We start from the raw sequence: 71,606 nt of genomic DNA on the forward strand, positions 1-71,606 counted from the left end.
CTAACCCTAGAAAACTCAGTTCAAATGTCACCTCTTCTGTGAGACCTTCCTGATTTCCTGCGGCAAAACCTGGCCCTTCCGCACACTTATTGCACGCTATGATAGCAAACATGCATTGTTTTGTATTGCAATAATCTATTTGCAGTTATTTTATTTTATTTTTTACTTTTGGAAACCCCATTCCTGTGTGAATTCCTTAGGGCTAGGGCCCTGATTTTTAGTATTTTCTGTAGAATCGTGTGTGTGTGTGTGTGTGTGTGTGTGTGTGTGTCTGTGTGTGTGTGTGTCTGTGTGTGTGTGTGTGTGTGTGTGTCTGTGTGGGCGCGCGCGCGCGCGCGCTACGCTGTGCTTGCCCGGTACATAGGCAGCCATCCTTAAATGCTTGCCAAGTAATAATTTTGAGAAGCTTGGTGCGTGTACTCACTTCCCCTTATTAGTAAGTTTTTCTTATTAGTACAGATATGGGCATTTGAGTTTTTGGAGTAGCAGGAGCAAACTCACCACTCGAGGTCACTGTTGGCAGCCCCAGCCCACTTCAAGGCAGGACGCCCACTTCCAAGGCAGGACTCCCACCTTCACCTGGGTTTAGCTCCGCCTCTGCCTGGGTTAGGCCTCGCCTCACCTCAGCCCCGCCTCCACTCAATCCCGATTGGCTGGAAGAAGACGAAGGCTCGACCATTGGACCCTTTTAGAGGGGGCGGAGCCGGGCTGTTTTGCATCCCTCACCCTCCGGCCGAGCCGGACCGAGCCGAGGGGTCCCGAGTGGGGCCGAGGCCGATAGCCCGGGGACCCTGAGCTGAGGCGTTATTTTGCGCCTCACTCGCGGCCAGGCGGAGCCAAAGATGCCGGTCTCTGTCGCGCGGCCCCGCCCGGGTCCCGGGCCGCCTACAGCCTCGCCCTTCCCGCTGATACTGCTCGCAGTGCTGAGCGGCCCGGTATACGGCCGCGTCCCCCGCTCGGTGCCCAGGACCTCGCTTCCCAGTTCTGGTAAGGCACGGGCGCCCTCGCCCTCAGTCCTTCGCGCCCACACCCACACGCACCTGCTCCCCAGACCTCGCGGCGGGACCTGGGCCTCTCAGCCTGGCGTATGGCGTTCCACGCCGCCCACGCCCCGCCCGGCGTCGGGCGAGACCTTCGCGCTTCACCGCATCCCTCTGCATCCCCACCGCGCGTCCCCCAGCCCCGCATCCCCAGCCCGGATCCCGCGCCTCGGCTCCCACGACACGCCCAGGCTGCTCTAGCGGGCCCTATTCCTAGAGCCGCAGGAGCGTCTATTCCTCACCGTGCAGACTCGGACACTGAGGCCCGGAGCCCGAGTGGGGGCTGCTCGAGGTCGTCCATTTCGAAGTTCCATCTCCCTTATTCCCCTGTTTCCCCGCACATACACCTGAGTCCATCATTCCAGCTTGAAGTCCACTCTGCTCTCAGACCCATCAGTCTTTCATTCTACTCCAGCTGTCCATCCTGGTCCCCAGCTCAGCATTTTCATCTTCTCGTTCATTTCCCTATCAGTTCTACACATCCTTGGAGCCTTTTGGCCCTGCTCACAGCCCTAATCTTCCTACCCCTCTTCCTGCTCCCCTGACGTCTCTGGCACCAGCTCGCATTCTCCCATTATTGGATCCACGTTAACTCTCCTAATTTCCTCAACGTTCTCTGCTGCCTCTGCCCATTCCCTATATTGAATATTGATAAACCATTCAATGTGTTGATGTAAAGTTCTGCTTAAATGATTTTTCAAGCCTTTAGAAGGGAAAATAGAGGAGGGGCACATGATCCTTTGAAAAGATGTGGAAGAAGCTAGGAGACGTCACAAGGTTAAAAGTGATCATTGGGGCCCTTCACATTTTAGACTCCGCTGAGGTGGGCATGAGCATGGCCATGGACCTTGCTTTCTTCTCGCTGGGCGTTGATTGTTAGCACCTTGGGCAGGCAGAACCAGTGAAGCCAAGAGTACAACCTGTTGGTTACAACTCCCGACTGGGTAGTAGTAGTTTAGAGTTTAAACTCAGACTAATACCGTATAGGGATGCTGTGATTCCAGAAGGCGAAGCTGTGGCCAGAGCCTGGGGTTTCATTTTGCGACCGAGCAATAGCCACAAAGTAAGTTGAGGTTGCCAGGCTGAATTGATGTCCAGGCATCCAGAGATGTTTAGATGGCAAGCAAGGTGAAGCAGAGTTGGGGATATGAGGATAAATTAGGTGATCCAGGGCTTATACTAAGCATGAGAGAGTAGGCAGGGTAGCACAGAGGTGAGAATGGGTGTGGGAGGATGGAGTGGGTGGGACTCACATCAGCACATCTAGGAATGAATGGGTTGTTGGCCTACCGTCTTCAGGGTGCTGAGCAGAGGAAGCAGGTAGATCAGAGCTCTATTGGTGTAGGGGTAGGGTCCACAGAACCAGAGGTTGAGCTAAGAAGGTAAATTCATGCCAACTTATTTATTCCAATCTTTAAATGAGAGTTTTGAATGCTGATATGAACTTTAGGTTTTTTTTTGTTTTTGCTTTTTTTTTTTTTTTTCTGAAATGGAGTCTCAGTCTGTCATCCAGGCTGGAGTGCAGTGGCACCATCTTGGCTCACTGCAACCTCCACCTCCCGGGTTCAAGTGATTCTCCTGCCTCAGGCTCCCGAGTAGCTGGGATTACAGGCACCTGCCACCACACCCAGCTAATTTTTTGTATTTTTAGTAGAGATGGAGCTTCACTATGTTGGCCAGGCCGGTCTTGAACTCCTGACCTAGTGATCTGCCCGCCTCCGCCTCCCAAAGTGCTGGGATTACCAATGTGAGCTACTGCGCCTGGTCGAGGTGCTTTCACCTAGGCTATCTCGTTTGATTCTCCCAACAACTCTGGATGGTGGTGTTTAAAGACGGGGAAAGTGATGCTCAGAGAGGGCAAATAACTTACTCAAGATGATACATCAGGTAAGTAGAAGAGCCACATTTAAACTCAGGCTGGACCATTTCCAGAACACACACTCTTTCCCACTACACTCTCTACCTCTTTGCATGGAATGGGGTGGAGGGAGGCCAAGGGTGGTGAGAGAGAGAGAGGAGATAGACTCCTAATGTGTTGGTGAAAAGAATGAAACATTTCCCTTCTAAGTAAAAAAATTGCTATTAAGTAGTGATTTGAAAAAAGAAACAAATTTAGGAGAGGAAAGTACTTGTACCTTCTATAGGTATTTTCAATTTGTATATCACGTTATGAATAGAAATTACAGATTTAATATTTATGCTGTGATTTTATTAGAGTGCTTTTTTTTTTTTTTTTTTTTTTTTTTTTTGAGACAGAGTCTCACTCTGTCACCCAGGCTGGAGTACAGTGGTGAGATCTTGGCTCACTGCAACCTCAGCCCCCTGGGTTTAAGCAATTCTCCTGTCTCAGCCTACCAAGTAGCTGGGACTACAGGCATGCACCACCACACCTGGCTAATTTTTGTATTTTTAGTAGAGATGGGGTTTCACTATGTTGGCCAGGCTAGTCTTGAACTCCTGACTTCAAGTGATCTGCTCATCTCAGCCTCCCAAAGTGCTGGGATTATAGGTGTGAGCAACGGTGTCTGACTAGCACTCTATTTTTATAGAAAAAGCATACTTACCCACTGGATTGTGTGCTAAATATTCTGGCCTCATCTGTCTCTGGTTAACTTGTCAAGGCTCTGGTATTTTCCCCCATGGCTGCTAAATAGATGGTACTTAGAAGAAAACAAAAATTGGCTCATTTGGTTTTGCTCTTGTGGACTCAACCCCTAGGAAGCGATCGCTAACATCACTCTCTCCTCTCTTCCTGCCAGAGGCTGACTCCTATCTCACCCGGTTCGCTGTCCCTCAGATATACAATTACTCTGTTCTCCTTGTGGATCCTGCTTCCCACACACTTTACGTTGGCGCCCGGGACACCATCTTCGCTTTATCCCTGCCCTTTTCAGGGGAGAAACCCCGCAGGGTGAGAGATGAAAGAGGGAAGGACCCCTGGCTCCATAGCATGTGATTAAATGAGTGTGTCAGTGGGGGGTTTCATAATAACTAAAGATGTAACAGCTGAGGTAGTAGGAGGGGGTGAGTTGGGAGACATGAACAGGGGGAGATCATCCACTTTGCTTTCTTAGCTAAGAGTGATGGGGGGTCAGGGTGACTGGGGAGAATATGAAGGAGGCTCATGATGATAGGGAGGAGGCCACAGTGACCAGGTTTCAGGTGACAGCGGGCAGAGGGATCATTAAAATTATAATGTTCTAGGAAAACAGCTTTCAAACTTTTTTTGACTATTATTAAGAACTATATAGTTTGAGCATCCCTAATATAAAAATCCAAAATTCAAAATACTCCAAAATCTGAAACTTTGTGAGTGCCAACATGACACTCAAAGGAAATGCTCATTAGCACATTTTGGATTTTGGATTTTCAAATTAAGGATGCTCAACCTGTATATATTCTGTGAATATCCCCAAATCTGAAATCTAAAACACTTCTGTCACAAGCATTTCAGATAAAGGATATTCAATGTGTACTGTGTATTGTGGCTCAGTACACAATTATGTACTGAAAGAAACCTTTCTTGAAACAATATCTACTCTCCTGTATGTGATACATTTTGATATATTCTATTTCATTAAAAATGATGTTGCTCATGATTTCAGAATTTATTACTCATTAATGAGTAATAAGACGGGGACCTCCATTTGAAAAACAGTGCTCTAGGGGGACTTTTAAAGCTCCCAAATTGATGGAGTTCATGGAACAGTTTAATCTCTAACATCGAGGAAGTTTGATGTTAGGGGAATCAGGGTGAAATGATCACTCCTCCTTTCTCAGATTGACTGGATGGTTCCTGAGGCTCACAAACAGAACTGTAGGAAGAAAGGCAAGAAAGAGGTAAGTGTAAATCTGAGCCTTGTCTTGAGCGTCAATTGAGACCTTGGCCCAGCCCTGACTCTCAGTCCCCTATAATGCTCCCATCCCAATGGGCCCAGGCAGAGACTCTAACACCATGCCATCACCCATCATCTCTGATCCTAAAGCTGCATCTAACTGTCCCGATGTTACCTTATCCTTCCTCATACCTGCTGCTTCTGATTCTTTCTAACCATCTCTGACCCCCAGGATGAATGTCACAATTTTGTCCAGATTCTCGCCATTGCCAATGCCTCTCACCTCCTCACTTGCGGCACCTTCGCTTTTGATCCGAAGTGCGGGGTTATTGTGAGTGACAGGGGTGGGAGGAGAGGGAGAGGGTGGCTGCACCAGTGTGAGTTACTTGGGGTGGTGGTGGGAGGATGGGAAGGGTCTTCTGTGAGTGACCATGATGGGAGCATGGTCAAGGCAACCATTGTGCATGATAAGCATCGGGTGTAGGGGCTGTCATCGTGGGATGAGGGTATGTGTAAGCCACTGAGGGAGGGAGAGGGAGATTGTCTGTAGAGGGTGAGGTATACAAAACGTAAAGAGAGATGTAGTGGGATAGTTAAGGAAGTTAGAGATGCTGGTTGGGCTGCGGAAACAACAAATCTAGGAGAGACTTTGGAAACCAGAAACTCGCGTTTCCCTTGCCCTGTGTATTCTTTGTCCAGGCAGCCTGGGTCCATTTCTTAGTTAGTGCAGCCCATTGCCTATTTCTTCCTCCCATAGTGCATGACTGTCTCTTACTACCTTCTCTTAACCTCCACTGCCAACCTCATTGTGTATGGGCTGCGACTCTCTCCTCTCATGGGTTCTGATGTCACTTCCACTAATGTAATATCTGCTGACCTTATACTCTGGATCTTGCCTTCAGGGTGGGTACTCTGTCAATCACGTTTTCTTATAGATCCTGTTTATTGCTGCTGAAGGCCTGGACATCACCACCATCAAACACAGGCAGGCTTGGGACATGTGTATCCCTAATCACATCTAGGCTAGTCATAATCTCTGGGACTGATGACTGTTTCTGAACTCTCAGCTTTTCCCATCAGTTATACAGGAGTCAGCACTGGTCTTTTGGCAGCTCCCATTTGTGACAAGGCCCTGGGGTGAGTCAGAAGCCTCACATGCCCTTTATATCCAGTGGCTTCCCTTTCTGTTCTATAGACTAATAGGAGGGAATATAGCAGCTTCTTTTTTTGACCTAATCCTTCACTGTAGATCTTGTCTTGACTCTTCTGCAGTCCATAGTTGTCCTTGCCACCTGGATCAAGTCAACCTGTATCTCTAAACCACTCTTTGTTACAGACCACCCTCATATCTCTGGCTTAGAATCATACAATTGTATATGCATGATTGCTCCATTTAGTCCCCCTGGGCTGCCTTGGGGTGGGTTGGACTTACGTTGAGTCCTTTCCATAATGAAGGTGATAATAGTCTCCCTACTAGCACCTGGATAGCTCCCTCATTCTGTAAAGATTCCCAGTTCAGGATGGTGTTGAAAATCTCTGTATTCCCTCAGGTAACATTGAGGTATAATTTCCCTACAGTTCTCCTTAAGTTCATAAGGTAGCAGTGGTAGTGCCATTGCCATATTTGTCTTTTTCCATTCTGCCAGGCTCTGGGATCCCATGGGTATGAATTCCAGAGGCATGGCTTATAGACAGTGTGATTTTTCCAAGTTAGTCTCCTAGGACCTTTAATTCTTCCTTGTTTCTCTGAGGTGGGACTCTAGTAGCTGTTACGTAAGGTATCTAGACAGAAAATGTTCTTTCTGGATGTACCTGTCAGGATTGGTGTGACTTGGATGCCTATCTATTCTCGAGGAACATCAGCAATGGAGAGTGAAGCCAAGGATCTGTGACCTGCGCACCCACGAGTTCAGCTCTTTCCCTGAACCCTCCTGTCTAGCAGGCTTATGAAATGATGGCCCATCCTTTGGTCAAGGCTTGTTTGAAGGAGAGTATAGAGACTAGCCCCAAAGAGGTCAGCTCTGGTAACCCTTTGAGTCACATCCTGTCTGCTCTGTAGACGTTTTGAAGGTTCTCTTCTGCCTTAACCTGTCTTATCCTACTACCCAGCAACCCCAGTCTGCTTCACCAAGTTCTTCCTTTATCCTCACTGCTGAACCTCTTATGTCCTAGAGACTGACAACTTTGAGACTGTATATAAACAATTATTTGAGAGCTTTGTTCCAGACATAGCAACTTGCTCAAAGTTGATTGTGGAGAAATGAAGGTTCTTACAAAAAGGAAGTTCAAACATTGGATCTAAGGGCTCCCACAATGTGGGGTGCTGTCCTTCAGTGATAGCTCATTGGACATCGGAGGAAAATATCATAATTTGTTTTGTTGAGGGAATTCCAGCAGTTAACAGAGAAAAATGTTAGACATCTAACAGCAATATCAAACAATAACAATGACGACCATTCAGTCGAGTGTCTGCTTTGATGAAGACTTCATATTAGGTACTTTACATTCATGATTAAGTTTAATTCTTATCACCACATCATGATACTTAGGTATTATTTATTTCTATTTTATAAGTAAGGAAACTGAAGTTTAGGAAAATTAAGTATCACATCTAAGATGATATAGCTAGCAGAGGCAGAGCCAAAATTTAAACCTGTGTTTGTCTCTGGCTTTGCTCCACTATCCTGTCCCTCTAGCCTAGCCTGCAGTCCAGAAGACCTTATCTGTCTTCAATTTCTTGTGGCATTTGATGTGTTTCATGTACTAGGAACCATCTTTCTTTTTTTTTTTTCTTAACCACCTGGGAGAGGTCCTTTCTATGCCTTGTACTCCTCTTGACCAAGGCCAAGGGACCAGTTCCAACCCATAGCTCAGAGAGAGCCTTCCTGTCCAGCTCTGGCCTTCAGCTTCAGGGACTTTGCTTTACTACAGCTGGTTTTGAGAGACTGTGCTGACTGATGCAGTGATGATACGATGAAGAATCTCAACATTCAGATAGAGAATATAGTGGAGTGGTCCTGCCTCTTTCAGACCCGAGTTAAATGTCATTTTCACCATGCAATAATCATAACCTACCTAGTTAATAGGAGGCTCACTTCCTCAAAGGTTAGAAACCTGGATGACATGATGATACCATTGGGGAAAGTAAAAGAGAACTAGTTTTGACATGTTGAGTTTTAAGGTGCAGATAGGCATTCTCTGTGAGGAAGTCCAGCAGTCAAATAAAAATATGGGCTAGAGTTTGGAAGATATCGGACCTGGAGAGTTTAGAGAATGATTTTCATAGACTATCTGGCTGGAAAGAATGAATGAGATCCTTGAAGCATATGTGAAAGCGACTAAGGATAGATTCCTAGGATACACATGTAGGAGCTAGAAAGAAGAAGAAGGAAATAGTGAAATAACAGATGGGAGGGATTCCAGAAGGGTTAGAGTTTCAGGAGAGTCAAAGAATAGAATATTTCAAGGAAGGGAGTGAGTCAGAAGTATCAAATGGTGCCTAACGGTTAAAGAGAATGAGAACTGAACACAAGTTCATCCTTTTAGTCTTTGGAGAAATGTAAGGCAGCAGTTATAGGCATAGAAAACATAATTTATTTTCCAGGAATAACAGGTGATCTGGTTGGATAGAACAAAGATCATTTTGAGAAGAAGTCAAAAATAAGTAGGTTTGGCTAATGAGGTTATAGTCCAGGCAATGGTAGGCTATTTGTCATTCTCTTGCACAAAAATGTATTATTAAGTCAGTGACTGATACTTCAAAAGATTAGTCTTGGGTGGATATTAGAATAACTTGGTTGGGGGTGGTGGCTAGATGATGTGCAGAAAAGGAGTTTACTGCCATAGTTTAGGTGAGAGGTAAGAAGGGAAGCAGCAGGAGGTACGGATCACATCTCTAGAGTGCCCAACCATCTTCTTAATCTCTTACCAAACTCATCTTTCTCCTCAGGTGAGGATGCTCCCACTGCCACACAAGTGGAGTGCTGGGCCTCTGTGGAGTCTTCCTTTCTAGCAGACTCTTCTAACCCAGTATTCCCGTTTTGGGGTCTTCAAAAGTTTTAACAGGACTTCTTCAAGACTCTCAGTAAATCAGAGCCTTGTTTGCCATTTAGAGCAGGAGACGAGCAATTGTAGTGGGCCAGTAGTACACTTACGTTCAAGGGATATATATTGATATTTCTGCTCCAGCTACCATGGAAGTAATTAGGCTCCAGTGACACCATGTGCCCAACCCAGTTTGTGAACTAAAGATATCATGCCTGGCGTTTCCATGCCATAACTTTGACTCCCAACCAGCCACTGTTAACTTCCCTGTCAGTCCTAGGTTGAAATCATCCTTGTTTTTAGATGTTATCTTGAAGTCTCTTAGTGCCAAATGCTAGACTAAGGTAACTTCTGGTTGGCCCTGATGGAGCTCTTACAACTCTTGTTCCTTGCCCATGTCAGTCCCTCTGGAGTCCTTGGGTGAGGAAGGTACTTACGTACCAAACTCTCAAATTCTGATCTGAGCTTCGTATCATTCTTTACTGACTTTGCAGGTTTCCCCGTCCTCTGCTCTTAGTCATATTATGCAGCTCTGTCTTTCATCCTTGGGGTGGGGAATAGGAGGAGGATGACCCTTGTCTCTCTAGGCCTCTGGATTTCAGATGGTCCTTTATCAGCCTGTACTTTTCTTTGTCCCTTTTAAGGGTTCCAGCCCTCAGGAGGCCCGCTTCCTTCTTGATCCTTCTTGTCATGTAGCACATTGTCCAGCCAGTTGCAAACCCTACAGTTCAGCAGTGTTTCAGAGGAAAGACCTACCTTCAGCCTCTTAGGTGCTTCTTGGGCTGTCCTAGGAATTCCTTCATCAGGGCATGTGGGTATTGGCTACTGGGGGGATTGAGGGAAAAGGAATAAACTGATGAACAAAGGATAGCAGAGATGAGAAATGCAGGAGTAGATAGGGGCAGGAATAGCTGACTGGGAATATGGGGATGGTAGTTGGGGTGGGGAGTGGAAGGGAAGATTGCTGGGAATTGACCTTTTCCTTCATCTGACCATCTTTGTAATTCTCACCATGAACCTTCTCTATGACCCTTAAACCAATTGCCCCCTTCTGGTCTATAGGACGTGTCCAGTTTCCAGCAGGTTGAAAGACTTGAGAGTGGCCGGGGGAAATGTCCTTTTGAGCCAGCTCAGCGGTCAGCAGCTGTAATGGCTGGTGAGTGGGGAGAGACAAGAAACCTGTAACTTCTTGCTCTAATTGCCTCCTTCCCCACCCTTGCTGTTAGAATTCCTGTGTTCTTTCTTACCTTGGAATGTCTATTATTCCCATGTCTCTTTTTAGCCTTTCCTGTTCTTCCCTGAGTGCCTGTGTGACCACCTGCTTTTCCCCACCTAGTATGATATCCCTAGGATTCTTTCTACAGAATGTGTCCTCTACACCTGTAGTGTAATATTTCCTCTCTTAACCTCATTTTCTTTTCTCATAGTGTTTTTTTCCTGTTAATAAGTGGAATCTACTACAATGCATATTGTAATAAATTTGGAAAAAGTATAAAGAAGAACATGAAAAAAACTTTTAGAACAGCACTGTCCAACATAACTTTATGTAACGGTGGAAATGTTCTAGATCTGCACTGTTTAATACCGTAGCCACTATAGCTATTGTGGCTGTAGAGCCCTTGAAATGTGACCAGTGCTACTGAAGAAAGGAATTTTAAATTGTATTTAATTTCATGTAAATAGCCCCGTGTGTCTAGTGGTACCATATTAGTACAATTCTAAAATATCCCTACTTAGAAAAGTATTGCTAATATTTTAGGATGTTTTCTAATATTCTATATTAGTCCATTTTAGGATATTTTCTAATATTCTGTGTTAATCCATATTTAGGATATTTTCTACAATTCTGCATTAGTCCATTAGTAACATCCATCTTCATAGATGTTACTAGGAAGAAATATCTGAGACTAGGTAATTTATAAAGAAAAGGGGTTTATTTGGCTCACAGTTCTGATTGTATATAATGAAGCATAGTGGTGGTATCTGCTTCCAGTGAGGGTCTTAGGAAGCATACAATCATGGCAGAGGGTGAAGGGGAGCCGGCATGTCACATACCGAGAGAGGGAGCAAGAGAGAGAAGGAGGAGGTGCTTTTTTAAACAGCCAGATCTTCTGTGAACTCAGTGTGAGAACTCACTCATTACTGCTAGGACAGCACGAAGCCATTCATGAAACATCTGCCCCATGACCCAAACACCTCACACTTGGTCCTCACACTTGGAGGTCACATGTCAACATGAGTTTTGGAGAGGACAAAACATCCAAACCATATCATATCCTAAATGGATATTAATGTGTGTGTACATCCATGTACATTCATGCACATACATTTGCTGGCCAGTCCTTTACTGCTTAGGGGAGTCAGTAATAACTATTAAATAAATTCCTGCTAGTGCTTCTTTTAATCAAGCTCTGATTGCTCAAGTGTGAAATGGTTCTATCACAAACCTAAACCTCTTCTGAAGAATGACTGTCTAATTTGTTAGCTGTCACACAGCAAATTTCTTTTGTGCTACATAGCCTGAATTTTAAGTCAGACCACCCAACATATATCCTCCAAATTCAGGGAAAGGCCATTTTCTTGTGGTAGTATAAAACAAGCAGGTAATAGAAATTTTATGAGCATGCGCACATTATAAAACTTTTAAATATCAAGCTACATGGACATAATGTTGAATTCTGTCATATAACTTTCTATCCCAAGCATTTCTATCTAATTAAAAAATTCATTGAAAAGATAATGTTTAATGACATCATGATACTTACTCTGCTAACATACCATGAATTAAACAGTTCCAAATTATTCATATAAATTTAGTCATTAGTTCAAAGATTTTGCTATTTTCCATGTTGCTGTACTGAACATCTTTGTGCATAAATTTTTGCTCTCATTTTAGGTTGTCCTCATAAGATTCCTAGAAATGGATTACTGTATCAAAGGGTGTGAACATTTAATGGCTCATTATCTGTTGCTAACTGAGTTTCTAGAAGGGTATACCAATTTACACCCTAAATCAGCATTGAATCAGAGTGTTTTTTTCCTCACATAAATTTCACCAGAACGTATTGTTGTCATTTAAAAAAAATCTTTGCTATTTTGAGACTAAAAATGGTACCTTGTTTTTATTTGTATTTGAATACTAGTGAACTTGAACATTTTTCATGTTTTAGTATTTATTTTTATTTTTTTCTTTGGTAAATCCTCTGCTCATGTTCTTGGACCAATTAACAGGTAGGATATTAGTGTTTCAGTATCTTTTCCTTTGTGATTGTATATAATTTTTAAGCTTATTCCTTCACTTAAAAAGCAGATAACACTTTTTCTTAAATTTTTTTTCCAAACATATAACTCTTTGATCTATTAATATTTGGAGTTATTTTGATGAATTGAATGAGGGGGATCTAAGTTAGTTTTTCCCAGCTAGCTAATCAGTTGACTCAGCATCATTCATCACACTGTTTTTTTCTTTCCTTGCTGACTTTTTTTTGCCAACTTTATCATAAAATTAATTTTTGCCTATTTTTTGTGAAATGTTTTATTTAAAGCAAAAATTGAGATACAAGATCTAACAATGAAATTTTTTTTCTTATGCATTACTTTATTTTTTAGGGAAAGTCTTAAAAGCTATGCAGATTAAATCACCCTTTAGTCTTATAGTTCATTACTTTTTTTCTGAAAAATAAAGTTTTTGAAAATATTTTGAGTTGTCATGATTATCATTATCTACTGTTGAAATTGATGAGACCATACATGTTTGAATAAAATGGTTTAGTTGATAGTTTATTTTTCTAGGTTTTTTATCAACATCTTTGGCTAAACTCAGAGTCATTAAGAAAGATTTCTGAGTTTTAGTGGTTTTGATGTCTCTTGAGTCTATAAAATTGTTTATCAACAAAATGACTTCTTACTTGCAAGAAGCTAAGATAATTGGTTATCATACTTTTGTTTCAAGCAGTAAACTTTAAGCATGTACAGCACTCTGTGAGTAATTTCACTTTGTTCAGTTAGCAAGTGAATTTGTATTAGAATGTTTAAGAATACAAATTTCATAAAGAAGATCATTGTATGACAAAGTGGGAGGAACATTTTCAAAAAAGTTTTAAGTCTTTTTTAAATAAAATTCAGGGTTGCCTTTCAGTTGATAATTGTTGGAGGCGATCAGGACTCACTTCCTAATGGTTTAGAATGGTTAGCTTCAGTTAATGTAGAAACTATGTCTCTGGCTGTCTCAGATCCAAATCATAGTCAGTACTAATATTATACATTTTCACCTGCAGTTATTACTAGGGTTATAATTTAAAAATTTTGGCCGGGCGCGGTGGCTCAAGCCTGTAATCCCAGCACTTTGGGAGGCCGAGGCGGCTGGATCACGAGGTCAAGAGATCGAGACCATCCTGGTCAACATGGTGAAACCCCGTCTCTACTAAAAATACAAAAAATTAGCTGGGCATGGTGGTGCGTGCCTGTAATCCCAGCTACTCAGGAGGCTGAGGCAGGAGAATTGCCTGAACCCAGGAGACGGAGGTTGCGGTGAGCCGAGATCGCGCCATTGCACTCCAGCCTGGGTAACGTGAGTGAAACGCCATCTCAAAAAAAAAAAAAAAAAAAATTAAAAAATTTTTCCTGGTCTGACATAAGTGCTAGCATTCACTTGGGGCTTTTTTTTTTGAGATGGAGTCTTGCTCTTGCCCAGGCTGGAGTGCAATGGTGCGATCTTGGCTCACTGCAATCTCCACCTCCCGGGTTCAAGCGATTCTCCTGCCTTAGCATCCTGAGTAGCTGGGATTACAGGCATGCACCACCACTTCCAGCTATCACTTGGGGCTTTCTAGAATGATTGATTATGCCTTGCTTTGCCTTTGTTTTGAAAATAGCAGTATAGAAATAGTGGTAACATTATATAAGAATTAGAACTAAAATTCCCAATTAGGTTCTATGAAAATGTCCTTAAAGATAGTAGCAGTATTTTGAAATAAAAATAACTTTTAATAATGAAAATATGATTAGAATATAATAGTAGGAGTATTTACTTAAAGGTATAAAAATTACAATGTGCATTGTAGAAAATTGAGAAAACGTAGAAATATATATAAGAAGAAAGTAAAAATGTTATTTGTAATTCTATCATTACCAAATAACCACTATTATTATTTTGGAGTATTTTGAGTGTTTTCTTCTACTGTGTCTATGTGTCTGTGTATTTATTATAACTTGGAACTATGTATATTTCATTTACTATTTTATACTGAACATTTTCTCATAAAAATTATTTATTCAAAACATGATTTTTAGTAATTGCATACAATTACATAAATTTTACTGTATACATAGATGGATGTAGCATGATTTAATTATTTCCATATAATTATACACTCACATTTTAAAACAAATTATTGTTTTTATAAATAATGCTACAGCAGGAATCCTTTTACGTAATTCTCTGCATTAATCTACTTAATTGCATATGAGTCAATCCAAAAAGTAGAATTGCTAAGTAGAAAAGTGTAAAGATTTTGATGGTGCTTGATAGATTTGGACAAATGAATTGCTCTCCAGTTAGTCCTACCAGCAGTGGCTAAAGGGCCTGTCCCATTGCACCCTCACCAGTCCTAAGTAATATGTACAGTGACCTCCTCCAAAGTCCAATATGATGTGTATATATATATATATATTTTTTTTTTGATTGGCATTTCTGTTAGTGAGGTTGAACAATTTTTCATGTGTGTATTGGTACTTCTGTTTCTTTTGGGAAAGCCTCAGAAATCTTATTTTAAAATATGAAGTTTATCTGTACTGCACTTAGATACAATTAAGAAAATAATCTCATTGTCTTTATTTGCGCTATTCTAATTTGGAAAAATATGAATATTTTGACATTCACATTAGCCTAAAAACAATGGTGATTCCTTCTCAGTCTCCTTGATAGGTCTTTTATCTTCTGCTCGTTCTTAAATGTTGGAGTTCCTTAGGCTTCTACTCAAGAGCCTCTTCTATTCTCACTATGTTGTTGTGATCTCAATGAGCCCCATGGCTTCTGTTTCCACTGCATTCTCATGGCTCCCAAATCTGCATCTGCCTCCTGGACATTACCTGGAGGTACAGACCACATACCCAACTGCCTTCCAGACATCTTCAGTTGGATGTCCCACAGGAATCTCAAAATCAACATGTCCCAAAGTGAGCTCATCATCTTTACTCATCTCCCCCAAACCTGCTTCTCCATCATTCTTCCTTCCTCCAAGTGTATAGTGCCTTACTCCCTCAGGTACTAAGCTAGAGGCAGCAGTCAGTCATCTTTGGTCCTCCTTATCACATCCTATAATAGATAGGGTTCTATCAAGAAGAGCAGAAGACCTTGCTCTTTCTCTTTGGGAAACCATCCTATGTTTTTATCATATGGTTTTGGTGTCATTGCATCTTGTGCATGCATCTGCCAAGGACTTTGCAAATGTTCCAGATGCACTGCATGCTGTCAGCATTTTGAGGCCAATTCTAGTTCTTAAATCTCCCAGACCAGCATTCACACATTCAAACAAGACAGTTACAGAAATCCTCAGTGGCCAATGGAGGGAAAGATAGAGTCAACACTGCATCTCCAACCATCTAATTATGCCCCAATAATAGGCTTTTAAAAAAATAATAATAAAGTATCCAGCTGGCTCAATCCTTAAATAAGGAAAAGACTTTTTGAGTAGGAGCTATCTATCTTGAAAAATATCTGTCCATGAGAAGAAAAGGGAGTGGAAGAAGAAAGGCCAGGGCATGTAAAAAATTCACTTTTTTTTTTTTTTTTTTTTTTGAGACAGAGTCTTGCTTTGTCACCCAGCTGGAGTGCAGTGGCATGATCTCGGCTCACTGCAACCTCCACCTCCTGAGTTCAAGCAATTCTCCTGTCTCAGCCTCCCGAGTAGCTGGGATTACAGGCATATGCTGCCATGCCGAATTTTTGTATTTTTGTTAGAGACAGGGTTTCGCTATGTTGGCCAGGCTGGTCTCAAACTCCTGACCTCAGGTGATCCACCTGCCTTGACCTCCCAAAGTGCTGGGATTACAGGTGTAAGCCACCACGCCCAGGCGGAAAAAAAAAAAAAAATTTGCTTTTTAAAACTAATGTACAAGGCTAGGTGTGGTGGCTCACACCTGTAATCCCAGCAATTTGGGAGGCCTAGGCCAGAAGATTGCTTTTAGCCCAGGAGTTCAAAACCAGCTGGAGCAACATAGTGAGACCCTGTCTTAAAAAAAAAAATTAGCCAGGCATGGTGGCGCATGCCTATGGTCTCAGCCACTTGGAAGGGTAAGGTAAGAGAATTGCTTGAGTGTGGAAGGTTGAGGCTGATTACACCATTTCACTCCAGCCTGGGTGACAGAGTGAGACCCTCTCTTAAAAATAAAAAGTGACAAACAAAAAACTAATGAACTGATATTTCCTATTGTAAGTCTCCTTTAAAAGGAAGCATTTTGATGCCAGAATGGAAAATTGAAACCCCTGCACTGTAGAGAAATGTTCACTTCCATGACACATGTTTACAAGCTTTCCCTCTAGGCAAGTTGGGATCTATTTTCACGCATCATTATGATTTTTCTTTGGCTGTGTTTCTTCATCCTTTGTGGCTTTCAATGTCTTTTTAATTGTATTTTCAAAATGAAAATATCTTTTTTTTTTTTTGCACTATAAAAGATGTTAACTACAAAAAAAACAAGGATTATTCAATGAATAATGTTTCCTATGCTTGCAGGCATATATACGTATTTTTTAAAAAAATAAAAATAGGGTTGAATTATCCCTGGTGTTTAGAGTTTCTCACTCATTGCCCAGGCTGGAGTGCAGTGACACAGTCTTGGCTCACTGCAACTTCTGCCTCCCGGTTCAAGTGATTCTCCTGCCTCAGCCTCCCCAGTAGCTGGGATTACAGGCATGAGACACCACGCCTGGCTAATTTTGTATTTTTAGTAGAGACAGGGTTTCTCCATGTTGGTCAGGCTGGTCTTGAACTCCTGACCTCAGATGATCTGCCCGCCTTGACCTCCCAAAGTGCTGGAATTACAGGCGTGAGCCACCACGCCTGGCCCCTGGTGTGTTTTCTAACCTGCTTGTTGAGTGAACTCATCACTGTGGGAATCACTCATTTTTGTACATCATCTTTTGCCAGTGACAGATGTGGCCCTGATCCATTCAGTAATAATTTGCCAAACAGTTGCATGGTCAGTGTTATTTTATTATATAAAGAATGTATCACAATCACAATATTTGGAATTGAGAGTGTCCTGGAGAGACCAGGACATATGGTGATACTGTGGACGCCTATGCTCAAGATCGTAATGGTTGTTCTTCCTTCTGCTGGGTAGGGGGGTATGTGTGTGTATGTGTGTGTGTGTCTGTCTGTCTGTCTGTAAGATGTACTGCAAGTCCCTTGGTACTCTTAGGGCACCTGGAGCCCTGCTACTTTCTCCCGAAGCATCAGATCCCTCCTGCTGTTTCGTACTGTCAGTGATCCTCTGCTATTCCACTCTGAGTGACTGCAGTGTGCATTTCTGGGCTCCAGTGTCGCTGACTCCCCCATTGGTCACTGAGGAAGTTTTGTGACCTCCATCTACTGCCGAATCTTAGAATACTGTTTCCGGAATATATATGATTGTTCTTCCCCAACCCTACTTACCAAGTCATGCTCTCAGCGTCTCCTCTACCACATCTCCTATTCTTAGCATATTCATGACGCAGTTTCTACCAGGGTTTTGGTTTTAGAGCATTTAATATGTCATGCTCTTAGGGAACATTTTCAAACTCTGGCCTCTGTGTCAACTTTTTCCCTCCTTGGAAGTGCAGAGGGTTGCCTCATTTGCTGCTCCATTTCCTGCCAGGACCTTTGACCAATACTTGGTTTTTCTTTCCTGAAATTTTCTAGAAGGGAGTGGAATATCTTTGTATAGCTTCCCTGTCTTCTGGTGGCAGATCAAGCATATGGCCCAAGGAGCTATAACTAACATGCATTGAATGTTAGCCTGCGCCAGGCCTTAGCTAGGGCTCTTTATCTTATTTAACCCTTAGCACTGTTCTGAGTAGAAGATGGTATTATCTCTATTCTGCATTTGAGGAATCTGAGGCTTAGGAAAGTTACTCTGCCCAAGTTAATAGTACTAATAAGTAGTCAGGGTTCAAAACCAAGTCTTCCCAAACACTCGAATTCTTGTTATAATTGCAAATAATGGAATAGTCTCCCTTCCCCACCCCAAAAGAAGGCTTTCAGCCCTGTACTGCTGCCCTTGTAGGTCTCTGGCCCTCTTATTCTCTGTGTAGAGTGTTTCTTCAATGCTGGTTACCATTCTGGTGCCCGAGACATGCAGCTTCTCTGGAGCATCTGTGACCCCAGGATGATCATGCTTCCCTGTATGTGGCCCTCCACTCTCTACTGCTTCCCCCAGTATGCATGAGCCCTGTGGTTCTGGCTGAGGTTTCATGCACCCACTTCCAGCACACCAGCCTGTCTGGCTTCTCTAGCCTCTCTGACTTGATCTTCTGTTGCCTTTGGTAGCTCTCCCCTTAAATGGGAGTGTTCCCAGGGCTCTCTTCTGGCTTTACCTTTCTCCCTGGCTATGAGTTTCATGTCATGACTTAAGCATGATGTGTGATGACTCCCAGGTTGCTGACTCTGGCCCTGTTTCCCAGGCCCTTTCCTTAATTGCTTTCCAGGATCTCTGACCAATGTTCTGAAGGCACTTCAGCCTTAGCATGTGCAACAAATGAATTCATTTCCTCTCCAGCTGCCTCTTTTATGGGCCTTCTTCTATCATTTGCTGGCTTGGTTAATAATGTCACCACCGACTATCATCAGTCTTATAAGCTAGAAACTTTGAGAGACATTGGTTTACTCCATTCTGTCTCATCTCATATTCAGTTGATTTTCAAATCCTGTTAGTAGATTCTACCTCAGAAATACCTTCCAAATCCAGCCCCTTTATTCCCTCTGCCTCTGCCTTACTTTGGGCCTTTCCCTCTTGCCTCGACTGTATGAATAGCCTTTTAAGTGGCATTATCTTCTTAAAAACCAAAACTGTTTATATCACTTTCCTCCAAAAAAAAAAAAAAAAATCTCTGCAGTTTTACTCTTACCTGCAGGGTAAAGTGCATGTTTGCTGGCATGGCAGAGCAGACTAACCACAACTGAGTACCCATCCCCATACCTCCAGCATCCTCTCTGCTCACAGGCCCTGCCCAGCAACCCCTCTGCTCCCACATGCCTGAGCATGGCTACTCTCTTCACTGCTTGCTTGTCTTCCTCCCTGAAGTCCTCCTTCCATCTGGCAAATTTCTCATTCCCATACCCAGCTCACATGTTGCCTCTGAGATGCTGTTCCCGCGGGTAGATATAGCTGGGTCCCCATATCTGTTAGTCTGTACCTCCAGGAATCTGATTACACACTTGTCTTCCTGATTCACATGGTAGTTCTTCGGGTCAGGGATGTACTTAGCACCCGGCACAGTTCCTTGTACATACTAGCTGGTGAAGGCATGCCACCTTGTTCTCTCCAGAGTGCCTGTGATACTCAACACACTTCCAGGGTGTTCACAACTTTGTTCTACTCTCTGATTCATTTTCCTCCTACTCGTGTCAGAGGCCTTGGTGGTGTTACTCAGAGTGGCCACCGTTCTTTCCCATTCAACCCACAGAGTGAACCTCCCTTCCTTCCCAGGATGCCTGTGATTTGTCTCTTATTCAATCTCCACTATCCCTGGAGCACCTCTGCCCCTCCTCTGTACTAGGAGGGAAGATCCGATTCCTTGTTGTTCTCCTGGCTGCCTGTAAAATCTCCACTCATCTCCGAGGCTAGTATCTCTCAAAGTGAGGTCCTGAATCACCTGCATTCAATTACTCCGATAGCTTGTTCAAAATGCAGATTCTTGGGCCACCCCCAGCTCTACCGAATGAGAATTGCTGGTCCAGGGATCTGCATTTAAATCACTTCCCCAAGTGATTCTAGTATTCTCTAAAATTGTGACTTGTTCTAGAGCAGTGTACGCCCACTGATGTTCAGAAAGAACGTTCATTCCCTGAGACATTTACCATAGTGGGACAACTTAAATAAGATTGGGACATGGTACAAAGCAAATGCCGCCTTCGGAGAGTCACAGTATAATCAGCACGTTACAGGGTCACTGAAACAGCAACAAAAAGCCCACAGAGATTTAAGCTTGATTTTTTATGAGGGAGGCCTTTATTCTCATACACATGGATATTCTGGCACAGTGTTTTCTTAACCCTGGTTTCCCTGACTGCCCTGGAGCAGTTGATGTCTAGATTTCCTTAATTGTGACAATGCCTGTGACATGCTCAGCAGTGTCTGGTACTCATGGGTGCTCAGTCCCTGAGAGTCGCTGCCCTGCTTTATGCCCTACTCTGCCTGTGACCTCTGTTGCTTCCCTCAGTGGGTCCCTGACAGCCCATCTCCTGTTGCCCTGCAGGAGGCGTCCTCTATGCTGCCACTGTGAAAAACTACCTGGGGACAGAGCCGATTATCACACGAGCAGTGGGTCGTGCCGAGGACTGGATTCGGACAGACACCTTGCCGTCCTGGTTGAACGGTGGGGAGAGGGAGAGGGGTCCTCTGAGGGGACTGATGAGGTGGAGTCTGGGAAGTCTCAGGCTTTGTCTGTGGAGATCTAAGGCCACTGGTCTTCCCAGCCCCAGCCTTTGTCGCAGCCGTGGCCTTGAGCCCAGCCGAATGGGGGGATGAAGATGGAGACGACGAAATCTACTTCTTCTTTACGGAGACTTCTCGAGCATTTGACTCATATGAGCGCATTAAAGTCCCACGGGTGGCCCGTGTGTGTGCGGTGAGACCCCATCTCAGCTATCTGTCTGTTGTCTCCTGCTCTGTCTGTCCCCCGTCTTATCTTTTCCTCTTTGGGTCTCTGTCTTTGAATCTCTCCTCTGTCTCCTATTTTCTCTGCCTTGACTTCTCTTCTGGGAGTGTGAGGAAGGTGTGAGAGAGGCTCTGGTCTCTCTGATACCCACAATTACTCTTGTGACACACTGTCCACAGGAGTTAGTGTAGAGGTTAAACCCTGGTGACAGACCAGGGTTCAAGTCCCTGCCCTACCTACCACTTAACTGCCTTTGGAACTCTGGCCAGGTTCTTTAACATCTTTGAAACTTGACTATAAAAAGAGGATAATAATGATGCCTGTTTGTGAGGTCTGTTTGAGGACTGAATGAGGTAACTTATGTAAAACACATAATACAGTACTTTATAAGTGCACAGTTAACTTAGTCACTGTCACTGTTATTGTGACCCCTTCACCCCTGTATTTCATTATCCCCACGGCTACTCCGCGTGCCTCTCTGTCCTTGAATTTGTATGCATCTGTCTCCCCATCTGTCTGTGTCTGCCCTGAAGTCAGGGAGGAAACTTAAATTGGCCTCCATGCTCTTTGCCCAATGATGATGGTCTAAAGAGAATATCCCATGTGCTTGTCACCCCAGGGAGACCTCGGGGGCCGGAAGACCCTCCAGCAGAGATGGACGACATTTCTGAAAGCTGACCTGCTCTGCCCAGGGCCTGAGCATGGCCGGGCCTCCAGTGTCCTGCAGGATGTTGCTGTGCTTCGACCTGAGCTTGGGGCAGGGACTCCCATCTTTTATGGCATCTTTTCTTCCCAGTGGTGAGGGGTCTTGGTGTGGACGAAAGTTATAGGGTGGGAGATATGTGAGATTGGCGCAATGTCAATGTTGTCTCTTCCAGAGGGGGCAGGCTTTCCCGCCTTTGGCTGCATGGCTCCCTGTGTATTTCTCGGGGGTCATCTTATTTGACAAGGGATGAGTTGCTGTCTCCCAGCACACTCCAGATATCCAGCTCCAACCTGTGACTTCCAGGGAGGGGGCTGCCATCTCTGCTGTCTGTGCCTTCCAACCACAAGACATTCGGACAGTGCTGAGTGGTCCCTTCAGAGAGCTAAAACATGACTGCAACAGAGGACTTCCTGTCATGGACAATGATGTGCCGCAGCCCAGACCTGGAGAGGTGAGGGGGCAGATCTTCATTCCAGGCCTGAAGTAAAGAGCTGCTATTAAGGCAAGAGCCCCACTAAGCATCACTCGAATGTCCTGTTTCCTGGGAAACTTTGTCACCAGCTCTGTATTTCCTTTAGTGCATCACCAACAACATGAAGCTCCGGCACTTTGGCTCATCTCTCTCCCTGCCTGACCGTGTGCTCACCTTCATCCGGGACCACCCACTCATGGACAGGCCAGTGTTTCCAGCTGATGGCCACCCCCTGCTGGTCACTACGGATACAGCTTATCTCAGAGTCGTGGCCCACAGGGTGGCCAGCCTCTCAGGGAAAGAGTATGATGTGCTCTACCTGGGGACAGGTATATTTAGTGGTCAAGCAGGTTGCCCACCTAGTGCATACATATTCTCATCACAGAGAGGGTCCTGTAATACATATAGGTCTGAGTCCCAGGCACAGGGACAGTTATGTCATTATTCTTGTTCCTTTCCTGCCCTCTAGAGGATGGACACCTCCACCGAGCAGTGCGGATTGGAGCCCAGCTCAGCGTTCTTGAGGATCTGGCCTTATTCCCAGAGCCACAGCCAGTTGAGAACATGAAATTGTACCATGTAAGTTGTAGCTATTAGGGAGTCTGTTGGGAAGATATCTGAGTCCAGAGCTTGTTTGTGACCCTGAGGTCTGGGAAATCCAGTGTCTTCCCCTTCCTCACTCCCTTTTTGTAGAGCTGGCTCCTGGTTGGCTCTCGTACTGAGGTGACACAAGTGAATATGACCAACTGTGGCCGTCTCCAGAGCTGCTCAGAGTGTATCCTGGCCCAGGACCCTGTCTGTGCCTGGAGCTTCCGGCTAGATGAGTGTGTGGCCCACACTGGGGAGCACCAAGGGTGAGTGTAGCTGCCTGGATTTCTTGCTTGCCATGCCAAGGCTCTGTCCCATCCACATGTCTATGTTTCTCATTGGTTAATGCTGCCCTATTGGAGGCTGTTTTCTTTCTGTCTGTTAGTGTCTACATCACTTTTGTGTCCTTCTGTCAGTCCACACTAACTTATCTGTTTGTCCATCTAGTGCCGCCTCATCAGTGTTCTTGCCTCTCTGCTGGACGTGCTTGACAGTGTGCCATCTCTAGTGGACACTTCTTAGTTTCCGTCTTACAGGAGCTCTTGGAAGTGTTTTCACAGTTATCCACTCCTTACTTCCATGAAATACTTTTCTCTTGCTGTCTATGACTCTGCATTCTTTGGTCTCCTTTACTTTCCCATCCAACTACTGAATGTTGATATTCCTCAGGGTTCAGTCCTGGACCAATTCTCTTTATGCTTCCATGCCCTCTCTAGGCAATTCCATTCTCATTCCTTTCAATACCATCTGAGTACTAATGATAACCACAAATATATCTAGTGGAGCTATGGAACTCCCCTTTCAACTGTCTAATTGATATTCTTTTCCGATGCCTCACAAGCAACTCAGACTTAGCAAGTCAAAGTATGCACTGTTGTTTCGACTTTCTCTTACCTGCTCCTCCTCTCGTTTTCCTCATTCCAGTAAAGGGACCTCCATGCATCCAGTTGCTCAAGCCAGAAATTGCCCACATTGTATTATGATTTGTGCTAATCCTAGCTTCCAAACATCCTTAGTCCACCCTCTTCTCTCCACCTCTACTGCTACCACTCTAGTCCACGCTATCATTTCTACTTAACTGAACTACTCTAATAACCTAATTGGTATTCTTTTGACCATTTTGGGGTCCTACCATCCATTTTCCATTTAACAGCTTAAAAGCATATGTCACATTGAAGCAAATCCCTGACATGATATTTATCTGAAATATTTCAATATGTATCTCTACCAGATGAGGACTCTTTTGTTTTTTTGAGACAGAGTCTCACTCTGTCACTCAGTTTGGAGTACAGTGATGCCATCTCGGCTCACTGCAACCTCTGCCTCCCTTGTTCAAGTGATTCTTCTGGCTCAGGCTCCTGAATAGCTGGAATTACAGGCACCCGCCACCATGCCTGACTAATTTTTGTATTTTTAGTAGAGACGAGGTTTCACCATGTTGGCCAGGCTGGTCTGGAACACCTGACCTCAAGCAATCCACCTGCCTCGGCCTCACAAAGTGCTGGGATTACAGGTGTGAGCCACTGCGCCTAGCCCAGGACTCTTAAAAACATTTTATTCTGGGAAAGCTCAAACATATTCAAAAGTAGAGAGAATTGTATAGTGAATTTCCATGCATCCATCCCTCAGTTTCAACAACCATCAGCTCCTGGCCAATCTTGCCTCATCAGTACCTTTACTCCTTCCCAACTATTTTGAAGTAAATCCCCTGGACATCATATCACTTCATTCACAAATCTTTCTGTATATATCTCTAACATTCAAGGCTTAAAAAAAAATCCATATTACTTTTATTATACCAAAAACTTACTTTCTTAATGTCAACAAATATCCAGTCAGTACTCTGATTTCTTCAATTGCATATATTTAAAAACTAGTTTATGTCAGTATCCAAATAATGCTTATTTTTTATACATATTCTGCTTATCTACAAACAATGCTTATTAATTATAACTGGTTGATATGTTTCTTAAGTGTCTTTTAATCTTTAATTGAGATCTTCCAGTAAAGTATTTTTAATCAGTTGATTCGAAAGTGTTTTTGCAAACTGACCTTGAGATTTCCTATTTTGAAGTCCAGTTAATTTATAGCATATTTATATACTAAGAACCCCAAGTGTATGAAGAACCCCAAGTGTAGGCAGAACCCCAGAATATTACAGAACCTTATGGTTACAAATTCTTTAGAGGTAAAAGTACCTGTCTTTGGGAATAAAACAGATTAATTCAACATGTCAAAGCAGAGTGAAATGTTTAAAATGATAACTGATCTGTAGGACTAGGTATAAAGAAAAAACTGACATAGAATAGTCATAACATTTAATTTTTTTTTCTGATATTTGTCTTGAATTATAAATGTAAAATCTTAAGCCATCTCTTGATCAAATTCTTGACTTTTTTGCTAGTTGGGGATATAAAGTAACTCTTGGATGACTGGCTCGATCAGCTTTGCATTTTTGGTTAAGATCTTTAACCTGGTCTTTTAGTTTTTTGGGGGAGAACTTTTAAACATTTAAGACAAAAGAAAGGGCTTTATTCTGTCTTTTATTGTTTTATCTTAAAATAAGAATTTGCTGGTCCTCAATATTCTCTATACTTGAGCCTCAGAGATTCCCTTAAGATATATGTGAGTGGAGGGTGGTGGTAGGGAGTGTGGGGTGTGGTAGCCAGTGCTCTGGGTTGGTTCTTGTGTACATGCTCCATACCTCAATTCATCCAAGGGAGAAGAACATAGACTGAAATTCCTGTGGCTACAGTTGTACATGTGGTCTTCCTGTGTTCCCCAATCTCAGCTAGAGTAATCAACCTTGGTTTTACCTAAGAAACTTCCATCTATTAGTACTAGTCTTGGAGTTCATTTCAGGGACCTCAATTCATACTGAAGGAGTTCATACTCAGATAAGTCTGTCTTTAATTGAGGCTTTTGTGTGTTCAGACTTTTTATCTGGCCTTCACTGAGAACCCTATTAGGGGTCTCATTGGCTTCCCTGCCTCTGGGAGTGGTGCCAGAGAGTTCAGCAGTGAGCAGTCCCTCTTGCTATCCTCCATTAGATATAGTCCACCCAAATCCTGGAAGTGCCAGAACTGTGTTATTTGAAACAGATCCGTTCAAACAACACATAGGCCAGTATATTTCAACTGCTATTGAAGAGTTCCTCTGTAGTGACAAGCAGCTTTTAGGAAACAAAAAGTCACCTCACTAACCTTAAAGGAATTTTGATTAGCTTCTACAGAGAAGAAGTTTGCTCTTTCTCTTAAATAAGAGAAAAAAAATCCCTATTGTTTTTATTCTTTTTTTCTTCCTAGCAAAATCTTGTAAGGTTGTGGACATCTAGGTACATTTCTTAGAAGATTCCCGTGTTTCCTTTAAAACACCCCCACTAAACATCTTTCCAGCAGACCTAGTACAAATTTAGCTGTCCATAGTCTTCTAGAAATATGCATGGAATTTGATATGGCAAATGAAATGTCATGAGTAATATTAAGATGTATTGGGGAAAATTTTTGTGATGAGAAATTTGATAATTTCAGGAGTGATTTCTGAGATGATGGTAGATCTAATGAATGAGGGAATGTTCAGTAACACTGAATGCTCAGGGTTGAAAGGAATGTTGACATTGGATTTACCAAGCATTCTCCTCTTTATAGGCTGGTCCAAGACATAGAGTCAGCGGATGTCTCCTCTTTGTGTCCCAAAGAGCCTGGAGGTCTGTATGGCTTAGGGAAATGTGGGTGGAGTGGATGGAAAGGGGCTAGAGAGTTGTCCATTTCGGAACCACTGTAAACCTTGGATCCTAGAAGATGTGGCAGCCAGGGACCTTGGGCCTTACCCTCTTTGGGAATCCCCTTTTTAGCTTAGTCTTGATGGCCCCTTCTCATGTCTGACATCCCTTCAAACTTTTCTTCATCACACCTCCAGCCTTTAGCCTCACCTCCTTTTGTGCCTTTGCTGTCTCTCACAGAACGTCCAGTAGTATTTGAAGTTCCCGTGGCTACAGCTGCGCATGTGGTCTTGCCGTGTTCCCCAAGCTCAGCATGGGCATCCTGTGTGTGGCACCAGCCCGGTGGAGTGACTGCACTCACCCCTCGGCGGGATGGGCTAGAGGTGGTGGTGACCCCAGGGGCCATGGGTGCTTATGCCTGTGAATGTCAGGAAGGTGGGGCAGCCCGTGTTGTGGCAGCTTACAGCTTGGTATCGGGCAGCCAGCGAGATGCACCCAGCCGGGCCCACACAGTGGGGGCGGGACTGGCTGGCTTCTTCCTGGGGGTTCTTGCAGCATCCCTGACTCTCCTCCTGATTGGTCGTCGTCAGCAGAGACGGCGACAGAGGGAACTTCTGGCTAGAGACAAGGTGGGCTTGGACCTGGGGGCTCCACCTTCTGGGACCACAAGCTACAGCCAAGACCCTCCCTCCCCCTCTCCTGAAGATGAGCGGTTACCCCTGGCCCTGGCCAAGAGGGGCAGTGGCTTTGGTGGATTCTCTCCACCCTTCCTGCTTGATCCTTGCCCGAGCCCAGCCCACATTCGGCTAACTGGGGCTCCTCTAGCCACATGTGATGAAACATCCATCTAGAGCTGGGCAAATGACCACTAGCATATAAGTGATCACTGGAACAGAGTGACCACTGAGATGCCGGGGGTTGCTGGGCCTGGAAGACCATCTCAGCCTCTGAGTTCTCTTTGAGTCTGAGTGATTACTGGGACTTTAGTGTCTGTTCTCTCTGAGCCTGGACGGGCTTGGGGCCAGACCATTGTCTGATTTCTGATTTACATGAGAGATCAGAACTGCTTTCTGCAGGAAATTGGGGCTTCCCCCCAATATCTGAACCCCTGTGACCCTTCATCCCTGGCCCTCTGTCTTGGGCCCATTAGTTTGGGGGATGGGGCACAGGACATAGCTATGACTTTGCTTTCTGGTTGGAGCCTGGCCAGAAGGAAAAGCCATGGAGGTGGTTGGGGGCTAATGTGCACTGAGTCCTTGGGGTTGTTCTGCTTATTCTTCAAGTTTATCTGAATCTCTGTGGGGAGTGCATGATCCCCATGTTGCAACATGGAGTCTCTGCCCTGAGATGTTCTCCATCTCAGTTTTCCTTCTTCCATGAAAGAGTGCGTGTAAATACATGGTGTTCATAGGAGGCCTGGCTACATGTGCATGAATAACTGGGCCAATGCTTAGGAATATTTATGGGAGGTAGGGAGGGAGAAGATTGGAATGGGGGCATTGCCTGCAGAACTTTAGACCCTGTAGCCAGTGAGGGAATGTCTTTCCTTTCTAAAAGGAACTGAAACACTGCCCCTCTCCTCATTACTCCACAACCCTACTCTAAATTTGAGTAGAGAAAAGCTCCTAAAGTGACCTTCTGGGTGGGAAGGGCAGCAGTACACATGGCCCCATCCTTCTCTTTGTTTTTGCCCTCTGGCTGCCACCACTGCCATGTCACAGCTGCTTTCTCTGGCTAGAGTGTAGGCTGCACCCCATTTCCTGGGCTCCCGTTAAAAATTAACAACATTCTAATGGTTAGGGAACAACAGAAGGGGAACAGTCAGAGGATATACAAGCAGTATAAAGATAAGTTTGCATCAGTGACTTTACTCAGGGTGACACCCTTGCCCTAAAGCAGGAGTCCCCCCTACCTGGGGCCCATGGACTCCCTGAAATTGTATGCAAAATGTTGTTTGTACATGTGTGTCTGTATGTCTCTGTGGGGAGGTTTTATGGCTTTTGTCAGATTTCCAAGGCCTTAACAAAGTTAAAGGACCACTGCCCTGAGGTCACTGCACTGAGGCCAAGCTAGGATGGTGTCACTCTGTGGCAGCTCTCCCTGGCCTTGCTCCACCTGGAACAGTGTGATTGCTGGAATGGAGTGACAACTGAGATATCAGAGGTTGCTGGGTCTGGAAGACTGTCATGGCCTCTCAGTTCTCTTTGAGTCTGACTGACTGTGGCCAGTCCCTGGACTGGTAGCTGCTGGAGGCTTTCTTGTTTCTCCGGTCCCTGGAAGCTGAGCTCTGTGTGTATTTGATGACACTGTCAACTCTCACCAAACGTCAAGACCTCTTGCTGCTTGACACTTGCACATGCTCTAGGCTTCTCATGCTCAGTCCCGGTCTTGGCCTGTGAATGTGCCTCGTTTCATCCCTGGTGCTTGAGGCCTTCAAGCTCCAATCAGTGATCCGGTCCTTCCCCTTTGAAGTTTTCTGCTCTACTTTCCTTGGCAGCAGCCTGTGAACTACTCAAAAGAGTCCCCTTGGGTTTGGAATTATCAGTGGCTTTGCCACTAAAAAAATGTGTGATCTTCAGCAAGTAACCTAACCTTAGGGACATCAGTTTACTCATCTGTGAAGTGGGGATAGTAAAACCTACCTCAGGGTTGCTGCAAGGATTAAATATGTCAACAATAAAGACCTGTCTGTACCAATGGATGTTGTTGCAAAAATGATCTTATTATCCATAATTATATAGCTTAACTATATGATAACCATGACACATGCAAGCACATTAAGCCTCACTCAGTAAAAGGACAGTCATTACTTCACAGGTGACCTGTTGTGGGTCACCTCTGGCCAGTTCTTGGCTGCTGGTTTCTATGTTTTGGGAGGCAGATCTGTGATTTTTATAGTTCTCAGATCTGTCTGACCTTAGTGGCCTGAGCTGCCTTTCTATAGAATAGAGGAAGGCTGTGTGCTCTTTGGTTTATCCTCAGCCTATCTTTCAACCCATGCAAGGTTATGGCCTAGTTCCACTTTAGGGGAGGAGGGAAGGTGGGGAGATGTCAAAGGTGACTTGGGTTTCTGTGGAGAGTGGGAGAGAAGAGTTTTTCAAGGAGGAGAGAGACCAGGGCTTTTATACTCTGAGCCACTATTTCCCTGCCCTAACCACCTAGGGCCAGGCACCAGACAACTAGGGATGGCCTCTTTCCCCCAAAGCCTGCTAAAATTACTGAAACTAGCCAATCCTAAGTCTGCCTACCCTGCCTCACCCATTCCTTCCAATGGAAACTACAGTAACACTCTTGCCCACGTTTTTCCTGCTCCCTCTGCATCCTGACTGACCCTTGTGCTTCCCCATGTGGCCCCTGCATAGTGTGCCTTGCCTCCTGTTTCTAAGGATCTGTGTGTATAAAATTCCTTGATGAAAGTCATTTCTGTGTCTATGTGTCTTATTATACCTTATTAAAACAAATCCTGGGTATATTTTAAAACACCAGGGACTCCCTGAAGGTTAATGATTGAGAACGCTGATTGGACCTGTCTAATCAGGGAGGCTGAGGCCTCAGGCCTTCATTAGGCACATTGCATGTCTGTCAAGTAAGGGCCACTATTCACCTCACATGGGTTCATCTGAATTCTCTGCCAACCTGAAACACGACAACATGGTACCCATTCTTAGCACTGTTAAGATACACTTAAGTGTGTTTGATAGGTAAGCTCCAATTCCTTCCTCCATAAGAAGTGAGAAGGCAGAAGTAGCCTTCCCTGAGGTGAGGACGGGGATGGGTGTTTTTTCTTTGAGTGCTGTAGACCTATGTAGGGAGCCAGAGTAGCCCACCCCCTCTGGGGGGACAGCAGCAAGGCTGCTATAAACTTTGGGTGAACTTCAGGGAAATGAAACCACAGTAGGAAGATGTGTATGTCTTAGAACAGATGGGCCTACAGAGAGAACAGATAACCAGCTTTTGCTGAACTTGCTACAAGATAGTTTTTAGCTGAAGTATGTTAACTAAAGTATGAGAATAATAACCACAGGCTGTTCCAAATAACTGCACCCTCCCTCAGCTGTGTGCTTTGTGAACATATAAAATAAAGTACACTGACACAGGTCGGGGCCGGAGAGACTGACATCTTCACCTCCCAGACTGCCTGGTCCAGCTTTCTCTATGTCTGTGTCTTTGTCTTTCTTTATCCCCTACCATTCCCTCTTAGGTCCTTGAAGCCCTGTGCAGCGCGGGATGCGGCACAGACCTATGCCCTGCTTCCATACCATTTCCCCAGATGTGACAGACCTCTGCTGGGATGGAATGTGTTTGCTTGAGACAGCTGTGATCTGGAGGATTGTGAGAAAGGGTCCCATGCTTGGTGTGGAAGCTTCTGTATGGGCTTGGATGAGGAGCTTCTCAGCAGCAGTCATAAGAACCAGAGGATCTTCTGCCCTTTGCTGGAAGCCACATGAACCTCCTGGATTCATGTGAAATTCTAGGGAAAGGGATGACCGCTGTCAAGATGGCTGACATCAAGTATCTCATCAGGTGACTGGAGGCTTAGAATCAGGTTAATTTGATTAAATAAAGAAACAAATAGTTTTTGTACCTATGAGTTTGTGGAGAAAAATTTCTGCCCAGTAATATCAGCATTTCTAAAATTGTCTGGAGCATATTCGTGATGAACCTACCTATAGATTGAGAAGAATAGCTGAAGATAGGGTGGAGTTGAGTGAGCAGCAAGTTCCCAAAATGAAGAAAGAGGACCTTCCTCCAATCTTTTGCAGGGGCCTTTCCCCTAATGCAACTTCTTCTCACACATATCCACCAAATTAACTTTTTTACCAGACTCAAAGCCTGTGGTTTCATCATCATAATATAGGTCATCGTAGATTGAGATTGCCTTACAATTCCTAGGTAAATGTCCTTGGGAAAAAGGGAATATGAACCTACAGGATTCCAGTCAACAAAATAAGGTGTCCACATCTTCCCTATACAAAGGTTTGTGATACAGCTGTCATTAGGATCTTTGCTAGATAAGTTCTTATTCCTTTGGGTATTTATTGTGGTACTAGTCAGGGAAGGCTTTGTTATGATGCAATAACAACCCCACACTCTTTTAGCGGCTTAAAACATTTGTTACTCATGCCGTATTTCTATCCTTGGTAGTCACTCAGGAACCAAGGCTCAGGGAGGCTCCATCTTGACACAAGCTTCCATGATTGTAGAGACAGGAAAAGGGAACTTGGCTAGCCATAGGTAGGCTCCTAAAGTTTCTATCTAGAAGTAACATTCATGATCACATTTCAATGACCAAAGCAAGCCACGTGACTATGCAAATTCAAGCAGATGGAGAGGGTTGTCATAGCCTTGTACTCAGACCACAGTACTAAGCATTTGTGCCTGCAGGATAGCCACAGGCCCAGCGTAGTGCTCACGTCTGTAATCCCAGCACTTAGGGAGGCTGAGGCAGGCAGATCACTTGAGCCCAGGAGTTCCAGAGCAGCCAGGACAAAATGTTGGAATCCTGTCTCTCAAAAAATACAAAAGTTAGCTCGGCATGGTGGCAAACACCTATAGTCCCAGCTACTTTAAGAGGCTGAGGTGAGAGGATGGATTAAGCCTGTGAGCCTGGGAGGTGGAGGCTGAAGTGAGTCATGGTTGTGCCACTGGACTACAGCAGGGGTGACAGAGCGAGACCTTGTCTCAAAACAAAAATACAAATAAAAAATTGTGGCCTCAGACCCTTTTGGTAGGACTAAGAGCTGCTGATGTCCTCTTTGTTTCTTTACTGAAGGGAAACATATACTAAATATTTGCACTCATAATCTCACTCACCTCTCCTATTGAGCACCTGCTACTTCCTCTCCTTTCTTCCGTCTCCATGAAGTAAAGTGTATTTCCTTTTAGAGAAATGGTGACTGGATATTTTTAAAAATACCTAGGTAAGAAGGGCTGCTGAATTGGAGAGGACTCATGGTGACCGAGTTCAGTAAAAAGAGAAACTTAGTGACTCACTTAGTAGAAAAGATAAGGAGTAGGTATTTCCCAGGATTGCAAGAAGGGCCTCAGGAACTGAGGCCTTAGCCACTGGAATCAGGGTTTAATGCCACCAGGATTCTTTTTCTTCCATTAGTCTGTCAACTCTGCATGTTCTGCTTGCTGTAAATGGACATATTCCTAGAGCTAGGAAAGATGGCTGCCATCTATCCTTCATATTCTCTCAGCTCTGTACAGTAAGGCAAGGCTACTTCTTTAGCTGCAATCCAGGAATCCCAGGGAAAGATTCTGATTGGCCAGCTTAGATCACATGCCCACACTGAACCAATGACTGTGTCCAAGGAAATGGGATACTATGATTGGTCAGGCCTGAGTCAAATGCGTGCCCAGGGAAGACAGGATTAAATTGTCAGAACAAGGGACGTGGTTAAGTTGGCTGGGAAAATAAAAACCATAGGTACTGTAATTTACTATACGTGTCTTAGAGTTAGATATCAACAGTGACATTCGAAAACTAAGATCATGTTGTTCCTTCCAAATTCAAACATTCGTATCATGTCCTGTTACAGTTAGAATAAAATCCAAATCCCCCACTGTGATTTACAGAGCCTTACATGTTAGGACCTCAGTCCATCTATCTGAACTATTTTTACTTTCCCCTCAATCAGGCAACAGCCACACCAGCCTTCATTCAGCTTTCTAGATACACCAAACTTGTTCCCAACTACAGGTAAATAGTTGTTTCCCCTGATCTTTGCAAGCCTGTGTCCTTCTGGTTAGTCAGGCTTTATCTTAAAGGTTGCCTCCATAAAGAGACCCACCCTGATTACTCTGTATAAAGTAGCTCCCAGTTACATCCTGTCACATCCTCCTATTTTAATTCTCAGCATAGCATATCATTAATTTGTATTTTCTTGTTTGCTTGTTTATTTTAATTATATTCCTTCTTGTTTAGATTGCAAACTCCTTGAAAGCCGGAGTTTTCTTTTGTTCATGGCTTTTTTGTTCACTGCTGTTTCTCCAGTCCTTAGAACAGTGAACAGTGCCTGAACAGGTAGTAGATGCTCAATATTTGCTGAGTGAATGAATATGGCCATTGCCGAGCTGACCCACTGGGTAATGGAAAGAACACAGGTCTTGCTAAGAGGACAACATCATCCACTGGTCAATTCTCCTATAGGAGCCCACATAGTTCCCAGCTCCTGTGGTTCTGCAGTACTAAGTGGGAGCCCCTGGGATCCTCTGCTCACAGGCTTATGCTTTTCAAGGGACAGCTTTAGAGTGTCCTTCTCTGAGACCTCAAACAACCTCTCCCTGTCTATATTCTGAACTCCATCCTGGACCCTTCTTTGCTTTGGGCCCTGATTTGTGTCTGGTGTTCACAGGTAGGTCGTCTCTGCTCTTTCTTTCAGAGTGAAAGAATCAAAGTATCTCTGGAAGGCACAGCAGTACTTTGCAAGCATAAATTCTCTGATCGTAGTTGCCCTTAATAGTAATCATAATGCCCTAAACTATAATAAGGTGCTAGATATGGTGTGGGCATTGAGCTAAACATTTTATACATCAAACTCAATCTCAGAAAGACTGGTGTTGTTAGCCACATTGTAAGTCAGTGAAACTGAAGCTCGAAGGAGAAATAACTTGCTCAGGGTCATACAGTTAGTTTGTAGTTGAGTTGCGACTAAAACCCAGGTCTCTCAGATTCCGAAGCTTGTGCTCAGAACCCCTGTGGTATACAAAGTACCCAAATAGTGCCCATTAGGGATCAACTTCCAAGTACTGGGTCTTGCCTTCCTATAGCGGAGTGGTATTTCCTCCTTCACTAATTGTTCACTTCATGTATATAAAACAGAACATGATCCTATTTCAATACATAACTTCTGTAAAACCAAAAATTAAAACACCATAGTAAAATAAATGAGAAAAACATGGTATTTCATTTGCAATACTTGGAAAAATGTTAACATTCTTAATCATAAATGAGCTCTTAGAAATCAACAACAAAGATTAACATTACAAGGGAAATGAAAATAAAAGGAACAGAGGAAAATGAACACAAATGATTAATAAGGTGATATGAAGATGATGTAGCTGAACATTAATAGATGAAAAAGCAATTTCTTTGTAATATTACATTATCAATGATCACAAATACAGATATCTAACATTTGTATAGAATTTTAGGAAGTGAGGAATTCTTAAACAATGGAAAAATTTGCTCCAGTTTTGGGAAATTTGCTCAAAATTTAGATCTTGTATATACTTTACCCTGGCAGTTCCAATCCACAGGAATTATTCCAACAGAGTAGTTGGACAAATGAAATTTATGTATAAGCATGTTCCTTACATAGAAAATCTATGGGTCTAATTTATCACCCTTCAACTACTTATGTATCAATTAATTAAAAAAATACATTGGGGGGATGTTCATTAAATATGAATTTAGGTCTATTTAGGTCAGATTGTAGGCTAGGTTCTGGAGACACAAAAGTGAGTAGAACGAAGTATCTCTTCCTTTAAAGCTCATAATTCAGGGGATAGGGAGAGAGTAAGCAGACAGCAACACACTTTGAAAGGCACTATTGTTAAAGTGTGTTCCAAATCTGAGGAACCCAAAGATACCTCATTCTATTGACCTCTCTTCTTAACTAGCAGTTTGAGAAACAGGTTTCAGATGCCAATCAAAGCCTTTGTACCACCTAACCAGACTCCCTTGAAGCTACTGAGAAAGTCTAATGTAGTGTAGTCTAGTGAAACATACACATGCCTCATTTTGTTTTTTGTGTATATCAAATTTTACATAATAAAACACTTTAAAGTAAGATGTTTTTCTGTCTATGGAACCAGAAAAGACAAAAAGAAAAGGTTGGTGACATTGTGTGCTCCCCAAACAAGGGTTTGGGGAGAGTGGGCCTTCTATACTATTGTTGGAAATGAAATTAGTATACACTCATGGAGGACATTCTGGTAATATCTACTGAAAGCTTTAAAGTGAATACATATAATTTGATCCAGTAATTACACTTTTAGAAATTTATTTTAAGGAAATAGCAGTAAACTCTGCAAAGACATACTTCTAAAGATTTTTATTTTGATATTAATTATAAGCCTAAAATGTTGGAAAAAATCAATTATTCAACAAGAGAAATTTGGGTAAATAAGCATCAGTATTGACATGAAAAAATGTACACATTGTTAAGCAAAAAAAGAGAAAGCAATAAGAAAGGGCAAAGCAGTTCCTAACAGCTGGGAGCTGGCCTGGCACTCAGAGCCAGGCCTCAGTGTTCTCCTGTTGAACATGAAGGATTTCATAGAACACCAACATCAGACAAGGACACTCAGTGCCGATGATAGATCAAGAAAAAAAATGAGATCACTCTGTAATCATGTCTGAACATAGACAAAACAGGAACATTGTCCAGACCACAAAATGACCTAGCATCCTCTTCTCCTGGCTAATAGGAATGATTGCTGCTTCTTTACCAGTTCTTCACTGGCTTTAGCCTTGTAGCCATCTTCCCTCCTCCCAGATGAGAGTTATTAAGACACCCACATACAGAATTACTCTGCTTCCTGAAATCCTTCTGCAAACCTGACTCACACAAGCCTGAGTCCCATAATAAGTTATTTCTGATACCCTCTTACTGAAACACCCCACAATTTCCCATGTCATGCATTCTCACCCACAGAAAAAAGTAATAACCCCCACTTGCTTGACTACAGGTATATTCCCAGTGATCTTTGACTGGAGAGCAATGACAATCAGCACTATCTCATAATTGTTTGTAATAGATATGTATTTTCATTGTCATAAAATTGTCTGGCACTGCCCCACAACAAACTGTTAGCAATGGTCACCCCTGATGAGGGATTTTACTTTTGATTTACTGTCTTTTTATTTTATTTTTATTTTTTACAATGTGCATGAATTGAGATAGAGAGGAGGAGGACAATTAACAGGAGGGGAAGTAGAATAAGGGAAGGAAGAAATGGAAGAATGAAGACGAAGATGGTAGTGGCAGCAGCTCTAAGACATGTTTGATAATGATGTTATTAGAGGATCTTTACGTTTTTCTCTAAATATCTATAATTCACATGCATTACACTCAAATATGAAAAACAAGTTATTTTTAAATGAAAGAAGATTGTGATTTTCCCGGGGAAATACAATATGACTGTTTCTAATTTTTTATCTTTGCAATAGTGAAGTAGGGATCTTGTGCCTGACTAACATTAAAGACAAGTTTGAAGACTTTTGGTTTTCCAGGTCCATTGTAGTATAGTTAGTTGCAGTAGGTGTCGCTTTTTCCCCAAGAATAGCCTCTTGCTAATGCTGGCGGAAGTTCGCTCTGAGCTGTACCCAGTTCTGTCAATTATCTGTCTTCAAGATTTGCCTAATCTCTAATCTTTGAGTAATATGTACTTGTCGTTTTCCTTCCTTCTGTAATTTAGATCCACGATCCAATGTAGATGAGGGAAATTACTATACATTCTTTATTTCTTTCTGGAGAACTTTCACATAGCCATCCTATTAGATTTTCGTGGTAATCCAAAGTGCTTCAGGTAGGTATTATTAGCTTTGTTTTAGAGATGAGGAGGGCGAAGTTCATCAGAAAACTGAGGTCATTAACAACGAATTGGTCAAGCTTTCTTTCCCCTCCATTATCTAATTCAAGAAACAATGCAGCAAATACAGCACTATTTGGGCTTTAAATATATGAATATATATTTACTGGTTGATATATATAAATTTACTGGTTGATAAATATATCAACCATAAAAATATGTTCCTATGAGTTTCTGAGAACTGAGGTACAAATTATGAGAACTGACCATGCTGTGTGCATACTGTGATTATGCAAAAGCTTCTGGAGATGCATTATGTGGAGGGGCCCTCTCAGCTGTGGACAAGATGTTCAGTCTTCAGAGGTCTGGGAGTTACTCAGAAACAGCGAGGCTCCAGGGAGAGCATGCTGAAGGTGACTCATGTTTGCACATGCGTGACTTGGGGTTTTGTTATAAACGTGAAGTTTTGTGCTGAGTGGTAATATCGGATGCAAAGGACTGTTTGCTCCGTCTATTGGAGGTCTCATACTTTCCCAAAACTTGAATGTTATCAATTATCAGGCAGTCATTTCCTGATGCCTGCCACGTAGCTCCTTTTCTAGTTTGCTTTTCCTACAATGTTTTGGAGTTAGAAATCAAATAACCAAGCTAGGTGGAAATGAGTATAACATCAAGTTTTCCCAGGTTCAAAGCAACTCTATTTGAAGACATTTTTATTTGTGCATTAATTTCTGGTTCATAACTGAATTATGGAAAGGAGACACTGACTGATAGAAAGCTGGTTCTGGATAAATGAGGAATGATTATGCCAGTATTTTTCAGAGATCCAAAGTGATCAAGGCCAGCTTTGATCTCATTCTACTGAGTCACGCTGGGCATGTGTATGGCTTGGTCACTCACTCCACTGCTGCAGCCATGTGAAGGGAATGCTCCTGTCTGGGGTGAGGGTGTCCAGCCTTATGGAGCGGGCCTGACCACCCTCCGATGGTGTGGTAGGCACTGGGCCAGGAGGGAAGCTTGTGGGGTGTGGGGCAAGTACCAGGCAAAAGAAGCACCAGGCAAAAGAAGTACCAGGCTCTGGGGCAGACTGCTGGATTGTGACTTAAGTTGACACAGGAAGATAGCAAATCCAGTCCTTTCCCCAGATGAATTGAGACATGGTAGGGCCCGTCTCACAAATTCAGGGTGCAGGGTGGAGAATAGGTAAGGATCAGATGCACCACACATACCAGCAGCTTGTGCCTGGCAGTATGCCTAAGATGAGGTGGGGAAAGGCAGACACAGGGTTCATGAAATGTGGCCAACAGAAACGAAGCAGCAGAATGCACCCAATCAGCTGCCTGAAGTACAAGGCAGGGACCCAAGGGAGGGAACACATTTGAGGGACATTTAAGGTCCCAAGAGATCTGGGATGAAGTGACAGGACCTGGTATGCTCTGCCTATGAACTTCACCTCTGTTGTAGGGCTGAGAAGCCTGGCATTTGGAAGCTTGAGGCTGCCAAAGTGACCTCCAAAATCACCCACTGGGGAGGCAATGGGTTCTGTTGGATGTGTCACAAGAAGGGGCCCTCTTCACTCAGGCAAGGTGGGCAGTCTTCAGAGGGCTGGGAGTTCTTTGCAAACAGCTAGGATAGGGCTAGCACTGGGTGTGGTTACTGAGGACAGGGGCCCTCAGTAGTTACCTGGGGAATTGAGCCCAGAGTAAGCTTTTTTGGAGCCCACAGATCTGAGGCTTCCCTTCAGAGGGGCAGGGACCAGGCAGAGCAGACCAGCTTGGTTTTTCACAAGGGTGGGAGTGAGTTGGAAAGTGGCCTTAGGTCACAAACACTAACCGCTTTAAGAGAAATGCAGCTCATCCCACTGACCTTGAAATGACTTTTGCATGTGCACACATGAGTGTGTGTGTTTGTGGGTAAAATATATTTATCTTAAAAAATTACGTAAATATGCTCATAATAAAGCATTTAGGATATGCTGAAAAGCACATGAAAATAAGGATCACTTCAAAACCCATAGGCCAGAGATGCAATCTCTAAATATATTTTGGTGAATTTCCTTCCAGACTTTTCTCTATATATTCAACATAGGGATATAAATAGATATTTTAAATAAACAGTATGATACTGTTTTGTAAATTGCTTTTTCGATTTGGTACTGTATCTTGGATAGTTTTTCACAATAATACATTTTATTCTATACCATCATCCTGCAAAAGATTCTATTGCTTGATGTTTCTTATTTTAACTCACCTTCCATTGATTAATATCACATCATTTGAAAATAATACCTTTGTTTCTTTCTTCTTTTCCTTATTTGAGTGTGTTGGCTGGAACTTCCAGAATTGGCCCAGATAGAACTCAAGTTCTTGACTTGAACGTGATTCTACAGCAGCGCCTTTGGTATTTCACCATTGTTTTTCACATTTCCTCTTGATTTCTAATAGGTTTATAATATAGAGGGAGTCTTTGTATTAACTCTAACACTAACAGGGTTTTATATTTTTCTTTTCAGAGGATAGGATGGATGTTGAATTATGCCAAATATCTTCCTAAGCAGACAGTAAGATGATGGTATAGTTTTTCTCCTTTAGCCTGTGAATGTCCCAGTGCTGAACCCACGTTGGTTCCTGAGATCAGTCCTGTGTTAGTGGTTTTGCAGCTCGGGAAGGGGAAGTTGCTGCTCTGGGAAATATTGCAGAAAAAGTAGCATGCTTTATAACCTGTGCCACACCTGCTCTTTTTAACCTTAAATCAAGGAAATTGTCCCCTATCAGTTCATAGGGTGTTTCCTCATTTTTTTTTTTAATAGCTACAGAGTGTTCCTTTGTGTGGTTGTGTCACAGTTTATTTATTCAACCAGTTCCCTAGTGATACATATATGAGATGTTTCCAGTCTTCTGCTGCAGTAAGTAACCTCATAAATACATTATTTTGTAGGTATGTGGATATGCTTTAAAAGAAATTCTCAGAAATGGGACTACTGTGTTAGAATGAACTGGGAAGCTTTCAACCTTTTAGAGACAGATTACTAACAGATAAACTCTGATAGACTCAGATAAACAGTTTAGACAACTTGGCTATAATATATTCCTATGTTTAATAAAACATCTGCAGCCAAGACAGTTGGGCCTGGAATTGTTGCACGTGTGTGTGCATGTGTGTGGTTATGTGTGGGTGTGTGTGCACATGTGTGCATGTGTGTGCATGTGCATCTGTGTGTGTGTGCGTGCTTCTTTCAACCTTTTATGCTTTCTTCTTGATATTCATGCTTTCTCAGTGATTCAATCCTTCAGTCTCTCATTTTTTTAATGCACGTTTCTTTTCTTTTTGTCTTTTTGTTTTTTTTCCTTTTTGTGGAGAATGGGGTCTCACTATATTGCTCAGGCAGGTCTCGAACTCCTGGGCTCAAGCTGTCCTCCTGCCCCTGCCTTCCTAAGAGCTGGGGTTACAGGTGTGAGCCACAGCGCCTGGCCATACTTATATTTTCTAGCACATGTTGGAAGCAAGGAAGGTGATAATCATTGTTAGGCATTGAGCACCTTCCCAGGGCCAGACACCTTGCCAGGTGCTCTGAGTGTATTATTTCGACCTCTCATTTCAACCACACCAAGAGCTCTTTTGAAATCTTTTTACAAAATGAGGAACCCAGAGCTCCGTTTGCTCAAGGTTCCCAGCTAGGAGTTAGTAAGTGCAGAGCTTGGAGCCAAGTCTACCTGCTCCACAGCCATATCCTCTTTATTAGCCACACCCATCCAGAAAGTTTCCCCCAGCATTCCCATTCGCAGTCATTCCTAGCTAACAATGAGCTGGGAAAGATTAATGTGTGGCGACTTGTCCTAATAGTTAAAAGCAATACCCTTCAGCTTCTGGCTTATTCTTTTAATAACAGCTCTGTGTTGCTATCTTCGTTCTGATGCCAATCAGGTAAAATTAACAAACACTTGTGGAACATCTGTCAGGTGGAAAGCATGGGGCTAGTTGTTGTAGGGAATGCAGAAGGATAAGTCGAGACTCATGCTGGACAAGCCGAAGCCTGGTCTTGCCAAGCAATATGTAGGTTGGCTGGTTAACCTGTAAATAACTGCTCCCATGGGATAATGCTGCCAAACTGACTTCCCAGGGTAGGGACTTATACATTGTGAAATAAGTACAGTCAATCAATCAAGACTAGTTTCTTCTTTCTGAAGGCCACACACCACATATCAAATTAAACTCTAGATTTTTAAGCTTATTAAACCTCTAAAACAAGTTGTGGAAAAACTAGTAAAGAGTATTAATTTCTATTGTGGAGGAATAACTTTATAAGAACTAAAGCTACAGAAAAAAATGGTAAAGAAAAAAAATTGATAGCCTGAAAAATTTCAGAAAAGAACTTAAAAACACAGTAGATTAAATGATCAATATGATAGCATTACTTTAAAAATAAAGATAATGGTTATGGTAACTTAAATGAGAGGTTTAAAAAAGCTTATTAAAATAAGTAAGAAAATGAATTATTGACCCCAAATAATGGCCAAGATGCTCTGCTTAAATGCCTTACTAACTTCATGGCTGACGATGGGATAATTCGAGAAAGAAAAAAGTAAGAAAGTAATGAAAACATCCACCATATTCATACATTTTAAACTAGTTATGCTTCCCTGGTGAATTCTTTCTTCTCTTCTCTTCTCGTCTCTTCTCTTTTCTTTTTGACAGTGTCTTGCTCTGTTGCCCAGGCTGGAGTGCAGTGGCTGGGGTGGTAGAGGCTCACTGCGGCCTCTACCTTCCAGGTTCAAGTGATCCTCCCACCTCAGCCTCCCAAGTAGCTGGGACCACAGGTGCACACCATCATGCCTACCTAATTTCTGTATTTTTTGTAGAGACGAAGTCTTGCCATGTTGCCCAGGCTGGTGCCAAACGCCTGGCCTCAAGTGATTCACCTGCTGATGCCTCCCAAAGTGCTGGGATTATAGGTGTGAGCCACCTTGCCTGGTGCTGAGAATTCATTTTAAAGAAAATTTTTTGAGGATAGGAAAACCAAATATATAAGAAAATTGAACATAACAGGGAAAGCGTTAACTAAATTACAGTGTATCTATGCAATGGAACATTATTCAGTCATTAAAATAATCATTTTGAAGGCTTTCAAGCCACAGGTTTATAAAGGGATATTAAATAAAGACATCAGAAATTTACCTATAGAATTATTCTACTTCTGGAAGAATAAGTTTTTATGATCAGGACCTGGAAGTAAACAAAGAGAAAAAATAAATTGTGTTTGGGTGAGAGTAATTAGAATAAAAAAATAGACTTCATTTTTAAGCAGCTTCAGGTTCACAGCAAAATTGAGAGGAAAGTACAGAGTTTCCATTAACCATCTGCCCTCATATAGGAGGCGGTTGCATAGCTTCCCCCATTATCAACATCCTTCACCAAAGTTTTATTTTTGTTAAAATTAATGAACCTACATTGACACATCATTATCACCCAAAGTCCATAGTTTACACAGGATTCACTCTTGGTGTTGTACATTCTATGGGTCTGGACAAACATATAGTGACATGTATCCACCATTATAATATCATACTAAGTAGTTTCATTGTACTAAAAATCATCTATACTACACTTAATCATCCCTCCCTCCCTGCTAGTTCCTGACAACCACTAATCTTTTTACTGTCTTTATAGTTTTGCCTTTTGCAGAAGAATGTTATATAGTTGGAATGGCTGGATGTGGTGGTTCATGCCTGTAACCCCAGCACTCTGAGGGGTCAAGGTGGGAGGATCACTTGAGGCCAGATCACTGGAGACCAGCCTGGTCAACATGGCGAAAACCTGTCTCTACTAAAAATACCAAATTTAGTGGGGCATGGTGGCACATGCCTATAATTCCAGCTACTTGGGAGGCTAAGGCAAGAGAATTGCTTGAACCCAGGAGGTGGAGATTACAGTGAGCCAAGATTGCACCATTATACTCCAGCCTGGATGACAGAGGGAAACTGTGGAGAAAAAAAAAAAGAACATTATAGAGTTGGAATTATAGAGTATGTAGCTTATTAAGATTGGCTTCTTCCACTTAGTAACACATTTAAGGTTACTTTATGCCTTTTCAAGGCTTGATAGCCTGTTTCTTTTTATGCTGAATAATATTCTATTGTCTGGGTGTGTACCACAGTTTATCCACTCCTCTCCTAAAAGACATCTTGATTGCTTCCAGGTTTTGGCAATTATGAATGAAGCTGTTATAAACATACATGTGCAGGTATTTGTTTGGATATACATTTTCAACTCCTTTAAGTAAATCCCGAGGAATGTGATAGCTGGGTTGAGAATTTTTTTTTTAATTTGAAATTTCGTTTTTGAACAAAAATTGTTTTTAAGGATAAAAAGAAGAAAATTGTTGTGCTGGGATCTCTGTTTTTTTTTCAACAGGTTATATCAACACTGTCCACACCAGCATCAGACACCCAGCCAGATGTGAGAGTCTAGTTGACTCCCGTGTAACTGGGAGCAAACTCAATTGCAGAGCTTGTGTCTTATACTTGTAGAGCTCCTCTATCCTCCTTAAGCCTTTGGCCGCTGTCTCCATGCTTCTCACACAATGATCTCCTTTGCACAACCTCAGAGCACAACAGTGCTTCTGACCTGCGCGGAGCACTCCCTTTTCCGGTTTTTCGTTGTCCTCAGCCTTACCCCTTCCTTCCCAAAACACAGCAGAGCAGTCGGCTCACCTCGTCTTCCATCTCTTCTACCCATGGAGTTCTGTTACCCTTACTCCCTCATCCCTACAACCCTCAACAGAAGTAATTCCAAGTCAGTGAATAAAACAACTGGACTTTGTCATATAGAGGGTAATTTCCCAAGAAACAGGATACTGTATTAAACCCTTTCAAAAGAGTAAATGAGTTACCTTTTATATGACCAAAGTGCTTTCCAAAAGGATTAATCCAACTTAAACTGCAAATTTAAAAGCCTCTGAATAAAGCCTAAGAGAGAAGTTCATGACGTGGACAATTGACAGTTATAATCCAAGAGCAGGAAGTAACCAGATATGAATTGTGAGATGCTGGGAATTCTCCCGGAGTTGATACCAAACATGCTCAGTAAGCTTGATATTGCCTGTACAAGCGAAAGGGCACAGAAGGGTGCAATAATATAACACAGGGTGTGAGCCAGGAAAAAATCTTATTTATAGAAGAGTAGGGCTGGAAGGGACTGAGAGCATTCAGGGCCACCCTAGTCTCACAGCAGAACAAATTCAGAGAAGCCAGGGGCCCACCCAAGATCAAATCTGAACCTCTGCCACCGAGTCCAGCACTTTTTGCCCTTCTAAAAGGCATTCTGAAGTGGTTTAAAAAAATATTAACTTCCTTTTTGCAAAGTTAAAATATTCACGATTTAAAAATAAAAACAATATAAAAATTTGTATGTTGAAAAAACTCTCTACTGTCTCTCTCCTCTCTCTCTCTCTCTCTCTCTCTCTCTTTTAAATCTTGCTCTTTTGCCCAGGCTGGAGTGCAGCAGCATGATCTCAGCTCATTGCAACCTCTGCCGCCCAGGTTCAAGGATCCTCATGCCTCAGCCTTCCAATTAGCTGGGACTACAGCTGCATATCATCATGCCCGGCTAATTTTTTGTGTGTTTTTAGTGGAAATGGGGGTTTTACCATGTTGGCCAGGCTGGTCTCGAACTCCTGACCTCAGGTGATCCGCCCACCTCAGCCTCTCAAAGTGCTGAGATTACAGGCATGAGCCACTGTGCCCAGCCTTGCCTCTCTTATTAATTTCTTCTGTACCCTTCTAGTGTTTCTTTGTGAAAATACAATCAAATATAAAAATGTGGGAAGGGGGTGAGGGATAAAGGACTACAAATTGGGTTCAGTGTATAATGGTCAGGTGATAGGTGCACCAAAATCTCACAAATCACCACTAAAGAACTTACTCATGTAACCAAATACCATCTGTTCCCCAGAAACCTATGAAAATAAAAATTTTTTTTAGAAAAGAAAGAAAAAATAAAAATGTAAAAATGCATTCTTATTTCCACCATTTCTTACATAAACAATATATCAAGGAGATCCTTCCACATCAATGCGTAGAAAGTGTCCTTGTTCCGTTTTAAGGTACTGGGTTGTAAGGCTGAATCATAGTATGTTTAACTAATCTCTATTTATGGACCTTGGGGTTATTTCTAATCGTTTGCTGTTACAACCTGAGTTGTCATAACTAACTTTGTACGTTTGTCATCTCATAAGAATGTGTATCTGTGGATTCCCAGAAATGGATTTGCGAGGTCAAAAAGTAATTGCACATGTACTTTTGATGGATATTACCAAAATACCTTCCCAAAGGCCTGTACCATTTTGCATTTCCATGAACAAAGTAGAAGTGTACCTGTCTGTCCACAGCTAGAGTTAGCCCTTGCTGGAGATCTGTCTTCCCAGGTTATAGTCTGCTTGGACTAAAATTAAATTCTGTTTCATCTCTTGAGTACATACTAGGGTGGGGGGGCATTAGTCCTGAGGCATGCTGGGTAACATGGACAACCAGCATCGACTTAAGAACTTGGCATGGCTAGTGCTCAATGTACAATCCAGAGTATCAGTGTCTTTCACCTCAGATTAGCTCTTTCTTGCCCTTCTCTTTGAGAGGCTGTTGCTTAGAATAGCCTCGAATGGGCAGCGGTTGCAGTGAGCCAAGATCCTGCCACTGCACTCCAGCCTGGGTGACAGAGCAAGACTTCATCTCAAGAAAAGAAAAGCCTCAAAATTTGGGGAATCAGGTGATCAATTCTAATTTTATCCTTAAAGTGATCCTGTGGGATGTGAGGGGGTAGTTATGACTGCCACTTGACAGATGAAGAAGCTGAGGCACAGAGGGAAGAGACAGCACTTTCTTTTCTCAGCTCAGCTCACTGCAACCTCCGCCTCCTGGGTTCAAGCAACGCTCCTGCCTCACCCTCCCAAGTAGCTGGAACTATAGGCGTGTGCCACCATGCCCAGCTAATTTTTGCATTTTTTAGTAGAGACAGGGTTTCACCATGTTGGCCAGGATGGTCTCAATCTCTCGACCTCGTGATCTGCCTGCCTCGGCCTCCCAAAGTGCTAGGATTATAGGTGTGAGCCACTATGCCCTGCGAGATAGCACTTTCTTACAGCCCCCTTCCTCTTCTGAGATGAGCCCCAGTTGTAAGATTGGGGTCTTGATGAACTGGAGAACATTTTGAGAGGGGAACACTTTGAGGTGGGGTTGCCTCCTGCTGGGAGGTGCAGGTCATTCCAAGGGAGTAGAGAGCAGCACGTTGAAGGCTGCTCCAGCCTGCAGGCTTTGACAGAAGAAAGAAACTATCTTTAGTTCAACTTTGATCCCTGGTTTGCTTGTGTTCTTGATGTTCCTTCGGGCCAGGGACTGGACCTCATTTGTCTTAGTACCTGGAACCTCTAGGATTAGCAGGGCCAGGGTAGGAGTAAAAACAGCCGATCCCAGCTCCTAGTCTTCCCCCTTCTCTTCCTGGCCCTGGCTCCATCCTACATCTCAAAAAGCCCTGTGTACTGGCCTCAGCCACCCCTCAGGCCTGGGAGTTCACTCACAGGAAGCAAGGTCCATGCGCCAGACCCAGAGAAGATGCTTGTCCAGGCCCTGAAATCAGGATCAGGACTGTTTGGGAATTCCAGGTTCCCAGGTACATGGAAGATGGTCCAAAAGGAGGTTTGGACTCCAGATGGAGTATCCCTTAGGGCCCATAGATTTCCCCAAAGAAGAACCCTCTAAAATGTAGGGCCTAGGTGTAAGGGTGAGGCTATGGGAAAGAATCTAGTCAAACCATCAATCCGAAGGCACTAGGCAGAGCTGGAAAATCCAGGCGTGAAAAAACTGGAGGCAAGTCAGAGAAATCTGTTCATAATAAGAAGGTTTGGGCTGGGCACAGTGGCTCATGCCTATAATCCCTGCACTTTGGGAGGCTGCGGTGGGTGGATCATGAGGTCAAGAGATCGAGACCATCCTGGTCAACATGGTGAAACCCCGTATCTATTAAAAATACAAAAAATTAGCTGGGCATGGTGGCACATGCCTGTAGTCCCAGCTACTTGGGAGGCTGAGGCAGGAGAATTGCTTGAGCCCAGGAGGTGGAGGTTACAGTGAGCCAAGATCGTGCCATTGCACTCCAGCCTGGGTAACAAGAGCGAAACTCCATCTCAAAAAAAAAAAAAAAAAAAAAAGAAAGAAAGTTTAAACTGGGAGAAAGAAGACAGAGGTTATAGGAGCCACATAAGTAAGAAAATATAAGTAACATACATATTACGGGTTGGGATGGCCCAGGGATGGGCAGGGATGGAACTGTCATAGAGTTGGGGTGCCTGGTCAAGTAGATGTGCATAGAGCTGGCTGTAAGTGGAGCTATCCTTTTCCAGACAGCAATTCTAATCTTCTGTCCTCTACCTAGAAGTCAGAGATACCTGTAGACTCAGTCACAGAAGTCCTTACCAGCCTGTTTATCAGGCCATTTTACTCCACCCAGATTCAGGGGGCCCTGCCTGAAAGGATATCTGGTTAGGTTTGTTGAAACAGAACCTTAGCACAAAGACCCTACTGCAATATGAGTCATGCCAAATCCATATCCACTGAGGGGTTCCTTACAAATATAACTAAGTACAAATACCTCCAAGAAAGTCATGCCATGGTGAGTTTTCCTTTGACTATCAGTCCTTCCCTCTTGAGGGCTTATTCAATATCCTCTCTTCTATCAGGTATCCTAAAAGATCCCTGTTGTTATTTCCACTGCAGAGGGTCACAGCCCCCACAAGCAAACCAATGCCCAATTAATAAGCTGCAGTAGTACCAGGTTTCACTGTGTTTGGTCAAATCTGCATAAGCTCTATTTTGCTTTCTCACAGAATCACACACTCCTCAAATTTTAGGCAATTATTATTTTTTTCTTTCTGTAGAGATGGTGTCTCACCATGTTGCCCAGCTTAGACCCAAACTCCTGGCCTCATGCAGTCTGCCTTGGCCTCTCAAAGTGTTGGGACTACAGGTGTGAGCTATAGTGCCCTGCCTTATTGAGGGAATTTAAATCCTGGTGCTTGAATGCTCTCAGTAACCAAGGTAACTTACAAGGTAGCCAAGTTTAATTTTGAGCCGCTCTGACTTCCAAAGGGTCTTGTTTAGGTTCAGCTGAAATCTGTTTTTCCAATTTTCCAATCATTGGTCTTCATTTCACCCCTTGGGATACACACAGAATATCTCCAGGGCCTTTCCCAGCTGACCCAGACTGTGGTCCAGTTTACTACCATAATTCATGTGAGTCACCTCTGCGGATCAGACACCTCCTATGTTTTCAGCCATTCTCTGTATATGGTTTCAGGAACTCTTCCCTACACCCACATGCTGAGTGCCCTGCATGTGGGTGTAGGGGAGAGTTCCTGAAACCATATAATATGGAGAATGGCTGAAAACAGGAATAATGCCTCAGAGGGACCTCCAAGTGAAGATGCCACATAGGCTGTTGGATAAATAATCTGACATTCAGAGGGAGGACTAAGATAATGGGTATAGATTTGAGAATCATTAGCTCATGTTGGGGGTGGCTGAAGGTAGTTAAGGTCACCTATGGAAACTGAAGATAAAGAGAGGATGGAACCTGGGGGAAGATGGATTGTTCAAGAGTAGGTGGAGGAAGAGGAGCACACAAGAGACATGGAGAAGGAGCAGTTGGAAAGTCAGGGGAATGATCAAGAGACTGTTACCATAGAAACTCAAGGAGGAGAGTGTTCAAAATAGGGATAACAATGATGTCTAATGTAGCAGAGGCCCAGGCATTGGGCAGCTTCTCAGGAGAAATCAGAATGAGAACTAGAGAACAGAAGGCTGAGGAGAGAATGGGAGTGGAGAAGTGGAGGCAGGGAGTAAAGGCTACCTTTTGAGATGCTAGCTGGCAAGGGAGAGTCAAAGGAGCGTCATTTGTGTTTAGGGTGGGAGAGACCCAAGCTTGTTTCAATGCTAATGGAAGGGGCCAGGAGGAGGGCGAGGTGGAAGGTAGGTGGAGAGTGGGCAGAAAGCCATGGCTGGCATGGTCTTGAGGAAGAGCACTGAGGGCACGAAAGGACAGTGGAGGGGATTATTCTTAAATAATCTCCTGAGAGGACAGATCATTCATAGAGAGGAAGGAAAGGCAATGTGGATGGGCTTCAGAGCAGACATCTCTGAATGAATGTAGGGGTAGGGTGCAGGGCAAGATGCCCAGCTTTGCCTTGACATAGTAGATGAGGTCATCTGTTGTGAGTAATGTGAGCAATGGTAGAGTAAGGGTCTGAGAGTAAATATCACATTTAGGAATAGATTTTCCCTGCCCCTCATTAAATGATATGTCTCCTGTCTGACCCTGAGTAGCACCATGGCTCCTGCTGCCCCCTACCCCGTCCATAGCATTGGATCCAGCCATTGGACTGAATGGGACCTCAGTTTATTGTCTTCAGCCTCATAGGATAGATTGCTAAATAATACCAGTGTTGTCCAAACTCTTCTCTTAGATAAGACAAAGCCTGGGGGGTGTGGCAGGGATTTTTCCAAGTGCTTTAGAAATATTAAATCATTTATTCCTCAAGCAACCATACAAGGTAGGCACTACTGTTATCTCCACAAGGAAACTGAGGCACAGAGAAGGTAAGCAACTTGCTCAAGGTTATTCAGCTGGAAGAGCAGAGCAAGGGTTCAAATCTCAGTTCCTGGTTCCAGAGACCATGTTCTCTTTCTTTCTTTCTTTCCTCTTTCTTTCTTTTCTTTCTTTCTCTTTCTTTCCTTCTTTCTTTCTTTCCTTTCTTTCTTTCTTTCTTCTTTCTTTCTTTCTTTCTTTCTTTCTTTCTTTTCTTTCTTTCCTTTTTCTTTCTTCTTTCTTTCTTTCCCCTCCCTCCCTCCCTCCCTCCCTTCCTTCCTTCCTTCCTTCCTTTCTTTTCTTTCTTTTTTGACAGAGTTTCACTCTGTCACCCAGGCTGGAGTGCAGTGGCGTGATCTCGGTTCACTGTAACCTCTGCCTTCCAGGTTCAAGCAATTCTCCTGCCTCAGCCTCCCGAATAGCTGGGACTACAGGTACATGCCACCACACCTGGATAATTTTTTGTATTTTTAGTAGAGACAGGGTTTCACCGTGTTAGCCAGGATGGTCTCGATCTCCTTGTAATCCTCCTGCCTTGGCCTCCTGAAGTGCTGGGATTACAGGCGTGAGCCACTGCGCCTGGCCCACCTTAACTTTCTTTAGTAAGAGAAAGTGAAGGTAACATGTAGAACAAAGGAGAGAAGGAAGGGGACGAGACAGTGATGGTTCTAACAGTGTTTCAGTTCCTGGTTCTTGCCCTTGAGGTCCCTGGAGATTTCCTTGTGCCTGTGTTGTATTTGACTGAGTGTAGAAAGTTATCACCAAGACAAAACTATGCCAGATTGCAGGGTCATTTATTATGCCGGCGACCACAGAGGACTCACGTCTCTCCAACCTGTGGTGGCAAAAGGAGGGTGCCACGATTTTTTATACCCGAAAAACCACCTTGAGAGTGGGGGTGAGGGGCGGGGATGGGGATGATAAGGTTTCGGACATTTCAAGGGATAGAGGATTCTGTGATTCACCTCCTGGGTGGAGACAAGGGCAGTGGTCTCTGGACATTCCAAGGTCTAGGGGACTTTTGTCATTCTGTTTGTTACCTCAGTGGTTTACAGAAGTCAAGATATACATTTGTTTACACATCGTCTGGGTGGTGATAGAAGTCACAGATTTTAGCAGTTACTGATAAGAAAAGGTAAGCAGCTTTACATAGTTTTGAAGAACAAACTAGCAGTTCTATTTACAGAGGCCAAGGACAGTAGTTATTGTGAGGAGAATGGTGCAGCCACTTCAACTTATCTAAAAACAGTTTTGCATTTTATAAAATAGTTTTGCTCCGGTTCTGGCTCTAGGCCAGCACAATATCACACCTGCTTTCTTGAGGCTTAATTCTTCAGTTATTCCCTTGATGCTATGAGATAACCCAGTGTCATTCTAGTGAAACATGAAATTGGAGAGATTCAGCTGGAGGTTCTGAATCATTCCTGGGACACTCAGCCTTCAGTAGCCCCTGATATTTGGGGATCTCTAATGGGCAGGGTATGGCTTAGCCAGAGGGGAATGTGTAGCACCCCTGCTGTCGTGCTTGTGGGAGAGGATGGCGCTGTTGAGATTACTGAGCTGGACCAGACATGGGGGTATCAGTTGTATTGGTCTCCACTGCTCTGGCCTTGCCTTTCCTGGATTCCCCCATACCTCATCCTCTTGAGGTGATCACTGGTTCACCAGCAGACTGTCTGAGATGGGACACTGTGTATCAGTTCCTTCTGGGTTTCCCTTCCTTCCTTACCCAGAGGGGGACCCACTGGCAATTTCAATTACGTTCTCATCAATGACTCCCACCTTGCTCCCCCAGTGCACCTGCCAGGCCACCTTCCAGTCCTGAATCAGCCCTACCATTTTGTGATATTGTGCTGGCCTAGAGCCAGAACCGGAGCAAAACTATTTTATAAAATGCAAAACTGTTTTTAGATAAGATGAAATGGCTGCCCCATTCTCCTTACAATAACTACTGTCCTTGGCCTCTGTAAATAGAACTGCTAGTTTGTTCTTCAAAACTATGTAAAGCTGCTTACCTTTTCTTATCAGTAACTGCTAAAATCTGTGATGTGTAAACAAATGTATATCTTGACTTCTGTAAACCACTGAGGTGAATCACAGAATCCCCTAGCCCTTGAAATGTCCGAAACCTTATCATCCCCATCCCCGCCCCTCACCCCCACTCCCAAGGTGGTTTTTCGGGTATAAAAAATCGTGGCACCCTCCTTTTGCCACCACAGGTTGGAGAGACGTGAGTCCTCTGTGGTCGCCGGCATAAATGACCCTGCAATCTGGCATACTTTTGTCTTGTGGTAACTTTCTACGCTCCGGTCAAATACAACAATTTATTTTCTCTGGTTGAACTCAGATAGAGAAAATTCCACAGCCAGGTTTGTGGGTCACGATGGCCAGGGGGAGACCTATGTTAATTCTAGCTAAATAATTATAAGCTTGATTGGCTTACAGTGCACTGAAGTTCATACACCGAACTAAACTATATTATTGGTGCAGTTAATTAGAAATCAAGTGGCAACAGGAGGCCAAAGCTAAAGACCATCTGAGAGCGCAGTAACAACGGGGAACACTGCGGGGTGTTTGCAGAGCAGGGGATACTGCTGTGGTCCCACACATGCCTTCTCAACATGGAGACTGCACGAGGGTCTTGTAAAGAGGGCTCAGGCAAAGATCTCTGAGAAGGGAGGCGACCTCTGCCCACAAGATCTGGGAGGGTCTTTGCAGAAGGGAGCTGGCAAGGAGGAGAAAAGCCTTGCAGGGCAGATATCACAGAATACCTCAGGCTCTGCCTAGGCTCTCAGAATATGGAGTGCTTTTAATTGCTCTATGTCCTCAATTCTCGGGAGATAAAAGCCCCTTGTTGCATTGGGAGTGGTCAGACTGGGTGGTTCCTCATCTGCTATACTTCTGATGCAGCCACACCCTGATAACAATCGGTGGTAAACTCAGAGTACGTTTAGCATGTCTTAGAAGGATCTCAAGTGCTGTTAGATGCTCAGAGCACTGGTTTAGCATGTTTTAGAAGGATCTCAAGTGCTCTCCACCTGGCTACCTTACCTACTCCTTTACCCTTCCCTTCCTTGCCCATAAGATCAATGAGATTGTGCACGTGATAAAAGTGTTTGGAGCCCAGAGCTTGGGGCCAACGCAGTTCCCACGCTCGCGCTGGTCCCCTGGACCCATGCTGTAACTTCTGTCTTGTGTCTCTGTCTTTTATTTCCTTTTTTCAATCCCGTATTACCACTGGGACTAAGGGCAACCACGTGCAGGGTTGGGCTGGTTTGCAACACAGGTTGACTGGTTCCAGAACAAATTTATGATTTCCAACCTCAGCTGTGTTCTCAATGCTGCTAAAAAAATCTTTTCATTCAGTCAGTACTTTTCAGATACCCCTGTCAGTTGCTCTGAGCTTTCACCATGCTCCATGAGTCCCTCCCCTTTCCTCAGCACCTCTCACTGTCTGTAACTTCTATTTTCACAGCCGGAGGCAGGGATGAGATGCATATTGACTGAGTAGTTGGTGAAATGGTACATGCTGCACCCAGAGTACGAAAAGAAAGGAAATTGGAGGGTCCTCACATCGCACATGGAATCTGTGCCGCTTGTTTCAGTTCAAGACACACAAAGTCACTGAAAAGAAGCAAGTTGGATCCCAGGCCTGGATAATGGCTTTAACCTATCTAAAAAGAATGTGTTCATTTACAAGTGCCTTGGGCAGCCTGGAAGCCCAGGAGAAAGGTAATTCCAGAAGTCAATACCATTCCAGCCATTGCACAATTGCAGTTGATCACACATACACTCATGGAGTTCCAGGGGGACCCCAATGAGGAGGGCCTTGTGATAAACCTGAGCTTCATAATGCCGCAGCTGTAGCAATTCAGGGAACACTGAAATCTCTCCATGGCTCTTAGGAGCCTCTCAAAAACATTTGACACAATCTTCAGGATTAGAGACCTGACAGCCAGGAGGTAAGTCTGGCAGCCCTGAGGCATTTGCTTTTAACAAGCTCCCACGATGATGCCAACTCCCCATTTTATATCTCTAGCACTCTTACTTGAAGTTCAGACTGTTTATACTGTTTATGGAACATCTGCTGTTGAGTGTTGAAGTGCCTGAAGACTGCAGGGGAAGGAAGATCAAGGGGAATTCTAGAAACCTGGGTTCCATTCAGGCAGGAAAGCAGATTGATGATTAATGGTCTGGGTTCGCGCCCTAGCTCCACCACTTACTGCTTGCGAGACTAGGAAAGTTACTTGCTTTCTAGAAGCTTCATATCCTTATCAGCAAAATGGTGGTTTTAATAGGATCAAGCTGGGGGGTGGGGAGTGTTGATTAAATGAGAATATGTGTAGTCACTCACGCATAGTAGAAGCTCAGTTAGCTACTACTAGCAATGACTTAGGGTATTCTCAGGTAGAAATAAAGTAAAAAATGAAACTGATTTGGGAGCCTAAAGAAATTATCCTGAAATGCATAAAGAGAACCATGTAAAATACTCATTGAAAAGCTGAAATAGAAAACGGTCATCTTCCCGTAGATATTGATGATTCACTTCATAATTCTTCCTGAATTAATCCTTTAATTCAGCATGTATTTATTGAGCATTTACTATATATTAGGCATGCTCTAAATGCTGAAGGAAAATCAGTGAGTAAGACAGGTGGAAATCCCTGCATTTCTGACGCTAACCTTCTATTGGGGGTCAGAATTGAATAAAATAGATTATATTCCAGGTTGGAGGAGAGGAGATGATTCATTTGGAGTTTTTAAATTCAGCGATCAGGGACTATAACGTCATCTTCTGAGCCGGGGGAAGATACAAAAAAAAAAAAATAATAAAAAAATAAAATACAGTCCCAGCCCTCCAGAAATGCCCATTTTGGTTAAGGAAACAAGACAGCATTCACATGCCAATTTTGGTGACAGAACAAACAAGGCATTATTATGTACATGGAGACAAGCAATGTTCTAGAAGCTCAGAGAAGCTGGGGAGCAGGGAGGAATGCAGCCCAAGGACTTGTTGGCAGAAGTGGTCTGGAAAAAGTCTCATGAAGGGAGTGGAACTTAGCCGGGAAATAGCCAAGCAAGTTTTCTTCCATCCTTCTTCCCCTCCCGTTAACTGCTGGGAAGCAGCTTGTGTTGCAACAGGCCAAAATGAAACACTAATCTTGGCCTTTTCCAGGAAAAGGCTGTTATGGGGAGATGCTGTAACAGGCACAGAAAAACAATCACAATGGCTTCAGTGGATCCCCACCTGACCTGGTCAAACTGGCTGGAGAGGAAACAAATCTTTCAGGTCAAGCTCAGGCTTTGGACTCAGTAGGAACCATCTTGTGGAAACTTAGTTACACCTACTTCCAAATCTTTGTAGCATGAAAATCCAAGGGGACCACAGATTGCCCTGAGTTAACTACCAGGAGCTGCCAATCGGAGGGTCTTCCTGCATCTCTTAAGGCTTTGAGTTTGTATCCGTACTCTAGAGATGTGGCCAAGCCCCACTTGTAGTCTGTGTTAGAGGAGCCCCAAAGAGCACAGACACAAACCTTGTGGGTGGTAGCCAGGTGCAAAGTAGGGCTTGAGAAGTGTGAGTTCCTAGTACTCATTTTAGATTAGACTGCATAGGGGAGAAGGCAGGCAGGAAGTGTGAATCAGGAAATACATTTGTTCTTTGTGCCTAAATGAGTGTAAAATCTCTAAGGAGTCAAGTACATTAAATTCACCCCGGCTTGATGAGGTAGGCACTGAGTTGTTCTAACAAAGTAGATGTTTGAATAATTGGGGACTTAGATGAGTCACTAGAGTAAACTGGGCATGAAGAGGGGCAGAATTATTGATCTCCTTTTCCTCATTCTCCATGTAGAATTCCTGCTAGAGTCTTACCTTTATTTTCTCATGGCTATTTGTCCTTCAACTTGAAATAGTATCTAGTATGACTCATGGGTGGGATAAAGCTGTCAGCCCTTGTAAAATACTGCGGTTACTTTGAAAAAAGGTTGGAGTTCTCATCTAGGATCCCTTCTTACCAGCTATGTGGCCTTGAGCAAGCTGTTTCATATCTCTAAGGCTGTTTTCTTATCTGTACAATTGGCTAGTGTAAACTTCATGAGGCTTTTGTAAGGATCAAATTAGATAATGCATGTAGAGCATAGCACCTGGCATATAAAAAGTGCTCAACAATTATTTATTGTTATTACTTTTATTATCTAACCAATTGGGGTTGAGGAAAAGTAATTATTAGGGGACAAATATTGTATAATGAGCTGACACAAGAGTGAGTAGAAACTGTAACTTGCCTACTAATGTGGGCTGGATTCACACTTAGCCAGATGTCTCCAGTAATGCTCCCAACCCTAGCAGAGCCCCGATTGCCTTCTGAATGATCACTGGATTTGTCCCTTCCTATCTTCTCTCCTTCTCCAAACCTGGCCCCATAACGCTGACCTTCATTTCTGCCAACCCTGGAGTCCTATGATTTGCCCTGCTCTTATTCAATTCCTTCCAACACTGCAGCTGTCTTTGTTCTCCCAGGCATTTGGTCCTCCTGCCCCTCAATCCAAGGGTCCATCAATTTCATGCAAATTAGAATCATTTTCTCTTCATGACCACTCATCCTAGAGTGCACTGTTCCTCACAGCACAGTCCCTCACGGCTTCCCTTGGCTAGTGGAGGGAGTTCCCCGACCCCTTGCACATCCTGGGTGAGGTGATGACCCACTCTGATTCTGCTCACCCTCTGTGGGCTGCACCCACTGTCTAACCAGTCCCAATGAGATGACCCAGGTACTGCAGTTTGAAATGCAGAAATCACCTGCCTTCTGTGTTGATCTTGCTGGGAGCTGCAGAGTGGAGCTGTTCCTATTCAACCATCTTGCCAGCCACCCTGTACAGTATTTTATAATGAGTATTTTTAAACATTTTATTTTTACAGAAACAGGGTCTTGCTCTATCTGTCAGGCTGGAGTGCAGTGACATAATCATAGCTCACTGACACCTCTGACTCATGGACTCAGGTGATGCTCCTGCCTCAGCCTCCTGAGTAGCTAGGACTACAACTGTGTGTCACCATGCCCAGCTAATTTTTAATTTTTTTGTAGAGATCGGATCTCGCTATGTTACCCAGGTTGTTCTTGAACTCCTGGCCTCAGGCAATCCTCCTGCCTCAGCCTCCCAAATCACTGGGATTATAGGTGTGAGCTACTAAGCCTGGCCATATATGCATATTTTTAAAGTTTCAAAATATATGTATCAATTTATACACTAGTATCTTGGTGTTTGGAGGTTACAAATTATTTTCTATTCTTCTTCTTTTTTTTTTTTTAATATGAAACGCTTCACGAATTTGCATGTCATCCTTGCTCAGGGGCCATGCTAATCTTCTCTGTATCGTTTCAATGTTAGTATATGTGCCGCTGAAGCGAGCACTATTTTCTATTATTCTTTTTGCTTTTGTATATATTTTCTGATTGCTTTATGGTGAACTTGAATTAGTAATGTAATTACAAGCTATTTTAATTTCCATTAAACTACTGGTAACACATTTTAGGCTTTGGGAATTCAAAAAATGAATAGGATAAGGAGAAATAACAGTTATTGATTTTTTTGAAACATTTTAGGTAAGGAACTGAATCCTTTGCATAATTTATTGAATTTTTACCATAATTGCATAGGATATTAGGTTTCCAGTTTATAGATAAGGGAACTGAAGCTCATAGAAGATTAGAAACTAGCCTAAGATTGTACATTCAGTGGGATTTGAAATCAAATCTGACTCCAAAGAACTTACTGTTATTCATGCAGGTTTAACATTTTTTCATGGCACCACAGGAGCTTGCAGTATTAGAGAGGCTCAGAACCCACAAACCCAAAGACTCCAGGTCCAGGCAGGCCCAGATCAGTGGCCCGTGAGTGAGACAAACAGAGGGTCATGGAGATGCAGAGAGGGATATCTGGCTGCATAATCAGGGAGGGAGATCTGATGTGAACTTGATGTCAGATTTTAGGAATCAGCAACTGAGGCTAGAGCTTTTCCCTAAAGCCAAAGCACGTGGGTGCAGTGGCAAGGAGGAAGGGTAGGGACAGATGGGCTGTCTGGAGTAGACATGGGGAAGCTTCTGACACGGGCAGTACTGGACTAGGTTGCCCAGATAAGGTTTGCTGACTCATATTTCATGGTTAATCTCTTTGCATTTATCTATTTTATAGCATTAACACTTTTGTGTCATTGATTTTCACTTGTGAGTTTGCCTATTTGTTTGAAATCTCTTCATTTCCTATTAGTATTTGCACTCCACTGAGCACTTGTGAGGGTTTTCACTTCATACTCATCAAAGAGCCAAATGAGGAGGGGAGACGCCCTAACTGCAGGGCTAAGGTAGCAGGCTTCAGAGGCAGTGACCAAGCAGGATCCCTGGTAGACCACTCCGTCTCCTCTACTACCTGGAAGTAGAACAAGGCTGGATCTCACCCCTCTACTACCTGCATTTGACTAACTGTGGAGTCATCTGACTAACTATGGAGTCAAAACATGTATCTGACAAATAAGTGCATTTCATGATCCTAGATTGGATTCTGGGTTGGAAAAAATTACTGAAAAGTACATTGGCAAAATTTGAATGTAGACTATATATTATATAATAGTTTGTTATCAATGCTAAATTTTTCACATTTGTTAATCATACTGTAGTTATATAAAAGGATCCTTGTTCTTAAAAGACAGATGTTGAAGTATCTGGAGTTAAGGAGCATGATGTCGACAACCTACTCTTAAACGGTTAGGGAGAAACAATAATCATGTGTGTATGAGTGCAGATTCTCTCTCTCTCTCTCTCTCTCTCTCTCTCTCTCTCTCTATCTATCTATATATCTATCTATCCATCCATCCATCTATTCAACAATCTAGAGAGAAATAAAACAAATGAGGTAAAATACTAACAATTGGTAAATCTAGGTAAAATCTATGTAAATGTTCACTGTACTATTCTTGCAGCTTTTATGAAAGTTTGATTTAAAAAAAAAAGTTAAAAATTTCTCTAGAATTCTTCTGCTTCTGGCCAAAATGGAATGATAGGTTCAGATTTGCCCTCTTGCCTGAATCAACAACAACAACAAACACAATGAAGATATATGAAAGAATGGTTTTCAAGACATGGACATCAGGTAACAAATGACAGTGATTCCTGGGAGGTGAGGAGAATTTTACAACTGCTCTAGCTTACAGCCCTTAAGAAGTTCCAAGGCCGCAGTTCAGGAAGGTGGAACCCAGGTGAAACCTGGAAAACTCTCTTGGGAAACAGAGATAAGAGTCTGGGGAGAACAAAGCAACTAGAGTTTGCAGGATAGATGATGGAGAGAAGAGAGGTGCACAGAGAGAGCCCAGGAGATACTCAGGGGTCTCCTCAAGTTCGGTTCAGCTAAGTACCAATCAGCACACGTGTGTCAGGAAACCACCTGAGAGGATTGGAAGTGACACTATTCAGTGCTCACACAGGGCTGAGAACAGTGCCAGTTCCCACCAGCTAGATTGGAAAGCCCTATGATTCATGGGGCACTCAGTAGCGTGTACAGAAGGGCCTTGCCTCAGAAGTGGGCAATAAATAGCCCTAGATTAAACACTTCTCAGCACCCTTGAAAAAAATCATAAAATCAAAACCCGAGGATCCAACTGTTTCCAAGTAGTTTAGGTTATCCCAGAACAAAATTCAAAAATATATATAGGAATCCAAAAATATTTAATGCCCAACAAAGTACATTTACAATGTCTAGCATCTAAGCACAAATTACCAGTTATGTGAAGAAGTGGAAAAATATGACCCATATAAAAAAGGAGCCTAGGCTTTTGTCCTCACCCAGCTGTAATGAGGCACCCCGGCCCTTCCTTGCTGGGGTGATGTGCCCTGTAATGACCTTCTCCTCAATGATTATATCAGCGAAGGCCATATGGGGACCTGGAACTCTCACCCTCACCTAACTGTATGAAACACCCTCCCCCACTAGAGTGTCCATGGAGGCCAAGTGAGGACTGTGGACTTATGCAACCGCCTGGCAATTATGAAGCAGCAACTCCCTTTCCCTACTGGCACAGTGTCAGACAGGGCCTGCTAAAACAGGAAATTTAAATAAGATCTAACACCTTATCATATAATTTCCCCAAAGTCCAGGAATTAATAGAAATCATGTCAAGAACCAGGAAGGTCTCCACTTGAATGAGAAAAGACAACAGACGCCAATGTTGAGATGACAGATGTTGACAAAAATTTCAAAGAAATTATTAAAGAAATGCTTCAAGGAGTAGTTATAAACATGCTTAAAGCAAACTAAAAAATAGAATGTCTTGGCAGGAAAACACAAGATATGAAGAGGAGCAAAATAAGCCGGGTGCAGTGGCTCACCCCATTAATACCAGCACTTGGCGGGGCCAAGGTAGAAAAATCATTTGAGCCCAGGAGTTCGAGATCAGCCAGGGCAACATGACAAATTCCTGTCTCTACAAAAAATATAAAAAAAGCTGGTGCGGTGGTGTGTGCCTGTAGTCCCAGGTACTCAGGAGGATAAGGTGGGTGGTTGGCTTGAGCCCAGGAGGCAGAGGTTGCAGTGAGCTGTGATTGCATCATTCAAGAAGCTAATGAGCCCCAAACAGAATAAACTGAAAAGAAATCCACACCAAGGCACATCATAATCAAACTTCTGTAAAACTAAGACAAGACAGAATGAGAGAAATGACACCTTGCACAGAGGGGGAAAATAATTTGAATGACAGACATTTCTCATCAGAAACGCTGAAGGTCAGAAGGAAGCATCACACATTTTTCAAGTCCTGAATGAAAAGAACTGTCAGCCTAGAATTCTATGTTCAGTGAAAATGTCATTCAGGAATAAAGGGAAGATTGCCTAGCTGTATTAAAAGGTTATAATTTAGCCTAATGTAATTTTCTAGGCAGTTTTAGTCAAGTTTTTGCTACTCTCTGATGTTCAAGATAGAAAAGTGATTTTATAAGCAAGCTGAATACAAAATAATAGAAGTAGTTTGTAAAGCCAGTATATATTATGTGTCTACATTGCACGTTAAAGCATTCCATTATAATATTCAATTACACTATGTAATCTACTGTTTTTGAACGATTTTGTTCAGCATTTGGCTATTTAAAAAAATTTATAAAGAGATTGATTTCTTCCAGTCCTGGAGGCAGGGAAGTCCCAGGTTGAGGGGTTCATATCTGGTGAGGGCCTTCTTGCTGTGTCATCCCATGGCAGAAGGTGGAAACATAAGAGAGCATGTGTGTGTATGAGTGAGTGGGTGGAAAAGATAGAGAGAAGTAAGAAGATCAAAATCACCCTTTTATCAGGAACCTTGTTTTATCTGGGAAACATAACAGCATTAATTCATTTATGAACATAGAAGTCTTATGACCTAACCACCTCTTAAAGTCCTACCTCTTAACACGATTGCATTGTGAATAAAGTTTCCGTCACTATTTGGCTCTTAAGTACATTTTTTTGTTGTTTCCATTAAATTATTTTTTCCTAGAACTTGCTTTAATTTTATTCATTCAAAACTTAGAATTTGCTTTCTTTTCTTATATTTATTTCCTTTTTAGGTCATGAAGCTTTTTGAGGCAGAACCAAGCACAATTCTTGGATCTAAATAACTATTTGATTTAAGTTATCTTTGAGCTTTTAATAACTTAATGAACATTCTATGCTAGTCTATGGGAAACTCTTGAGTTTTTCACTTGCTTATATTTTCTTTATCAATTTTGTGTCTTTTGGGTGAGTAAAGGACATAAAGTATGGAATACTATAAGACAGTGAATTAAATCTATTCCTCTGATTTAACCATGAAAAAAGACAATAATAATAAAACAATCTCCCCTCCTCCAAATAGGACAACTATTTGAACAGCTATTTAATCAAAGACAATATATGGTTTGGAGACAAGTACACAAGAAGATGCTCAACATCACTCATTAGGGAAATACAAACTAAGCCACAATGAAATATTACTGGTTACCTATTAGAATGATTCAAACTACAAATACTGACCACATCAAGTGTTGGCAAGGATCTGGAGCAACTAGAAGTTTCATACATTTTCAGTGTAAAGTGGTACGGCCATTTTGGAAAACAGTTTGACAGCTTCTTAAAAACTTAAAGATATACCTACCATGTGATCTAGTCATCCCATGCCTAAATATTTACCTAAGAGAAATTAAAGCACATATCCCTACAAAGAGTTTATATGAATGCTCATAGACACTTTATTTGTAATAGTAAAAAACCTGGAAACAACCCAAACGTCCATCAATGGATGAATGAACATCTATGTGATGGAATACTACTTAGCAATGAAAAAGAATGAAGTATTGACACATATAGCAACATGGATGAATCTCAAAATGATCGAGGTGAGTAAAGAAGCCAGACATAAAACAGTACATATTGTAAGCTTCCATTTATAGAAAATTCTATAAAATTTAACATAATTTATAGTGATAGAAATCAGATCAGTGGTTGCCAGGCGTGATGAGCTGAACTTGCAGGTCCCTTCAGGATGTGGGATTCAGGGAGGGTGATCTGTGAATTTCTTTCTCATTCATAGTATGTTCTTTCTCTCTCCTCCTTCCTGTCTTTCTTTCCCTGTGAATCCCTCCTTCCCTTTCTTGCTCTCTGGGTCCTTCTCCCTGGTGGGGCCAGGCTCCCTCTCCCAGGTGTTCATGGTTCCTTGAGCAGCCTTTCTCTGAGGGTCATCCATGGACCCCCTGCATTAGGAGGGATCCTGTCAACCCTGAAGGTTCTAGGTCCCACTTTAGACCTGAAGAATCAGAATCTGCTTTTCTTTTCTTTTCTTTCTTTCTTTGTTTTTGCAGATGGAGTATTGCTCTGTTGCCCAGGCTGGAGTGCAATGGTGCGATCTCAGCTCACTGCAACCTCCACTTCCTGGGCTCAAGTGATCCTCCTACCTCAGCCTCCTGAGTAGCTGGGACCATGGGCACCCACCACCATGCCTGGCTAATTTTGGTATTTTTAGTAGAGATAGGTTTCACCATGTTGCCCAGGCTGGTCTTGAACTTCTGAGCTCAGGCAATCTGCCCGCCTCAGCCTCTCAAAGTGCTAGGATTACAGGCATGAGCCACTGTGCCCAGCCTCAGAATCTGCATTTCAACAAGTTCTTCTGATGGTTCCTCTGCATCTGGGAGTCGAGAAGTTCTTCCTGTATGGCCTCTGAAGTTGCTTTGAATCCCATGTCAGAATCCCAACCCACTCCTCTGCGTTTTCTAGTCATAGCTACTTTTCCTTAAGTGCCACATTGGCATAAAGGTGTTCGGTGTTTTACTATCTTTCCTGCAGGTATTCAGCATATGATCAGTGGTTTCTAGGGTCTGCCATGGGGCTTACTAATTATTTGGAACCAAATATACCAGAAAACGAGTTTGGAATTATAAAAAATCCCTTAAAAACCCTTTTAAAAAATCTTGGATGGAGCAGCTGTGAATAGTCTGGGCCTGCCTGTGCAATTATTGCTGAAATTACTGGGGCTGTTGAGCATTTGGAAATCAAATCCCAGAAGTGAATTGGCTGTGCCAGTCAGTCATAAAAGGACCTGGCCCTGGGAGGTTTGATGGGTAGGGGCAAATGGGGACATGGGAAGAGGGCGGAAGGCTTCAGGACTGCATGAACTGAGTGGAAATATTTGGCCTTTGGGGACAGGAGCATGCAATGGCAGCTGTTCCCTGTGACCTGGACATCTGGGACTTGCTGAGGGAGAGACGTGGTCTTGGCCTAGCTGACCACCATCGAAACCACTCATCAAAGGCGTGAATGCAGTTTGCTGGGAAGATGAGTGCCAGTCTGTCTGGTGGTCACATGGAGGGCTTTGCTGATCTCTGACACTGGATATTTCCCCTTGCCCTGGTGCCAGGGACTAGGGGAGAGATCACTCTGGGCTTGAGTCAGGGCCAGGGATGCCAGGCACAGCCAAAGAAGATGACTCTGGTACAAACCCAGTCTATGAAGTGGAAAACAAAGAGAAGGAATCAAGCTGGTTCACGTAGGAAGCATGCACATACTCACCCCATCCATTGTTCCGCATCAGGCACCTCCCCTGAGCTAGCTGCCACTCCTGCTGCCACTCTGCCACTCCTTGGGAGGCAGCACAGGGCAGTGGTTAGAGGCCTTTTTCTCAGTGTTAGACAGGCCTGGCTTCAAGTCCAGGTCTGCTACTTTACTTACTAGCTGTGGGATGCTGATGAGCCCAAGCTTTCTCTTAGCCTGCTTTTTAACCAGTAAAATGAGAATAACTAGAATACCTAGTATATGGAGTTACTGAAGGACTTGAATGCACCAATACATCTAACATGCTTAGCATAGGGCCCTATCATGGTTAGCATTTGGTGAGTGCTAGCTGTTATCATTATTAATATCACTAATCATCAAAGAAAGGTCTTCAATTGGATATTTGGGAAAAATTATGAAATTTATCCCTCCTCTTGATCTACAGATTGGTATACATCTGTTATTGCTTTTTTTTTAAAGTCATCTTGTTTCCTGACTCCTGAAGTAAAAAGTGTTTCTTCTGTGCACTTTTCTTATAGAAAGATAATCGAAAGAACTTTTAGAGAACTGACATGTTAGACACAGTCTTGAGCTTCATAGAGATCACAGTCTGTCGGGGAAGAAAGAGGATGAAAAGAAGCAATTTCACTACAGGGGAGGAACATTTCAAAAGAGGAATGTGGGGTGCTAGGAAGGAGGGAGATGCATGAACTTAACACACCTGCCACTCCTGAGCGACTGGTACTTCCAGCAGCCCCTCCTACTGCCCTCTCCACCCTTCCCTCTAAAAGCAACACCTAATAAGCCATTAATAAGTCATGAAGAAAAGGCTCTGAGTATATTTCTTTTAGTTTCTTGAAATTTTCAGGTCTGATTTTAGGAAGTTGCCGTAACTTGAAAAATTTTAAACACTGCATGGGCATCTAGCAAAGGCTCGTAAAATAAAATGTGTGCTTATCACATTTAGAGGAGTTATAAAGGCAGCTGTGATACAGGAAAAAGAGCCCTGGTCTTGGAGAGTGGAGCTGTGTGTGTGCCCTGGTTCCACATGCTGTAAGATGATATTAGGTGTGGCACTAAACTGCTATGAGCCTCAGCTTCTTCATCTCTAAACTGGGGATGAGGACACCTACCGTCCAAGGTGGTAGAAGGATTACATATGATTGTACTAGATACAAAAGTAAAACAATGAACAAACAGATGAAGATTGTTTATCCTGGAGTTTAAAACCCAGAATCTTCCAAATAACAGAATGTTGAAAATAGTAAAGACTAGCTAAGGTTTAAAAGACTAGCATTTAATGAATCCTTACTATGTCTAAGCATAGTAGACATTTTATTTCATTTAATTTTCATAAATAATCTGTGAGATAGATATGCTCATCATCTGCATATTACAGGTGAGAAAACTGAGGCACAGAAAAGTGAAGTCATTCGTCCATATTCCCAAACTAGCTAGTATCAAAGCCTGATGTTTTGACACTGGATGCTTTGAGCTTAGAGCACGTTTATTATTATTATTATTATTATTATTATTGCTGGACATTTTGAGCTTAGAGCACATCCTCTTTTATGTTATATTCCTGTGTCATGTGTATTATCTCATTTAAAATGCACAATCCTATGTGGCCTGTATATCATTACCATTCGGTATGCGAGGAGACTAAGGCACAGAAAGAATAACTTTCTCAAGGTCACCAAGTAAGTAAGTTGGAGTCAAGTTCAAACTCAGGCAGCCTGACCCCAGGGCAATGCTCTTAACCGTAATGCTAATGGAATTATTCTAAAATGATTTTAAAAACAATCGTTCATTTTCAAAATCATGGTATTGGAATGCCTGAAAAAAGGCTTGCTATGGCACAGAGTACGCTGTAATGGGGTAACCCCCAGGCTAGGAATGACCCAAATATGATCACTGGTCATGGCACAAGGCCCTTTCTGAGCAATACAGGCAGGGCAGAGCCTGCCATGATGGAAATCACAGTAACATCATGGAGGTGGCGCTGGTTAAAAAAAAAAAAAAAAAAAGCTCTACCCGATTGCATGGATTACAAGCTGTGGTGGCGAACATCTGTTTTATAGCCCTAAATTGCATTCGTGCAAATATTTATCATCCATCCCCTGCCAAATACACAAAATGGAAAAACAAACCAAAGGGAAACCTCGAGAGGATGTGGAGTGTTGCTAATTGTTGTGCTCTTTGGGCTTAATATATCCAAATCTTAGTAATTCCAGGATTTCAAGTAATCTGAAATACTCGCTAACCTGTCCTGAAAGCCCTCTTCCAGCCGTGGGCCACCCAACTTTGGGTTCGCTCAATTTCCCCTTTCCCCTGCAGGTGGCAGCACGAGTGCCGATCGCTGTCGGGCGAGGGTGCTCAGGAGTGGGAGCCCAATAGAGTAATTTAGGAGTCGAGGTGAGATTGGGGTTAGACACAGAAATAAGATCACATGAACTCCGACTTCGGATGGAACACGTCATCCATTAAATCCTCGAGCCGAGCTCAACTGGAAACTCCACCTGAGCAGGCGTCATGGGTCCTGGAGCCCGGCGGCGCAGGGCCGCCCTGGGCGGGGCGGGCGCAGTGCGGTTTGCCCGCCTGTGCTGGAGCCTCCGCGGGCCCGAGGCGGGCAGGGTCTGCTGCGGTTTCCCGCGTGGGTATCCGTTCCTTCGCGGCCGTACTGCCGGCGCCAGGCCCGGCCCACGGCCTTACAGGGCCACCTTCGGCCACCGAGGACCCGAGCCCGCCGGCCGCGCTCTCGCGCTCTCCTGCCCCGGAACTGCGAGGCCTGCGGGGCACCGCTAAGGGGGGGATGCCTGTGGGCTCCACCAAGCTGACTTTCCCGTACTGCGGGCCCCTGAAGGAGCAGAGAAATCGACCTGGGCCTGCGGCCGAGGGACAGGAGGCTTCTTTAGTCCTGACAGGGTGCGGGTTCTTTTGTTCCTTTCCTTTCCTGCGCAGGGACCTGTCCTCCTCCGTCTCGTTCCATGCCTTCTCTCCTCCTCTTGAAGGATGCTAATCACATTCAAGCCAAAATATTAGACACTTTTCTGTGGCCTTCCTCAGGAATGCTTGCATTTGTTAAGAAGGGAACTGGATACAACTTCATAGATATAAGGGTGTAATTTCAGACATGTGCTTTTCTTTCTAGGACTCTTTAAATTTCACTTCCTAACTCACAAAATTGGCTCATGCCTTACAACTATCTGTGGCTGAGAGGCAAGTCGAACTTCCTGGTAAACCTTCTTCTCTTAGGTGAAGCATAGAGCTGTGGCCTTATTAACCCGAACAGCAATTGGGAGCCTCAAAATAGAAAAAGCAAAACTCGGAAACATTTATTTATTTATGTATTTGCGTATTTATTTATTATTAAGACAGAGTCTCACTCCATCACCCAAGCCAGAGTGCAGGGGCATACTCTTGGCTCACTGCAACCTCCACCTCTCCGGTTCAAGCGATTCTCCTGCTTCAGTCTCCCGAGTAGCTGGGACTACAGGCACCTGCCACCATGCCTACCTAGTTTTTTGTTTTTTTGTTTTGTATTTTTAGTAGAGATAGGGTTTCACCATGTTGGCCAGGCTGGTCTTGAACTCCTCGCCTCAAGTGATCCGCCCACCTCGGTCTCCCAAAGTGCTGGGATTACAGGTGTGAGCCACCATGCCTGGCCAGAAACTTCTTTTTTTTTTTTGAGACGGAGTTTCGCTCCTGTTACCCAGGCTGGAGTGCAATGGCGCGATCTCGGCTCACCACAACCTCCGCCTCCTGGGTTCAGGCAATTCTCCTGCCTCAGCCTCCTGAGTTGCTGGGATTACAGGCACGCGCCACCATGCCCAGCTAATGTTTTGTATTTTTAGTAGAGACGGGGTTTCACCATGTTGACCAGGATGGTCTCGATCTCTTGACCTCGTGATCCACCCGCCTCGGCCTCCCAAAGTGCTGGGATTACAGGCGTGAGCCACCGCGCCCGGCCTCAGAAACTTCTTTAATCAACGCTGATTCTCCAGGAATAGTAGTTGCTTTTATTTAGTTACAGGCTTGGGAGACACTCATTACTCATATGGTCTTCAATAGGTAAGTATTAATCCCTGGTGTTTATAGCCATGATAATTACCACTTGTGAACGATGTAGCTGGTGTCCATTGTTTTCCACAGGTACTCCAAGACTACGAGTCCTTAACTAAATAGATGACACACTCCTCTTAGTTTACCCTCCGTCCCCTTAGTCCCCCACCTCTATGAAAGCAGGTATAATTATTCTCCCGTAAAATTATTTTTCCTCCTACTTTCCTGACTGAATTCAACTGCCTTTCTGTCTACTCAACCTTCTGGTGAAGACTTCTGCCTCTACCCTTCCCGATCTCTCCTAATTCCTATAGACTCCTCCCTAGCTTGACCACCTGGGAACGACTGTCTGTCTAGATTATACATTATGAAATTTGATTATAGTTGATTAAACACATTGTTAAATGTTGCCCTGACTTGTTTTCATTCTACTTTCTGAAAGTATAATCTGAACTAGGCTGTAAGCTTTGAGATAGCGAGAACCATATTCATTAATTCTACACTTAATAAGATGTATTAAAAAGAGACAATAGATATTTGATAGATGAGTATGAAGATGAAACTTTATTGATGAGAATCAGGAAATGTCATCTACTCAATCTTTCCATTAAAATTTCTTGAGCTAGAACTTTGTGCCAGATCCTGTGCTGTAGAGGAAATTAAACATGAGGAAGACATGGTCCTGCCCTGATTTGTAGGAGATAAAGCGTTTACACAGCTCATGAGAAGGCGGTATAAATGCCTCAGAGTGCTGGAAGCAGAGCCCTACCATTCAGAGGAGCAAGAAGAGAGCGCTTGTGGCTGGGGGTCCAGGAAAAGTTCAGAGAAAGCAGCATCTGAGTAGGGCCTTGGAGTCTAGGAGGTGCTTTCAGAAGGCAAAGATATTGTCTCAAAGTTAGGCAGAGGAAACAGTAGGAGCAAAATTAAGAGGAGGGGAAATAAGCCGTAAAATTTGTATGGGAAAACCAAGGAATTCAGTTTGACTACAGTGATGTAATAAAAGGAATAAGAGATATTTATCAGGAACCTACTGTTTGCTGGATATTATATACTTTACGTATTTTTTATCTTATCCTCACAATCACACATGAGGTAGATGCTGCTAATACTACCATTTTATGGACAGGGAAGCAGAGGCTCAGATGAATTAAATAATTTACCCAAGGCTATAGCACTGTAGGTTGGGATTCAACTCTGGAGCCATGCTATTCCCCCTCCAAGATATGTGTGGGAAGAAGAGAGAAGTAAGATTAGGGAAATTGTTTGGCAGATCCTATTAAATTGTACCTTAAATGTCAGAAGTCGATTTGGTTAAGCAATAGGAAGCCACTGAAGATTATTGAACAGGTAGGTCACCTAACTAAAGTCAAACTTTAGGAAGATTGATTGGTAAGATGGATTGGAGAGAACAGAGACAGGGGAGGAGGAGGAAAGACCAAGCAGGAAGTGAACGCAAATGGGAGATAAAACTGTTGTTGACTTCATTCACAGTCTGAATGCAGCAGTGAGAATCCAAAGTAAGAAACTGTCATGGGAGACATGTCAGAAGTAGATTCTTTAGGGTTTGGTGACTTGGTGAAGTGGAGGGTGAAGGAAAGTGTTGGTAGTGACGCCAAGGCATCAAGCTGAATCCTGAAGAGATGCGGCGCCGTGGTCAGGTGGGAGGAGGTAGGCTGAACTGCTTCCGGATGGCTCCTTTTGGTTGCTTAGTCATGTTGGTGGAAATGCCCTGGACTATATTTTGGTGAACATGTACAACAGACAAGGGAGATGCAGGTCTGGAACACTGGGAAAGGGCTAGGTATGAGGTTATCAGATCTGGGAATCCTTCACAATGAAGCCAAGGGAGAAGGTACCTAAGGAGTGAGAGTAAAGAGAGGAAAAGAAAGAATCTAGATGGAACCTTGAGGAGGGATTTTATTCAGGGAGCAGAAGGAAGACAGGTCACAGACGACAGGAGAACGACCAGTCAGAGAGGAGTGAGACTGCGAGGATATCAGGAAAGCTAATGGGAGAACATTTTAAGGCAGAGGGTAGTCACCAGTGTCAAAATACTATAGAAGTCAAGGAGGATGAGGACTGAATTGCTTTAGCATCTAAGGGGTCACTGGATATAACACTAGGGGATGAGACAAATACATTATGGCTCATGTATGTGACAGAATATTCCATAGCCATTAAAAAGGTTTGCAAAGAACAGGGATTTGGCAGAGTTGAGGTAGTTTATAACATAATGTTAAGTAAAGAAAGAATGAGAAAGAAGGAAAGAAAAAGAAAAAAGTGTAGGAGAGAATACAATTATGTCTATAAAACATCATTTCAAGTTTTTTGTCTGTATACCTTTGAAACACAAACAGAATATTAACATATACTAGGGATTTTCCTTTGTTCTCTGCCAGGCTCTTGTGCTTTTACTGAGTGAAGCAAGGCTATGAGCAGAGCCATGGAATTGGAATTTGGAAGACTGGATTGCTTGAAATTAGAAAGGGCCTGGAGCTACTTGCATGAAGGATCAGGGAAGACCAGGAAGAGGGTAGCAAGGGGTAGGAGTAAAAGTGTTGTAAAGAAGGCAGAACAGCATGGAGAGGGCAGAGTTTGGGAGTCAGTCAGAGAAGGGAAACATTGGCTTGGTTATTGAGACCTGGAGGACACAGATGGATGGAAAGGTCTTTTGTGCTGGTGTTTGCCAGACTTAAACAATGTGATTCTTTGTGCTATGTATTTGAAAAACGCCTAAATTTATTTTTAATGACTTTTTTGAATGTTGAATAGATGATTCACTTTTTTAAAAAGCATTCATAATGGATAATTGCAAAACATACACAAAAGCAGAGAAAATGTTTTAATGTACCTAATTCACTCATCATTTGACTTTAACAATTACTCGTACATGGCAATCTGTTTCACCTATACCCCCACCTATTTCCCCATCCCATTACTTTGAAACAGTCATTCCATCTATAAATATTTCAATAGGTAGATCTAAAATAAATGTTCCTTATGTAAACATAGTACTATTATCACACTTTATAAATAACAATAATTTCTTAGTATTACTAATAAATATTCAGGATTTTCAGATTCCCAATTATTTGTCTTATAACTTTTGTACAGTTTATTTAAATTGGAATGCACACAAAGTTCACCTTGTGCAATTGGTTAATCTACCTTATGAACATCTTTTTAAGTTATAGATTCCCCTTTCATCTCTTTTATTGTTCCTTGAATTTTTTTTTTTTTTTAAGAAATTCACAGTCTGAATTTTGTTGATATTTCCATGGTGGTATTTAACATGTTCTTCTATCCCTTGTATGTCCTGTAAATTAGTAGCTTTATCTCTGGCCAGATTGTGGGTAGTTTTTATTTTCTTCTTTATATCTTTTCATATTTTCTAAGATTTCCACTCTTCATTCCTTAATTTTATATTCAGAATTTATGAAATAAAACAAAGTTTAAGATGACTTTAGTAGAAAGCTGTTTTGAAAGAATGGCTTTAGAAGTTAATTAACAGAAGGCCAGTTGGTGAAATTCTAATAAAGCCTATGGTTTAATTAATAGTATTGTCTGAATGTTAATTTTCTACTTTTGATAAATATCCTGTGGTTATTTAACATGTTAAAATTTGGGGAAGCTGGACAAAGGATATATGGGGACTCTTCACTTTTTTGCAACCTTTTTAAAAAAACTGAAATTTCAAAATAACAAAGTTAGAAAAAAGAAAGAGGAATTTTAGTACAGTGTTAGAGAATGAAACTAGACTAGAAAGTTAAGAACCAAAGAGGAGAAAGAAAAGGTAACCTGTTGGAAACAGTGACCATTAAAAAAATGGAAAGAAATTAGGAAGTAGTTGAAAGAAGTGGTATGATCAATATTATTTTTGATTTTTTTTTGTTTTGTTTTTAAGGCTTGGAAAAAATAAAGAAAGAAAGAAAGAAAGAAAAAAAAAAAAAGGCTGGGTGTGGTGGCTCACATCTGTAATCCAAGCACTTTGGAGGCCAAGGCGGGTGGATCACCTGAGGTCAGGAGTTCAAGACCAGCCTGACCAACATGGTGAAACCCCGTC

General features: G+C 43.0%; 1 protein-coding gene, 1 long non-coding RNA gene and 1 other non-coding gene across 9 annotated transcripts in view; 1 reads left to right on the plus strand and 2 right to left on the minus strand.

Moving 5' to 3' along the window:
- The first annotated feature begins 693 nt into the window (after positions 1 to 693).
- On the plus strand, positions 694 to 30,838 carry SEMA4F (ssemaphorin 4F). 7 transcript variants are annotated; one of them, XM_032243449.1, is made up of 15 exons: positions 694 to 987; positions 3,800 to 3,951; positions 4,821 to 4,880; positions 5,109 to 5,207; positions 9,983 to 10,076; positions 20,379 to 20,498; positions 20,599 to 20,750; positions 21,400 to 21,578; positions 21,790 to 21,937; positions 22,065 to 22,287; positions 22,428 to 22,537; positions 22,652 to 22,812; positions 26,194 to 26,252; positions 29,630 to 29,660; positions 30,479 to 30,838. In XM_032243449.1, exons 1-14 carry the CDS (start codon positions 843 to 845, stop codon positions 29,650 to 29,652), a joined length of 1,725 nt encoding a protein of 574 aa, XP_032099340.1. In that variant the 5' UTR covers positions 694 to 842; the 3' UTR covers positions 29,653 to 29,660; positions 30,479 to 30,838. The 7 variants fall into 7 exon arrangements, with proteins under 7 accessions (XP_032099340.1, XP_032099333.1, XP_032099339.1 ...); XM_032243442.1 differs by lacking the exon at positions 30,479 to 30,838 and having other exon boundaries at positions 26,508 to 29,687; XM_032243448.1 differs by lacking the exon at positions 30,479 to 30,838 and having other exon boundaries at positions 29,630 to 29,687.
- Positions 30,839 to 56,747: 25,909 nt separating this feature from the next.
- LOC116527038 lies at positions 56,748 to 56,854 on the minus strand. Its single transcript, XR_004258354.1, has one exon. It is a non-coding gene; the product is annotated as a U6 spliceosomal RNA (small nuclear RNA).
- Positions 56,855 to 62,040: 5,186 nt separating this feature from the next.
- Positions 62,041 to 71,606, minus strand: part of LOC116526819 — a 16,475-nt gene continuing 6,909 nt past the window's right edge. The window contains exons 2-3 of the long non-coding RNA XR_004258285.1: positions 66,724 to 66,729; positions 62,041 to 62,051 (exon numbers count right to left, since the gene is read on the minus strand). This is a non-coding gene — a long non-coding RNA (uncharacterized LOC116526819). The remainder of the gene's footprint in view (positions 62,052 to 66,723; positions 66,730 to 71,606) is intronic.

Source organism: Sapajus apella, unplaced genomic scaffold (genome assembly GCF_009761245.1).
Source record: "Sapajus apella isolate SASKATOON/1434 unplaced genomic scaffold, GSC_monkey_1.0 scaffold52, whole genome shotgun sequence".
NCBI lineage: Eukaryota > Metazoa > Chordata > Mammalia > Primates > Cebidae > Sapajus > Sapajus apella.

What these genes read in the sequence shown, in the direction of transcription:
- SEMA4F (XM_032243442.1), top strand. Translation starts at nt 843, where the DNA reads ATGCCGGTCTCTGTCGCGCGGCCCCGCCCGGGTCCCGGGCCGCCTACA. An exon ending in GACCTCGCTTCCCAGTTCTG is followed by an intron (nt 988 to 3,799) that starts GTAAGGCACGGG and finishes TCTTCCTGCCAG; the next exon opens with AGGCTGACTCCTATCTCACC. An exon ending in GGAAGAAAGGCAAGAAAGAG is followed by an intron (nt 4,881 to 5,108) that starts GTAAGTGTAAAT and finishes TCTGACCCCCAG; the next exon opens with GATGAATGTCACAATTTTGT.